The sequence below is a fragment of the Onychostruthus taczanowskii genome, unplaced genomic scaffold, assembly GCF_017590055.1.
Source record: "Onychostruthus taczanowskii isolate IOZ18803 unplaced genomic scaffold, ASM1759005v1 scaffold1, whole genome shotgun sequence".
NCBI lineage: Eukaryota > Metazoa > Chordata > Aves > Passeriformes > Passeridae > Onychostruthus > Onychostruthus taczanowskii.
In genome coordinates this window covers 22,673,812-22,745,900 of record NW_024496525.1, presented here as the reverse complement: position 1 = coordinate 22,745,900, position 72,089 = coordinate 22,673,812, and the positions used below count along the sequence as shown (strand labels likewise).

General features: G+C 34.3%; 2 long non-coding RNA genes across 2 annotated transcripts; both read left to right on the top strand.

The window, feature by feature from the left end:
* The first annotated feature begins 43,686 nt into the window (after positions 1–43,686).
* Positions 43,687–60,938, top strand: LOC121333584. Its single transcript, XR_005952317.1, has 2 exons — positions 43,687–43,832; positions 60,868–60,938. It is a non-coding gene; the product is annotated as an uncharacterized LOC121333584 (long non-coding RNA).
* A 4,357-nt stretch (positions 60,939–65,295) lies between these two features.
* On the top strand, positions 65,296–66,656 carry LOC121333585. Its single transcript, XR_005952318.1, has 2 exons — positions 65,296–65,357; positions 66,476–66,656. It is a non-coding gene; the product is annotated as an uncharacterized LOC121333585 (long non-coding RNA).
* Positions 66,657–72,089: the final 5,433 nt, after the last annotated feature.

Here is a 72,089-nt window from a genome sequence, read left to right as displayed (position 1 = left end):
TTATGGTATGTAAATACCATGAGGGTGGTACTTTTGAGAGTAATGTTTTTGAAATACACTTCACCTTTTCTGTTTTACTCACCATTTGCAAAAGCTGGATCACATCTGACAGAAACTGACAGACTGCTTTCTGTTATTGTTTCTGTTCAATTAAGAGACAAGTGTCCTAGTAAGAAACAATGTGCAAACAAGAAGCAGAAAGTCTTGTTTTAAATGACAGGCACATATATGTTCTCAAAAACAACCACAAAAAAAAAAAAAATCATGTTACTTAACACACAGCTTCACTCAAAATACACTCAAGGATTTGTCTCAACTTTTTTGCAAATGTTTTCTGCACCTCTCCTAGTGAATTTTGCCAATACTGAGTACTATAGGACCAGGTTCCTTTGGTGGTTTATATACTATGCCAAAAATATATTTTATTGCTTTGCTTCTTCATTTCACTGGCAGGTTATTCTTGCATTAAAAGAAAATTATCAGTACTGTTTAGTAAAAATCCTGAGATAACCTTCAGTAATATCTCTGACTGGAGAGACAGCCTAGTTTGAGACAATTTGTGTCAGTGTATTGAAACAATTTTGTCACTGGAATAACACCGAAGCCAAGCTCCTCATATCATCTTCCTCTTTCTCTCACCTCTCTCACACACATTTAAAATTTATTCTTTATCTCTTTCCATTAATTCAGACTACTATTTTATGTAGCAAATAGACTAACATTCTTTATTTTTTTTTCTAAAATTGAAGCTCAGATTGTATAATTTATGCATTATAAGAGAGAAAAACTGATATTTATTTTTGGATTTGTTGTTTTTCAATTCATCGCATGTTCTCTTTTCATCTGTTACGGGAAAAATTAAAACATCAGTTTCTTTAAATACTGGTTTTTCTTGCTCTTGTCTTATTTATCTGCTCACTAAATCTGTTTTTCTGAGCTTTTTTCCCCCCAGTGATTAGTTTTCCCATCAGTCTCTCTTTGACTGCATTATCATTAAAATGGTGCAGCTCTCAATATTCAGTCACAATCATTTTCCCCAAAGCTCAAAAGTGAGTGAGCAACATTCTTCTTCAAGTTTTTGTGTTTTCCTTACACCATAACCCTTCTCCTTTCAAATCTGTCAAGACTTCAAGTAATGGACTCATGACCTGTACATAAAGTAATATTCACACCTATATTGCAGTCCTGAAAACAAATGTGGTCTGTCAGAGAGAGGCAATTGGATCATCAGTTCTTTCATTCTCAGGTAGAAAATATCTTCTATTATCTGGCAACTGACAGTGAAATGGGCTCTTAGTGTGAAGTGTGCTTTATGTCTTATCAAGGTTGCTAATTCAGTTTTAGGAAAAAAAGGACAAAAGTGTCTTTAATTTGGAGGCAAGGAAGCAACTCCTCTAATATATTTTATAACATTTGTAACAACAGAGAAAACATTAAAGAGTAAGTTATTCTTGGAGGACAGTCCCATGGAAAAAAAAATTGTTCACATACATTAAAAAGATTCAAAGAGACATTGATCTATTAAATGATGGGTCATTAGTAGTGGAGGCAAAGGCTAAACAAGCTTGCATGGAAAGACTTTAAAAGATGACACTGTAGCTTTCTTATTATTACAAGGAAATGTAAATCAGTTTAAAACTGATTTACTGAAAGTTTGACCATTTTAAGATATGGCATTTTATACATTACCTCTAACTTTAATGTGTGCATAATGAGTATAAGTTGGCATAATGCCAGTTATTCTAACAGAACTCTGTAACTACACCTTAAGATCTTGCTCATTAGCAGTAGTTATCCTCAATTTGCTGTGATAATATTAATATATGCCTGTTAGGAAATTTTTTAAAAGACAAATATTTAGAGAGTCATTGATACCTTGCTTCTCATAATGCCTGTGGAAATGTAAGTTTTCTAAATGTAGTGTGTCTTGAAAATCAGAGTAATTTTCCACCTGGTAGGAAATTCCAGTGGGTAATGATACCTTTTATTTGTCAAAAAATATTTTAAAAAGTCAAAATGTTAAGAGAACATTAATTTAGATAATGTCATCAAATAGATTATCTCTAATATATTAATTTTATTTAATATTATTTGCTTTCATAAAATTGCATTTGCATTTTTATTTGTGCCTTGATATGATTTGTCTAGAGGGTAAATTAGGTCCCTCTTCAGGTAGAAGGAGGTGTTATTTTTCAGCAGTACCATTTTCCATGAGGAAAATAAGCCTATTCTGTTAAGGAACATTGTATCAAGATAAAGTAGAAGAGGAACAAAACCCAAGGAGGAAAGCCAACTGATGTTTGTTTAGGTTTCCTCATACATATGCATATAAAATACATTCCTGCTATGTAGATCAGTTTTATTATTCTTAAAACAGGCCATATTATATTATGGATGGAGCAGTAACTAATAGTGAATTGATAATACTGAAATATAAATATTGTAGTAAGTATTTTAACTGATTATCAGATTGACAAGTTAAAAAATTTATCTAGAATTAGAATTATAACTTATATAAGAAGAAGTCTATGGAAAACAGAGTTTTGGTAAAAAAAAAAAAAACCAAAACATTCTGCAATGTAGTTTGATGTTCTGACATCAATTTTTTTTAGTCCCTTTTGGAAAGCAAAGGCTTTTAAATATTTTCCCTCCTGTTTATACATTAATGTAATATTCCTTCTTCATGCTGGTAAGCTACATCTGGGGAGAACACATATATGTAAGTTATAAGAAGAGTAGGTTTGAAAAGCACAACCATTTTTTGTTTAGATACTGGCTGCACACTTAATTGATCTATTATGAAAATGTGACTCATTTAATGCTCAAAAAGATTGAAGTAATGCTTAATGAAAGCCAATACATTCAAGTATGTTTAAAACACTTATTGTAACAGTTGATTGTACTTAAAATAGATCTTTAAGTCAGTGGGAAGATTAAAAATTTTAAAGGGTAAAAGTATGTTATTTCTTTGCCATCTACTCTACACCAGAGAGCAGCACAGCAGCTCACCATGGTGTGTGCAGAAGGAATATCAAATGAAAGAAGGAGGTGAGGAGGTATCAGCAGTTGGTTACCCAGTACAATGAAACCTCCAACACCTATTATTCAAAGCATTTACATTTCAGTCAGGGGTATGCTGATATATTTGAGCAGAGTTCATTTTTATCTGGAATGTTATTTAGGAAATGATAACAATAAAAGGGAATCTGATACATTATGTTTTTTATGATGTCTACATCCCTCTTCCTCCCTGCCAAACATGACAGATCATCTGACATTAGAGCATCAGAGTATTGAGGTCTGTTTTCTCACACAAAGGCACAGTGGGGTTCCTCACAATTAGTGGTGCTGTACCAGGTCCCACACCAGAAGTAATCAGCAGAGATCCATCACAGCTGTCACATCTGGCCTTGTACTATGCTTTTCAGTATATTTGGATGTTTTTAATATATGCTTTATGCCTCAAAATAAATGCACTTTGAATTTTATTAAGCTAATGTTTGTAACTAATTAACAAAATATTAAAACATAACAAAGACACAAATAGTTATTCAGAACAAATTAGGTAATCTTGTAAGTGAATGTAGTAATAGTAATAGTTTATTTCCACTTATACTGCATTTATTGTATACTTTTAACATGCTATCTACAGTATTTCTAAATGTATTTTGGCCTGAATCTTGCTTCAACAAAGTTGCTAAAGATAGCATAAAAAATGTCTTTGTTATATCTTAGTTTTTCTTGGCTCTGTTAGGCACAGAATGAAAGCAGGAAGCATTTGGCCCTGTGTATCTTAACTTGTCATTTGGAAATTTCAAGCTTTGGTTTCTTCCCTGCATGCTGAGGTTTAATTTAAACCATGTCACCCACCCTGAGCAATGATATCATATCCCTCTGTGATAGCTCTCTGAAGTTCTCTGAAGTTGCCAGTGAGTTAATACCATTCTCTCCTCTCATAAATGTTGAACATGTGCAATAAAGAAAATCTAGCACTTGTTCATGGAGAAAACTTTGTAATTTGTAGGACAAATGCCAGAGTCAATGTTTAATTCTCCATTAACATAGAATGAAAAATAATTAAAAAGTTTTCCAGAATTTAATTTTAGCTCAATTTAGTTAAATAATCTTTATGGTTGTTCTGGCTTCAGGCATTCACTTACATTTCGAGGAAACTGCATGTCTTGCTTTACAATAGCAGGTATTGTGGTTCCTCACACTGCCTTTCAAGGCTGTCATAGATTAAGTGAAAGAAAAGACTTTCCATGTTATTTTATCATTTTCCCTTTCTAGAACAGGATTATCCTTTATAATGGAAACTGCAGAACTATATTCAGTATAACTTAAAATGGCTGATCAAATGGCTTCCATCACTACTTACTATTAACAGATGTAATGACATATGCAAACACTGATTTTCAAATGTCATAGAAGTTTTATTCTGAATTTTAACTTGAAGGACCCATTAATACTGAAAACCAAACAAAGAGATCATTCTGTGTCTACTTGATACCTCATTCCTGTATTGCAGGAATCATTCTGATATATAATCTGATACAGATGACATAATGAGACAGAAGAAGGGATGGAGGCAGACTGTGAAGGTAGAGCAGGGACTTTGAAGGTCATCTTGTCCAAATGCATGTGCAAGCAGAGTCACTGAGAGCAAGCTGCCCAGAAATGTGTCCAGAGAGCTTGTGAACATCTCCAGGGGTGGAGATACCACAACTGATCCTGACAGTCAGTGCCAGTGTTCAATCACCTTCACAGGGAAAAAGTGTTTCCTGATATTCTGACAGAAAAAAGACATTCAATGAGACCATGTCTAACATATAATTATTCAGTTCAGTGCCCTCTGAGAGTCGAGCAATCTTCCTATGACAATTATAATTTAGTATTTATATATATATATTTATATATATATATATATATATATATATAAAATCCCCCAGAATCATGCTGAGACATATCCTGAAGTTTGAAGGCTCCAGGACTGCCTGAATAGTTCTGGAAAGCATTATAAGGTGGGGGAAGCCAAACCTGGCACTTTGTAATTCCTTGTTGTTTACCGGGTGCAGCATCTGCAGCAGTCCCAGAAATCTCCCCCATAATTTGATTTAGCAGAAACTATTTTCTTTGTTCCAAGACAAAGCCCAGGAGCTAGATAATCTGCAGAGAAGTAGACAACATCAAAGCCTTTCAGTGTATACAAACACCCAGAGTATCTGGGGAGCATTGGCTTTGAAATCCAAGTTTTATCACTCTGTTGTTCACAAAATGACTTATTTCAATGTCCTTTTTTGTCCTAGTAATATAATACTTATTGCTTTTTGTGATGTTTAAATTAATGTTCACAAATGTTTTCAAATTAAGGGGAATAACCAAGGAGAAAATATTTTTGCTCTTAGATAATATCTTGCAGAAATAAAATATCAAGCTGTCAACTATGCTTTAATATACATCTTTATTTCCAATATTAATTTGTTTACATCCAAATTCAGAATATCTATAACTTACATGAGTTCCCTTTTCTCTGCTGGAAATCTTTTTTACTTCATCATGTAAATGGAAATATTTTCATATCCTCCCACAAATATTTAATTCTGCATGCATGGCAGGATATTGATTCTGTATAATATATCTTCCAGAACAGTGTAACAGGCTCTGCCGGGAAATATATGTGTGCCCAGTATGCCATGAAAAATAATAAAGATCTCAGAAGCAAAGATTTCCCTAATTGTTTTATTTGGGACAGTGGAAATACTATTAGAGAGACATAAAACTTATTAACAAACAACAATTGTGGTAATGTAAAAACATTTACTTTCTGTATTGGTAGCCATTCTTCATCATACTTTTAATTGTATTTCTGACAAAACAATGAGAAAAAAGGCCTGCTTCTATGAGATCATTTACATTCTAATAAATAAGAGTTTGTATAAACGAATTATATCAGCAAATGTCACCAACTGTAATGAAGAAGGTGCATATACATTCCACCCACTTAAAAAGAATAACTGTCAAATGAAGCTTTTATTGTCCTACATACTTTTAACAGGTAAAATTATGCTAGTGTTTGTAAAGAATTTATTGACTTTATTTGGATAAAATAAGAAGAAAAACAAAGGAAAGAGGAACAGAGTATCTTTTAGCTTTATAGTCTAAACAGCAGGATACCTTTGAGAACAAAGAGATTTAGTTGTCAGTAAAGGCAGTTTCTAGCAAAATGAGGCATATGTCCAAACTGCACAGCAGCTTTCTTTGCCACTTTGTTTCTTTCTCATTTCTGTCTCATTTGTGTTCCTTATTTGTTTGCTTTACTGCTTAAGTGAGAATGCATACCAGTCTGCACAATTTACACATCAGGGATGGGATATGCTGTGCCAACACACCATGTCTACCAAGGAAATAACAGCACGTCTCATTGTATAATCTAGAAATCAGAACTGAAAGGAAACCTTTAGTGCTCTTCTTCTCTGCCTTCCTTCTGTGCAATCCCAAATCATTTTTAACAGACTCCAAAATGTCATTCAACCAGAAAAAAACAGGAGACTGAAATCTATTAAACCAGGTAATACTTTGTTTTCACAGACTGCTAGATGAGTAGAGGACTTAAAAAGAAAAAGGTACCCTTAGTCCTGTATTTAACATTTGAATGTTAAATTAAAAACTGCTGCATCTTTTACTGAGCACATCTGGCTTCAAAGTACAGATTTAATTTTTTACGGGTAAATCTGTAACACTAATATTCTAATGTACACCAAGTCCTTTAGTTTCACATAAGAACTGATTATCTTGCTGTCCCAGTAGTTTTTGGATGAGCTGTGTGACATGAACTGGGTTGGGCAGTAGAGGAACAGAGCAAGTGGCTCTCCTTGAAGTTGAGCAGTGCAGACAGAACAAATGCATGCACCTGTACAGGAAAAAGCAATCTTGCAGGCAGGTTCCTGGGAGCCTCTGTGGATAAGATGAATGTGTCTGTCCAGTGCATTCTTGCAGTCATCAAGGTTAACCACACTGCCAGGGCTAGATTAATGTGGTGGTTGGCTCTGACTGGTCACTAGGTACCCACCAAGGCTGCTGTACCACTTCCTGCCTCAGCTGGACAGGGGATAGAAAACATAACAAGAGGCTTATGAGTCTTGGCAAGGATGGGGAGAGATCACTCAACATTTATCATAACAGGCAAAAATCCCTTGACTAAGTGAAATTAATTTAATTTCTTCCAATTCAATCCAAATAATATTATGAGAAATAAAATGAAACCTTAAAAACATCTTCCCCCAACTTCTCCCTTCTTGCCAGGCTTCATTTTTTCCTGAGTTCTCCACGTCCTCCCCTCCAGCAATGCAGGGGAATAGGGAATAGGGAATAGGGAATAGGGAATAGGGAATAGGCGTGGCAGTCTATTCATCACAAGTATTCTCAGTCACTTCTTCCTCCTCAGGGTCAGATCACATCCCACTCTTCCCTTGCTTCAGAGGAGGGTACCTTTAGCAGTATTTAGCAATATAAAACAGAAATTTCAAAAAACATGGAATGAGATTTGGTTTTGGTGCTTAGTAAGAGGATGGAGTGGTCACAAGTGGCAACACAACCAATTTGGCATAAGGAAAAAATTCCTCCCCTTGTCAGTTATTAGTGTTGGAACAGCTTTCCTTGAGCAGCTGGAGGATCACAAGCCCTGGAAACTTTCAGTGTTAATCTGTGGAAGGCTTTCTAGTGTCTGGTCTAATTTTGAAGCTGGTCAAACTCTGAGAAACTTGAAGCAGGTGACTTCCAGAAGTCTCCTCTAATCTAAGTCTTTCTTTCATGTTCGTGTTCACGAGTTTAAAACTTTTATTTTGTAAGACACTTCTTGAGGGCTTTTTTTGTCCCTTGCAATCTTCAACATGATCCAGAATTACCTTGACTTTCCTTTAAAAAATGAGCTCACATAAACTTGGGATAATGATAGAACTTCATTCAAAACCAGCTGTCAATTTTTAGCTGATATCTGATATTAGCTACTCTGTCCTGCATTTCCACAATCATCCCAAATAATTCCAACACTGAAAATTTAGCAATGATCTCCTGCTTGATTAGAGAGGATAAACAGGAAATATCTAATAACCTGCCCTGAAGAAGGCATTGTATAGCTTGATTAGATATTTTCATGGATTATTTCCATCAGTATTACCACTTCAGTATCTCACAGTCCTGTTAGATATAAGATTCATTGATCACAGGAACTGCTTTGACCACAGAGGTCAAAAAGAAGAATAATTCTCTGCATTTTCTATATTCATATGACTTGCTGCAATTGCCCTAATTCCTGTCTCCCATCTTTTTCCCCAACTGTTTTTTTATAGTTCTGTGTCTTTTGCCTGTACATAATCCAGGGTAGAATTCCACAGTTCTCCTAGCCATTGCTTACCACAATTGCATACTAATTACTGATTGAGCACAGTCATCTTCTGCCTTTTAGAGAATTTGAGATTGCAAAATATAAATGAGGAGCTTATTTCTTAAGCAAAAATAACATTTATTTGAAATTGGTTCAAGAAAGCAAAGAAATAAAATGTGAAAGTCTATGAGAATGTCTATCACAGTAATGTGTGTAATCTGAACTTTTTGAGTCATGTGTGAATGAAGGTATCAATCTTCCTCAGGTTGTGTTCAATTATTTTAGAGCTATAATAAGCCCTTCTTTGGCCTATCTTCATTAACTGAACAACTATTTCTTCTGGGCTATTCCTTCCCTCCTTATGTGTTTAATCATAATCATAGAACTTCCATTTAAAATAACCCAGTGTATGCTGGTACAGAAAGTGTCTGAGTTACAAAATATATAGTGCACATAAACTGCTATTAGCAACTTCCAATTTCTCTCACAAACTGTCCATAAGTGGCTCTCTCCTGGGACCAAGAGGAAGCCATGATAAAAGAGAAGGTTTTCAGAATCATCATGCCCAGAGCGGCTTCAATTTGTACACCCCCTTCAGCCTGGGGCTGTTTTAAGCTTTATTAGCTAATGTCTGCAGGGCAAAGAAATGCTGAGGTCAGTTCAGAAAATTTTCCAAACTTTTTAATTTTAACTGAGTTAACCATGAATTGATAAACTGCAGGGATGTACACAGCTGTAGATTTCAAATATTAGGGAGACAAAGTAGTCCCTGTCAACATGATAGGAAAGCAACATCAGGATTTAAGAGAACTAATAATTTCTATTTTTCTCCCCTGTGAGGTGGCAGTTATTGAACTACAACTATTATATTTGCATAAAAATCACTTTAAGTGATTTGACAATAAATAAAAGGAAATAATTTCAGAACCTAAGGAGGTTTGAGAATACTTCAAGAATGTTACTGGAAACTATGTATTCCTCATTAAACCTTTTACCTCGTTGTGTTTATTTAATAAGACTTATGAAGGTGGAATAGTTAACAATGAGATAATCCCAATGATTTATATGTCAAATTAATGGTCAAGAAAGCCAACATGGAACTATTCCAAGACAGATATTTGGGCTGCTACCACTCCAAATAGCAATTTTTTTTTTTAAGTGCTTGTTCTTAAGGTAACTTACTGTCTTCACTCTTACTTTGAGTAATTTTTTTCCACAATGTACAGTTTTTATCACACTCATAAATACATTTTTATGCAGTCCTGTTTATTGTATGAATTAGTTGATATGTCTCTATATTGTATGCAACATTCATATATTACACACTATTTTATATGAGATTATTCTTGTATTACTCAGTGGTATTGCCCATAAGGTACTTCTGTGCTATTTAATTTTCAAAGTTATTGTATTAAATACATAGTATACTGGCATAATCTGCAAGAAGGAAAGGCTTAAATAATGTTTTTTTTTCTGATAATTCTTTGTCATGTCTTTCAGTAGTCTTGATGAACCTGTTTTATTTCTCTCATTATGACAGTCTGTAGTTCAAAGCATATATTATTTAAAATTTATTTGAACTTCTATATGAGGTTGATTAGTTGCACAGAAAGTTCTCAAGAGGTCTGAAGAAGTCTAAGCTATGCGATCTGCATGAGGATATACGATTTGGAAAATCCTGACATATTTGGTTCATCATTTTTTGTTCAGATCTTAGTCAATAATGGCTTTCACCCCCAAAAGAGAGGAAGACACTTTTTCCTCTTCATTTTAACTCATAAGTATCTTTAGATATATGCAACTGGGTCTCAGTTTGCCACTTCCTCTTGCTCTAATTTTGTCTTTCATAAAATACTCTATGAAACAAGAAGAGAGTTGCATGAAAATTGGTCTAAATAGAACAGTATTGGTACGAATAAATGACTGCACTCTAAAGGCCTAAGTGCTTTTCATGCATTTATTTAAACAGCTGGCATTGGTTTCCACTGATCACTTATCCTGGGCGCTTCCTTTTGAAATGTAGCAAATAAAAAAATTCTTCCATAAGTCAGTGTGATCCTATCTCCCAGCTCACTCTGTTTTCTATTGTTCTAGTCTTTTCTGGTTTGTTCTGTTCTGTTTAATTTTGTGAATACCTCAAAGACTATTAATTCTCTCAAACTGCTCAAATTTTCTCATATTTCTTGTAAAAATTTTCCTTTACATTCTAGAAGCGTATACTTCTATAATTCTCTGGTCTCAAGAATGTAAAAAGTTTTTTTCTCAATCTTGTATGCAAAAAAATCTTATTTTATGGTGAAAAAAGTAACAGTAAATGTTCTCATTCATAATTCAATAGCTGTTGAACAGATGAGATATTTGTGATTTTCATCCAATCAGCTACTGATGCTCAAAAAAAAGTAGTTAAAAAATCCTGGTTAATGTTCTTCACTGGTGATTAATACTCACCTCCCCTTCACCATCCCTCTCAAAAAAAACAAAGTAACTAACTAACAAAAAGAAAATACAAAATATTAGAAAAAAATAGGAAAGCTAAACATTTTAATGAGGATTAAAATACCCAGTTTGCTCACAGATAATGCAGGATCTCTGTGAAAGAGGATTTAAAATGCATAAGAAGATATGTGATGATGATAATAAGATAGAGCATGATGAAAAGAAAGAGAGGCTGGGAAAATGTTGTATTGTACTACTCCCTATTTGTGCCCTTCTAAACTTATTTTTTGTTTGAGTTTTACGAGGTGAAGCAAGGTGTCTTCTATTAGATGCTAAATGTTTATTTATTGAGCTTAGAAGCTTAGTTATTAGATTAGAGAAGGGTGCAATGAAGCTCCTATTTCAAAAAGCCTTGTTTTTATAGGCTGGTCAACTGGTCTAAAAAAAGTACCTGTATCTTCTCTATAGATTTTTCTTTCATTTTCCTTTCTAGATCTTCATTGATGCAGAAGCTTTAGAAACCACAAGCATTTGTTATATTTTATTTAAAAAGCGATTGCTTACTCTGTCAGGGATGCTGGGAGAAATGTGTAGACTCAGAATGCTTGGACCTTAATTTTCATTTATCTTTAAACCCCTTGATTTGCTCTGGCTATGTAAAATGGCTTTAACATTGTTCTTACCATGTCTTAAAATTCCCAATCCATACCACTGCCAAGAAAAGGGTCTTGGTATAAATGAGAATCAGGTCTCCAAAAGAGTGTTTGCCCAGCAGGTTGTCACTAAGGTTATTTAGCTGCAGTTGCTTCTGCAATAGTCACATTTAGAATCTTCACTGCTAAATGAAATTCCAGCTCCCATGTTCCTTTACCTCTTAGCACTAACACAAACAAAACTATAATGATGCAACACAAAGCTTATGGCTGTTCAAGAAATATAATGTATTCAAGTAACCTATTTTTTTTCAGGATGTGGTCCTCTTCCTAGTTAACAAGCCATCAAATGTGTCATCTAACCAAAATAGAGTGTTTTAATGCTTTTAAATATCTCACCAGTTGCAAGACTTGATTTCTGTTATAATGTTCTGAAGATGTCTAATTTATGCTCAGTACCACACTTGAGGGTATATACAGTTAGAGATAGATTTCAGTGACTTCTATATGAAAGTAGAAAACTATAGTTTAGGCTTTTTGTGGAATAAAAAATATAAAAGGAAAAAAAAGTGTCCAAAACCTTGTATAATTTTACTGCAATATTTATTGTCTCATTCTTATACATACAAAACATTTTTAAAAACTCTAAGAAACTCCTTCCTATTGTTCCAGAACAGGTCACATATTCTTCTGTGTATGGTTGACAAGCTTGAAATAGATTTGTTTGTAAAGGAAGTGTGCAGTCCTCAACAGAAGGATATATGAGGAGTGTCTAACTCCTTTCACAGAAGATATAGTTCTGAATCTGGTAGGTTTGTATTTTGAAAACTAAACAACTCCTTGTAGGTAACTAACAGCCAGGCAACAGCATTTATTCTAGCTGGAAAAAATTAATATTCTCTCCAGAAAAGCAGTAAATTCTCTGTGAGTTGAAAGAACAGAGAGGTAGGTGAAAATCAGATTAATACATGTTGCAACAAAGTCATGTTTACATTTTTGTATTATAACTCAAACTTCTATTATTAGAATACTTTGATATCACCATATATTACCTTTGCAGTATGCATGTCTGGAGTTGTTCTCTTTCTTCCATGCTTTTTGCCTTATATTTTCTTCCATCTCATTTCCTTTCTGTGATATACTATTTACTGCTTATATGCTTTCATCATTGAGGACAAGTTCATATTTTACAGTAAAACTGTTAACATCTAAATTTCAATCTTTTCCACTCTCTTTTGGTAGGGGGAAGGAACAAACAGCTAATTGCTTAAAAAAATCCCTTTTTTTGATTTTTTGAAGGTTCTATCAATTCACAAATATCTGTGGAATAATTTTTCTTTGAAGAATTTTCATTGAGTTTTTCAAGCTTCTCCCAGCAGCAAATAGCAAAATGCCTATCTGGCACTTTGTCATGCCAGACTGTTGGGCATGACAAAATTTTGTGTGAGCTTCCAGGCTGCTCTGCACACAGTCTGATCTTACAGATGGCTGATCCTAGTACAAGCTTACTGGATTAACCTACATGTCTCAAGTAACATCATAGCCCTGCGACTGTCATTGTCATTTCAAACAGTTGCGGCAGATATTTTGCTTCCTTAAAGTAAAAATTATTCAAGTAGCTGCTTTATAAAAATCAGAAGAATGACCTATGTGGATCTAATATTTCAGTTTTTCCAAATTTTCCCAGTCCAATAGCATAAAAATTAAATATACTGTTATGCATTTGACCCTTTCATGAGGTTTAGCTGCTATTCTTGCTACTTTTCTATAGGTCTTAATACCTTTTCATTATTAGTTGCAATAGACATTCAGTTAAATTTCTGAAGTCAAGTTTCTCAGATTTTTATGCCTGTTTTCCTAGACCTAAGTAATTTGTTTTTTTAATATTATGAAGTCACCATTTTTGTTTGAAACCATTAATTAGCAGAAATATTATTAAATGAACTAAAATGAAAAATGGATGAGTGGAATACTTGAGCATTTAGTAGAACATGAAACATTTTACTCCAGCTCTGGTTTATTCCCAACCCAGACCTGTAACATCCATAGGTAAAATCTAGTGGATGTTATGTAACTTATCATAACAGACTTTGTTTCCAAACAAAGGGGAAACATAGCTAAATAAAAGCAAAATTAAAATATTTTACCAAAATACCATATGTATTGAAACATAAGAATAAGATTTTTAAATTTTGAGCCTCTCCTGTTTCTTTTTGCTGCTTCCACACACTGGGAAGCTGGTCACTGAGATTTATCCATCTGCTATGAGTTGCTCACTGGCACTTTGAATCAAACCCACTGAATGTATCACCAAATGTTGCAATCTGCAGTAACTCTGACTCTAGTACCAAATTGGGCTAATTGAGGCTGTTGGCCTCGTTTAAGTGATTATCTATGCGAAGTCCATATGATGCAACACACTTGTAGAATCCATTTTGAATATTTGCATGCACTGTTGCAACTGCAATCTAATCAGAATGAAAACACATCCATTTTTTAGTGCAGGAAAAAATGCTGGCTTTTTTTAAAAGCCCAGGTATGTGAGGTTGCCTCCCTATGAAAATCAGAGTCACACCACAAGTTCTGCTGGGGAATACATTGTGGCTAATACTTATAAATTTGTTGTTAACCATGTATGCAAGATTTTTTATTGAAAAAAAAAAAGAGGGTAAAAGTTTTCAAATGCAAGAGTTTAGTCACACTTAATTGTAGGACAAGCTTATGTAATTTCACCACATTCTGATCATGCTTCACAAATTTTGGAGAAACACTTTGAATTTCTGTTTTCAGAAGCTACTATTTAGTATTCAGAAGTTTGCTCAATGACACTGCTTTTTTGTGTGTAGCCCTGCACCTTGCTGATATTTCATCTGGGATTATGTGAAATTCTTCCAAAAAGTAGAAAACCTAAAGAAATATAAAGCTGTGGGATTTGTAAGTGATTTTTCCACAGTGTCTGATTCAGTAGAAGAAACTTTTGCTTCTACAATCAATATAAAAAGTAGCAGTTATTAGAATATATTTACTTAGACTATGCAGACTGCATGTCACCCTGAAAACACAAAATGACTTAGAGAGATCAGAGAATTACACTGCAGTGTTTGTAAACCCTCTGCAGTGACAAGCACCTCATCTTGTTCAGGCATTATAGGCACATTGGACCCTCCTAAGAAGAATGACAGCTAGAACCAATTTTACTGGAGCTTGTTGAAATTTATCTTTTGTCATGACTGGCTCTTTTGTTTTACTCACAGTTTATCTGTATGTAAAGAGCACAAAAGATCAAGAATAGTATATGGCTTCTTACCAGGCAAAGCTAAAATTGCAATGCAGAAATGCAAATGAGACCCATAAAAGCTGTCATGGAGCTACAAACAATGCATCCAAACAAAAAAGGTGCTATAATCTAGAAAAATAATTCAAGTACCTCATGAAATTCCATACCTGAAATAAAAGGATACTGCAAAAGTAATTCCAGCCTTCGGTTTCCCAATGTTAACTTTGAAAGTAATAAGCATGGATAACCAAACATACAAGTAATAGTCACTTCACTGTAAGTATTCCAGTATAAGACTTAGTTCTTCTCTCCTCAAGAACCTGTTATAGATTCTAAGATAGTTAAAAACTTAGGAAATGCAAATTTATGAAAAACAAAGGGAGTGAGAGATCACTTAGTGATGATGTAAATAATGTTGCACCAATGTATTTCATTAGCTGAAGTATTTCAAATTTTCAGCTATTAGTGTTATCTGTATATTTTACATGTACAGTTTAATTGAAGATTAGGACATGGATAAAAGAAAAGAAATTTTAGATAACATGGGTGTATTTGGCTGCATCATTTCTGTGACAGCATCAATAGCATTACATGGTGAGGCAGCAGGGTTTCCTGAGGTACACTGCTGTGCTCAAATACTAGGAACCATTTAGGACACATACATAGCTTAAATATCAGCAGAAAGCACCTCAGACAATTTGTGCTTTTACTGTGTGTTTTATGATATGATGTAAGATACTCTGTAGGGTTTGGAATGACAATTTACTCCAGTAGATTTCAAATTAGTACACAAAAAACAAGGTAGAATTTATTTTTCTTGTTTTCAGACGTGAAAATGCAGAAATGAAAGGTCAAATACCTTGGTTAATGCAAAGGGTCAAGATTTCACCTCAGTTTTTCAGGTACATATTAATCAATGAAGATTATGTGCAACTTCAGACTCAGGGAGACTCAACCTCCTTTTTCTTTCTAGATATACAGATGAATATTTTATAAAGTTTTATGACAAATGTTAGCTTAAACTTCCTAGTCACTTTCAGACTTTTGCTCTTATCTGAATCATATTTGAAAGGGAAAATACAGAAATTGATTGATCTGGTGTTTGACATCAAGCTGAAAATATCAAGTAGGACAAAAATTTATGAGAAACCTGGAATATGAAGGCTGAGTAATTTTGATTCAGGGCTTGTGGTTCCTGCCTTATCAGAATAATTTTCTTACCATGTCATCAAACAGGTTCATGCATTCTGCTTTGCTTCTGCGAGGACTTCTGAAATATGATGTTTATCTTAAATCCTTGTAGAAAGTTGGTTGAAATTGCTTAAATTCTTGAAAAATTCTGTACATAAAATCTGCAGGTATGCTTTTAATGGTTGATTCTGATCAGCTCAGCCAACTGAATCCAAGAGTGGAAAGGCTACAATGGACAATGAATGCACTGATAACCAGTTTGGTGCTACAGGTAAGTGCAGTTTGAAATATGCTCTTCCTTTAAAGCTTAAATGAGGAAGAAAGTTAAAAGGCTAAAACCAATATGGACATGTTTTACTTTTCTTTTGATCCCATGTGTTCTTTTCTAGTATCGTTGAAAGTCATCCCAAAGGAATAATAAAATATAAAAAGCCTCTAATAAAATAGGATTTTTGGACTTTAAAAGATTAAATCTTTGCTGTCTAGCTATGCTAGCAGAAACATTTGTTCTCTCTGAGAGGGTCAAGTATTTACTTCATAATTTTTTTTTAGCTATTTATTTCATAGGTGCTTGTTTCCTACCCTCTTCCCTCTGTCTCCTTAGCAATGCCACAATAAAGCTTACTATACAATTACACATTAAATTTATTTAGAAATTTTTCAGATTAGAGAAGTGTTCAGAACAATAAAGACAGTTTTCTAAAGAAGTCATCAATTAATTTGCAGTAACAGAGCACAATCCTATGTCAACTACTGTTGTAATTGTATTCCAGCAGGAGATGTATCCAGGAGTTCAGCTGCTCTCATTCCTTAGAACTAACTATTGATCAGACACACTTCCTCTGCAGACAATGTAATACCATATAAAGGTCAGCACGGACAGCACAAATTGCTTTTATTGAACAGCATAGTGAAGTGGCATTTAAGGAAAAAAAACACGTTTATGTTACTTTGGCAGGCAGTTGATTGTGACTGTGTAGTTCATAGTTCTGAAATCTGAAATTGTAACACTCTGGCTTGCCTGAGTAAGACTATTTACTTTGGGAGTTGAGTATCTCCCAAACGAGAGCAGGTTGAGCAATTTGTTTGCACAGAACAATAAAAGATTGAAAGACTAATGAAATGCACCTGCAACATATTTTTTGAACACCCACACGGGTGAAGGGAACCACTCTTTGAAAGGAAAACATATATTTGAGTGTGTCAGACTTTAATTCATATTTTGTTTTGTTATTGATAATAACTGGTATATACTTCAAAAATAGATATTTAATTAAAATAGTATTTATAAATGAGTGTACCATAAAAAACAAAACCCAAAACAAGTTGACATAAAAATCTCCAACCATATTGTATAAATTAAATATTTTGATCTTTGTGAAGGTAAGTTGAATTTCATTCCATTTCTTCTTTTGGATGGAAAAGATATTCCATTAAATTGAAATTGTTCCCATACTGTACTCAGATTGTACAGAAAAGATAACATTCTATTTAAAAACTCCCAACAGTATTGATCAAATCTGAAAAGGAAGTAATGTGCAGTTTATGAGAGAGCTAATGTTCGGTCCCATGTTCCACCACTGCTATTGACACTGGTCCAGTAGTCCTAATGAGCCTGTGAATCTTGCTGTAAGTGTGAAGTCAGTGCCACTTTCTTCTAGCCCAGCTTCATTATTTTAATAACTGGTAGAGAATAAATCAGCAAGGAGATTTCTGATAGACAATTTACTGCCTGAAGACCAACATATAAGTGTTCATGCACACTGGAGACAGGAATCAAAAGGAAAGGATCCTGATAAATTGATTTAAAAACACTAAAAAGTGAGCCCCATTCAGAAGAGATGTGGAAGGTTTTTCCTACTCACAGTCATAATCAGCTGAAGAAATGTTGGAATAAACAGGTCTGCAAGAGTTGTCAGAAGTTAGGAGATATTCTGTTAAAGAGGAATGACAATGGTCAAAAATCAAGAAAACACTATATAGGGGAAAAGTTCATGAGTTTGGTTCATATGAAAGGCAACAAAGAGACTATTTTGTAGTACCCTTCAGACAGGTATAAGCCTGCTGCAAAGAACAAACAAACATGTTTTCTGTCTCACTAAAGCATGGGACAGAAATCTTTAGTGGTAGCAGTTACTATTTTTGTTGTTGCTATTATTATTAATATTATTTCAGATTAAATATTTATATAAAGTTTTCAGATCTGAAAGTTATTAAGCACCAGCCTCTGGAGGGTATAGAACATCCAGCCTTGAAAACTGTTGATGATAGGCTAGTACAATACCAGGAATAACCAGTGGAACCATCAACAGGTTCTTGGCCAGGGCAGTTCACTTTTTCAGGTTCTCCTGTCTTCCATATTTTTCTCGAGGCTCATTTCATGCTGTTTCAAGATTTTGTTTCAGCAGTGTCTATTTTCAGTCTCCATTACTTCAGAAACCAATTCAAGAGAAATTAGTTTTCTTTACAAGAGAAGTTAAGGTCGCTCTGAGTTCATTCATGACAATGGCCGTTGCTATAATTAAAACAACAGGTTTTATCAGTTTTGTCTCTAAAATCAAGATGCATTACCATATGAGAAATAAAAATAATTTTTCTAAAAATTTTAAAAGGCATATTTAGGTTCCTTATGGGGGTTTATTCCCTTTCTCATGTGGCACTAGTTGCTCAAGCAATAGGATAATCTATTAAATAGTGCCAGATTATTCTGTTCCTGTGCCACACTGTCTGTGCTGCTAAATGATGCACAGAGAGACTTCCCCAAGTCACAAGATGAAAATATGTATCCTTCAGAGAGGAAATGACCATGTTTTTAAGTTGTGAAGTATAACACTAAATTCTTGAAGAGGATGGAATCTCCTGTATCATGTTCATAATTTAGGCATCTTTGAGACCATGGAAAACCCAAAGTACTGTATAAGTAGGGCCTTTCCAGACAGAAAATTAAAATTACATATATCTGTGGCTAGCGATGGCTACTGTGGCTTATCCAAATGAAAAGGATAGTGAAGATATGTAGAAACGCCCACAAAGAAGGGAAATGAAGAAAAACAGACATTTGAAGGTAATAACTGAGGGAGCAGCAGAGAGATGAAATGGCTGAGTGGTTGCTTAGGGAATAAAACAACAGCCCCAAATCACTGTGCTGGAAATCAGCTGACAAACCTGGCTAAATAATTCTGTCATTCAAAAACAAAAACAAAAAGTGGAGTGTGACTTTCAAGCTCTGCTTTGCTGTCTAGTATATAAAAAATGAAATGTGGAGACTCATAAACATGTACATTGCATTTTAGCAGCTAATTGATGCTATCTGCCTCCAAGTGCAGACCTTCACCTCAAATATAAATTGATCTGGTTCTTATCCTGCTGGTTTTAAGGCTGTTCCACCTATACACGTTTAACTTGAATGAGTTTATTTTCATATTTACCCTCAGTTATAACTCTCCAAAGGTGAGCAGCATTTGTATTTCAGAAAGAATTTAACTCAAGCATTGTAACCAATGTAATTAACATAGTAATCAAACGTCACAGATGGAAATTTGTATGCTCTGACCTGTCTTCAGATAGACTAGAACAGTTTTCTTTTACATTGTTGAAGAGATTTTAGTTTGTGTCAATAGTTTTTCTAAATTAGATGAAAATCAGCCCTGGGTTTAACACTTTTCTTTTTTTTTTTTTTTTTCCTGTTTTCTCCCCTTGGGAGAGATACAAAAAAGCAAAGAAGCTCTCAATGAAGGATAAGAAACCCCTAAAGTCCTCTAAAGTCAGAATTCTCCTTCCTACAATGATCACCAAGCTGCCAAACATTAGCAAAATTGTTCTCTTTATGAATACTTGTAATTTAAAACTTCCTAAAGCAGCAAAAGTTTGAAAAAAATCAGTCAAAAATGCATATCAAAGCTTTTAATTATATCACCTGAAATTTAAAAAAATCATTCAATAAAACCAGTTATTTTTCAGCCAAGGTTCTCCTTTAAGAAACAGTTAAAGGAAAAAAAATAGATATATAATTAATTAGATTTGAATCACTCAGTTAGTGAAAAATAAACCTAATGTCCTTGATACTAGGTTTGGTATTGATTTCCCTATTTTTAGCAGCAGAAAATCAAATACTCTGTTTCACTATGATATGATTGAAAAGTTTAAACTCCTGAGTAAATGTGAAGAAAATCTGTTTGTAACACATCATTGCCTAAAATTCCAAAAGAATAATTTCTGTTACCCCGAGTCTGGAAGAAATACTACTTTAGACTGAAAAAGCTGCTTGAGTGGAAAGTTTGTTAAGTAACACAAGTCACGAATATATTCATATATTTTATGCTCACTCTTTCCACATAAAAACCTACAATTCAGAGTAAATAGCAAGGACTAATTTTCTGATAGTGTTAAATAAATGCTTGTAGAAAAATTTGGCAGCTTCATTGTTTAAAGAATTTTAGTGCTGAAATAAATCATAGCAACAGCTCAATGCTGGTCTTAAAGACCTTATTTTTATTCTCCTTTGCACAAAGCTACTTTCCGTGCTTGCTGTGCCTGAATTCTCTTTCTAGCTAGAACACATCAGAGAAATAAAAATCTATCTCAAGAAAAGTTTTGATATTCCAAAATTTACTTTCATTTTTCATTCAGACAAATGTCATGTTTATCATTCACTTGTAAAAAAAGAAAGAAGTGTGTGAGATGGCAGTTCATGTAGGTTAATAACTGTAGGGTGGTAATCTAAAATAATGAAATGTACTGTTGGATTCAAGTTGTAGGATGTGTTCCATCCTCAAATTAAGATGTGGAATTCAATGTAAATGCATGCACATGGATGTGTAATGCCATTTGAAATATCTGCTGCTGACCTCCAGCTGTTGTTCCAGAGAGACATAGACTCCCGTTAATCTTTTGTCCCTTCTGCCAATTGTGTGCAAATTTTTTGATTTAGATGCTTTGAGGCACGTCAAACATTATTGTCCATGTATGTAATAGCAATTAATCAAATGCATTGAGAGGGATTGTTATGGTGTTACACAGATTGCAAATAAACCCTACACAGCCACTCATCCACTCAGTGGGATAGGATGAGAATTGGAAAAGTAAAAGCCAGAAAACTGATGGGCTGAAAGAGAGACAGTTTGAGAAGGAAAGCAAAAGCCACACAAACAACAAAACCAAAAGGAACTAATTCACTGTTTCCCACAAACAAACAGGTGTTCAGCCATCCCCAAGAAACCAAGGCTCCATTGCACATAATGGTGACTTGGAAAGAAAAACATCATCGCTGTGAATATAGGTCCCCTTCCTCCTTCTTTCCCCCACCTTATACACTGACTGATGTCATGTGGTCTGGAATGTCCCTTTGGTGATTTGGGGTCACCTTTGCTGGCTGTGTCCCCTCCCAACACCTTGTGCACCCCGAATCTCCTCACTGGTGGAGTGAGGCAGTGACTCTGTTAAACAGCTTTTTCTGTTAAACCCTGCTCAGTGACAATGAAAACTTCCCTGTGCTACCAACACTGCCTTCAGCAGAAATCCAAAACAGCCTCATACTATGAAGAAAATAAACTTAATCCCAGAAAAAAACAAAACAAAACAAAAACGAAAAAAACCCAAAACCCCAAGCAGCACAGGGATCATTTTGAAGGTAGAAATAGAAATTTTAGCATTTGCATGCGAATCAGACATACCAGCTGGCACAGTGGTCCATGGGATGGAAGTCAGTGCAGCCAAGGATGTGCAGAATACTTGTCAGCTCACTCCAAAGTAGATTGTACTGAACTTAGACTCTGGTCTTTACAGAGCACTGGTTATCTTCATGGAGCCATCTAGATTCACATTTTAATAGGAAGAGATCATGACAATACAGTCAATGGAGCAGATGAAGGAATCCATCTTATTTTTAAAGCAGATGGCTATGTATTTTAGGCTCCACTGCCTGTATTGACTTCCATTTACTAAAATGGATACCTACAATCCTGTGTTACAAGTAGATGGCTAGCCCTTACAGGAAATGTCAGTGGGAAGGATCCAACATCTGCTTTTAAGTCTTAGCTCAGGAAATAATTTTTATTCATATCAGTCTCTATAGAAACACCTGAATGCAAGTTTCCTCATATTGCAGGTCTACTGGAACATGCATGAAATTTTCTATTCACATATAATAACATTTTATAAGGAAAGTTTGAAAGAAATTACTCTCAGTGAAGAACTTTGTACAAAGTATGACTTTGCAATTAGAGTAATTTTGGATGAAAATATTTACTTAGGCCTATTAATATTATTCCTCTCTTCTGGAGTTCAAGTAGGATCTCTTACAGAAGGTGACTAAATAATTTTCTTTCTAAGTGTTTCAACAAGAATATATTACTTATGAAATTCAGAGTTTCAAGGAATTTCCTTGCAGATATCAGTCCTAAAATCACTGCAGTTTTCGAGCATTTTAGTTATCAAAACTCTAAAGCAAGTGTTTGTATTTTAGGAAATAGTGATGACTATTTAATTTCAACTTAGGAAAGAGTAATCAGGAGGATAAACTATTTCTCTACATTATCACGCCCTAGCTAAAAATTATGAAGGCTTTGTTATCTACTTCTATATTAAAAACTATTTGACTTTTAATTGTACTAGAGCTGACTTTTTTTTTGGTCAAAACATCATGCAAAATTAGCACTTTTCATATCTGGAGGAATCTATATCCTATCATATGAAATGTCAAGTAATTACTAAAGGAAATGTTATACACCAGGGTGTAGTGGGAGACCTTGTCAATGCATTTATTACAGAACTTTAAATAGTCTGGGACTGTAGAAAAAAATTTGGAATTATATGTACACAAAATAAATTACCTGATACAACAGACCTATGCTTACTTTACAGAGCTTCATATAGATTGAATTGTCTCTCTATTTATTTATTTCTTTTTGAGAGCTAAATTTGGAGAGTAATATAATGGCTCCATCCTAGCAAAAGCAGACTCACTTATAGTCATTCACATTCCTCATCTTTCTTCCATCAATGTATCATTGAAAGAAGATCCTTCTACAGATGAAAATTGCTTGACACTTGTCGCAGTTGTCCAGTCAAGGGTACCTTTAGTCAAGATAACATCAACAAGAAGGAATGAATGGATGTATTAGAGATATTTTGTCCCTCAGATTTTGAAAACTTTTATAATTTTAAAATGTATTTAAAATTAGGATTTTAAAATGTCCTTTCTTTTAGAGAAAACCTCAGGTTCTTTTTAAAAAGCCTGGGTAATTTTTTGAAGGGACTGGTGACTTTTCAAAGTCTCAAAACATTTGCACAATATTCTTCCAGGTATAATAAAAGGTCTCAGTGAAGGTCTCTGAACTCCTTACTTGACTTTCTCTGCTGTAACACACTTTTAACTAAAAGTATTTTGGTTGCCTAGGACCAAGGTTCTTACAGGCAGCGTGAACAAATGGGTGCTAATAAGAACTTCATAGTTCTTTCAGCAGGAAAAAAGTGTGTGATAGTGATAAGGTTGCAGTGATAAATCTGCTTAACAATGAATATTAACACTCTCTAGAACTAAAACAAAAATTTCATTAATTCATGCCTTCTGTTGGAGGAAACTTTACTGCTCTAGGACATGCTACAGGAGTTGTATATATATGAAAGATAGATGGAATTGGCAGGAAGTCAGTAAAAAGATGTGAATTAAAACCAGTGCATATTCTCTGCAGAAAACCTCCATGTACACATAAAATGCACACATCCTTCTTACATATTCCCCAGAGAATATTCACTAACTAAAAAGAAATTGATCGTACTACAATGATTACAATGCTAATTCAAAACTCAGTAAGCAACACTGTGCTTCAGAATCTGTCAAGTATTTACAAAGTCAAAACTCAATAACATTATCAATTAGGTCAGTTAGTTAACTTTAAGCTTAAAATATGGATAACTTCTGCATTGGGTTTATTTATAGCTTTGGGTTCCTGCTCTTGTGACAGAATCTCATAATCATTTTGGCTGGAAAATACCTCTAAAATCATCTATTCTAACCTCCAACCTTTGACTGATCACAACCCTGCTGTATTACATGACAGGAATTAAAGAAATTGAATTTACAACAACTGCAATAATTTTGAAAAATATGGTTCCTGCAGTTTTGACCTATCCTGATGGACTGAAGGAAGGATGAGGAAAACTGCAGTCTTAATAAATCTCCCACAGCTAAAGATTTAAAACTCACACTGTTTCAAATTAGTGAGGACAACAATATTTATTTGCTGTTGAATTGCAGACAGCATGGCATTTCAGCAGGAGATATGTTATAAGAATTCAACTTATGACCGCAGAAGTTGCAAACAAATACTTGAGCCCCACGCAAATAACAGGTTTGCATATTGAACAAAAAGACAAGTAAAATTGATTGCTATTTCCATCTTTGATCTTTCCAGAATCAGAAAATTACATGGAAAGGAAAGCTACTACAAGGAAAGGAAGCTTAGGAAGGACAGGAAATAAAAACAGGACACTCATTGTTGTCCCTACATGCTTAGGGACAATTGAACAATATTACAGTCCATCAGATCCAGTGCTTTCAAGCAGGTTCTCTCTGTAAAATAACAATTACGAAGATACAGATCCAGCTGACATTTTGTTTGTTTGTTTGCTTGCTTGTTTTCTCCTTCAAAGGAAAATTGGATGGTGGGCTAGCAGAAGGAAATGGAGAGTAAAACTCATCAGCAGAGGAAGAAGTTACAGATAACATGCTCAGCCACAGCAAAAGATCCAAGACCATCACAGCTTTTGCCACTAGAACTGTTTTTTTCCGACACCCAGACTGATCCTATTCTGAAGCTGCTTTACAAATCCAATGTATTTTCAGTCTGCTTTCCCCTCATTTCCTGTTGTTTAGTTGCACATTGAAGCTAATCTATGCTTTCAAAAGTGGTTATATGATTGACCCAAAAAATGATCAGCCTATCTCAGTACTACCAATTGCTTCATTTGTTTTTGAAATCACTTTGAAGTATGGCTCTCAAGTCTACTCAAGAGACTATAATTTTTTTTCCTCCATATTTGAGTGGGTTCTATAGTTAAATGAGGTGCCTCTGCTGCCAGAGTCTCATATTTATATAGACTTAATTTCTGAGAAAGTGAGTGAGAGGAATAAATCTTATAATGATTTACATCATCCCAGTGTTGTAAGGGATTTGAAAAGTTTAATGAGAATTTGATGGGGAAAAAAAAAAAAAAACAGAAAGAAGTAGGGTCATCAATGACTTTCCAGAGTTGTAGGAGATGCACTTGTGTATAGGTGAACAGCAGCAGTGTCTACCTTTTCTTGACTACAAAATAACAGGAAGCATGCAGACAACTTTACAAGTGGAACTGCAAAATTTAGGTAGCTTGGAACTAGAATAGGAATCTTGAATGAAAAAGGTGAATTAGTGTTACAAAATAAAATATTATTGCCTTTAAATCTATATGATCCAGTAATTTAGGGTCAGTGACAATCCAGGAAGATATTTGAAGTCAGTCATATTAACTGGTGTTGTTGAGCAAGTTAAAATAGTGTAAACATGGCTTATATGAACAAGAATTAATCAGAAGATTTCCAAAGCAACAATTTTTTGAAGAACAATAGTCGCACGAATATGCTAAAAGCTGAACACTTTTGGCAACATTTATAATGATAAAAAAAAAGAAACATTTCAACACTTTTTGATTACAGCACTTTGCTTTTCATGCAAATACTCCTTTGATATAATAAAAGATGAAAAAATGACAAAATAAACCTTTTCAGTAGGCTGAAAATAATGAAAGGCTTAACCCTAAACAATCATGCATTCATATTGTGAAACATTTCTGCAGAAGTGTTATGTTCTTTTGGAAGAAAAAAACAGGAAAACAAATCTTCGTAAGACACAAAATGCAAAACCAGCTCAGACCTGTCTTGAAAATGAATTAATAGTACAGGTTATCGTCCTTTGGATGACACAGACACCAAATTTAGTGTGCTGGCTATTTTCCAAAAAGGGTAATTACATTCTGCTTACCTGTTATTCTCCTGCTGTTTTTCTTGTAAGATGTATTTTTTGTTACATTCTGTTCCAAAATCTTGTTAATGATGTTGTCTTCACAATGATAGTTTTTTTCTTTGTTCTTAACCATTAAAAATACACTTCTGTGGAATACATGTCAAACAAACAGTAACTGATAAGTTATGACCCCTAAAAATTATATTATTAATTTTATAGCACCATATCTGTCTCTTTTTGAGCCTTCATCAATATGAAATAAACTTTGTAAAAATCTCCAAGGCTGCTGTCATGCAAGATAATTCTGCATTCAACAGAACACCCAAGAGCAAAAATGAAATCCATAGAATATTTTTAACTGATGCAAATAGTATAAATTATGATTAAAAATTGAATTGCATGTTTACCTACCACAACAGATTTAATTCCTGTGTTAGCTTTCTTCACTAGGATCTCAAGTATTTGAAATATCAATGGTATTATGTAAATATATAAACAAATAGAAATTCACTGCCTCTACTGATTAGTTCTGCCACCTACTCCCAATCAGTATCTACTAGAAAAATTCAAATATATGGGAGTAAACTTTTACACATATTACCTTTTTTCAAAGTTTGAATTCTACTGTTAGAGTTGTTCCCTATAATACTAATTCAAAATACTCTTTCACTGTTAAAATTCTAGGTCCAGCCAGACTCCATGTACATGTACCTTCATCACTAGGAATTCTGTTTGGTTGGTTTCCATCTTTCAGGCAAGGCTTTCAAGTATGTCCAAGTATCTTTTCTGGTATGCTTCTTTGTTCTGGAAGACTCAGAACTTTTGTGCCATTCCGATACTTTGCAGCAATTGGGATTTCAGGTGTTCACAATATCCCACTTTTCAAATTCAAGTAAATAAAGAAGTAATACTTTATTGCTATGCTTCAGAGTTTAAGCATATTCATATATTATTCCTTGTTAACCACAAATTTAAAAAACCTCAGGTATTGGGAATTACCAAATAAATATGTGGAAATAAATACACAGGCTGTTCTCTGGACTATGAGCAGGAGTCCTTCAATAGAAAGTAATAGTAAGTGTTGGTTTGATTTTAAGAAAAGAGAACTTGAACAAAGCTCTTGCCCTTGCTTTCCTTTACCCTTCCCTCCCCTCCCCTTCCTCCCTTGTATCAGCAGCTCTGGCAGTCAGAGCTTACCATATGAGCTATCTATTATAAAGACAGAGATTCCACTACTATTTTTAATAAATGTGAAATAAAAAATGTTTACATGATTCCTAAATTTTGGCATATGCCCTCAGGAAAGGTGTATCTTCTTCCAGTAGATTTTTTGAAACTGGTATTTAATATTAATTTTATTGTCTGTTTAGAGCAATGTGTTCTCCAAAGCTTTGGCATGCCTGGCTTTCATATGATAATCAGAACTGCCATATGTTTAAGAGCTTTATTTCTCACTACACTGCTTTAACTTGCTGAAATAATCAGCATGACTCAAAGCTAAATTCAATAGCTTGATGAAAAGAACACTCACGAAGCAACTGTCCATCACTTTTTCATACTGTGACAAAATGGTTTTCATTTTTCTGCAATAATTTTGAGCAGTTGTGTGTTCACAGCATTCTGTTTCAAATTTCATTTTGAGGATGGAGCTGAGTTAATTTCAATGAAATAGCTATTGTGGTTGTATATAAATTACTCACTAATTCATGGGCATGATAATAAAACCCTGAAGTTGCTGTGGACCAAAATACTAATTTAGCACTTCAAAATACAAATACAAATAAATTAGAAATAGAATAATACCTGTCCCAAATCACAATGTTATGGGACTTATATTTGTGTCATAAATGAAAACCTGGTGTAAAAATGTTTTGCTGAAGAAAAAACATAACCAGGAAGTGCTCATGAAAACAAATGAAGCTTTCTTATATTTTTGCTTGAGTATTGGTCCAAATGTAAGCAGTGAAAATAAAAGAAGGATTAGCTCTTGGACATGATTTACATACACTAAGACAGACATTTAGTGCCTTAATTAGGAAAACTTATGTTTTAGGCTTCGCAAGCATGATGCAGAAGTTACTGAATTGGTACAATAACTTCAGTAAGCCCTAAATGAGCTTCACTTGCTGATACATCTTAACAAAATAAAAACTTATTATTTTCCCTAAGAGGTAACTTCATTTCTTATCCTGTTCCCACACAAATTGTGAGAAGGGAAAACAGTAAAGATAACTAGTAAATATATTTGTATTAATCTTATAATTGTTTTAATTAAAATTGTCAATATTGTAAAGTCTGAATATTGCTAATCAGCTGTGCTCATAAACTCTATTTAGTGTTTTCTACTCATCTGCCTGGAAGTAAAACTACATTGTTTATTTATTAACTTCACAAAAGTCTATGCTATGTCATACCTTTCTGTTTATCACATTTTATCAATATGGGCATTTGCACATTCTTATTTCCTCTTGTAGAAGAAAAAATGGTGATATTCTCAGCTAATTATCTTATCACAAAATTATACATATATTATAGATTCAGTGTTAAGACCAATATAGAAATACTAGAAAATCTAATAATACCAGGAAAATCTAATAATACCAGAGAAAACAATAACTAAGAGCTGTGTAAGTTTTCTAGTAAAAAATAAACTAAAATATATATTGTATAAAATCTATAACTTAACTACAAAATGTACTTTTTAAAATATTTTTTCTTCAGGAGTTTGATACATTAAGATTTCAATTGTGTTTTATACCAATTTCAGTGATGAAGGCTTGACTTTCTCTTTATGGATATATATTAACAAAGTTTACTTCCTTGTGTGTTAGTATCATTGTAGCTTTTAAGTAGACATAAAAATAAAATGGCAACATCTTAATTATTTTATATTGGTGCTATGTTTTATCATTTCTAGAGTGTCAGAAACCAGGTAGATCTGGCTATATAGCATATATGCATACAGATTTTATATACAGCTATGAAACTTGTCCATTGCTTTGCTTATTTTGGTGCACTTTGAAAACGGAATGTTGGAGCATACAAGAAGAGGACTGGGAACTAATTAATACAAGAGCAGATCACAGTCAATTTACTGAGTAAGACTAATCAAACCATAATTACTTTTAAATGTTAGGTGCTATCAAGAGTTACAGTCACACAAGTCTCTAGGAAAGGAGGTACAGGTAAAATGTGACAGGTCGTAATATTAACATCAAAGGTTGCCATGTCTTAGAAGGAGCATTAATGTTACTTAAGCATATGATAATACCTTTGCAGGAAAGGCAATATAATTATTTCACATTTTCCTAGCTCAGTTTTCTCACACCTTCCACTAAAGTTGCCAGTGTTGAACGCTTTGGCAAACCTTGAAATATTTGTGCAACTTTGCAGCCCTGTGATATGGTGTTGCCATTGCTAGCAACAGGTCATAATGCTTGTAGATCTGTTTTACTTGTTTTATTTGTAACATAATTTCTCTAAGTGACCAGTTGTCTGTATCTAATTGTTTTAATTCTGCTTATCTTCATATCATACAACTAGAATTTTACACAACAGTAACAAGCAGATCTTCCAGACAGAATGAGATGTTCCCTCCTCTTTCCCACTGGCAGTTAATCATAACCATCTGACTGTGGAAACATTCCCTCACTCATGTGGACCCCACTGTTTTTGCAGGGATCATGTGTTGTGTACTTATTTATACCTTTATCTGTAAGGATCTAACTTCCAGTAAAACCAGAGTTTGGCTGGACAAGGAAAGGTTGGAAAGGTTGAACACCTTTCTGAATCTGAACCTAGAAGAACAAAGACACTGTTTAAGTGTGACCCCCTTGCGATGGAGTACACAGATTCCTCCAAAACTCAGAGAGTTCCCAGGAGTGTTCAGTGACTCAGAAGGAGGTTCATGGTAGATAGCACACTCAGCAGGATGTTGCTTAATGCCAAGTGAGGAGCTTGCTCTTTCCAACAGATTGCAATGTGTAGCTGTCCACTCAGACTTTGTACTAAAAAATAACCTGTAATAATTTCTCACCTATATTCAATCAACAAAATTGCAGTTACTTTGAATAATTTCCTAAATATTTCTTAACTACTTTTTTTTTTTTTTTTTTTTAATTCTAGATAATTTTGATTTATTGGACACATGTTGTGTTTATGTCCTCATTTGTGCTGACAAATATGGGGAAAGCAAAGTGAAGGACAACCAGGAATTCAAAACATGACTCCAGACAAAGACAATCTAGTAAAAAGCTCTCCTTTTGCCTAAAAGCAGAATCATTTTTTTAAAAATACATGGTATGTTTATAAATATATTGGCTTAAAGGATTTTGAGTAAGACAGAAAAAGATTCATTTGAGAATCTATGTGGTTTTGGAGTGAGTTTCTTGGAAGCATCTTAGCTGAGCAGATTCAATCTCAGTTTTGTTGATGCCGAAGTACCACTCAGCAATTCGGAGAATTTCCCAGGAAAAATTAAAGCATGAATCCACTCCAGATCAAAGTGCCTGTGTCTTTACTGACAGCAGTTCTAAGAGCCTTTTGGAGTTCTAGTTCCATAATTCACCTGCAAATTTACATATATCAATGCTTTAAAAACATTATTTTGATTTCCTCTAAATAAAACAAAGTCAGTCAACAGGAGAAGAAGACATGGAAAGTCAGAATTAATTGGATATGTGCTATATTTTATACACACATTTCTCCCCATTTATTTCTTAATTTCCATTCTTCTCCAGATAAAAATTATTCCAATGTAGAATTATTCCACTGTTATATAAGATAACATCCAATCCCATTTCCTGAGAAATCATGATCAAAGAAATAAAGATTATTGTAAAACTAGATTTAGTTTTTTCAGCTGTGTATGAGATTGGACTTTGAAAAAAAAAGTGAATAAAGAAATAAAGAAAACAGTAGAGATATGGCTGAAATAGGAGAAGAGATTATAAATACTGAGTATATTAAGTCCTGTGGAGCTCAGGCTGTATTAAAATTCCTGGACTAATTTGTGCTGAGATACCCCCCTGGAACATTGGGAACACTATAACTAGAAAGGTGAGTGCAGGAACCAGGGAAGTGGTGGAGATCTGGTGAGCAACTCCCCATCACCTGTCCATGGCTGAAGTTTGTTTTCTACATGCAGTGAGAACACTGACAACCATTTTCTCTCTTTTTAAAAAGAACAATAAATCCTTTAGAGTAATTTATCTTATTAAGGGAGAGTTCATTTCTATATCTTTATCTTTGATACTTACATTGCTTCTTCCATTTGATTCACTTTTCCCTTTCTACACCTCAACTTATCAAAATTGTTGTGTCTGGGTTTACCTAGAGACTAACAATGTGACTAAGATATCATCTTGAGGTTCTTGACTTTTTTTCTTTAGCTAACAGCTTGCTTACCAGAAAGAACAAAGAAATGAGCATTGTCTTTAATTGTCTCATCCCCAGTTTCCTGGATATGCTAAAAGTCATGCTCTAAACCTGACTTCCTTTCAGTCTATTATTTTGTGTGTAATATCAGTCTAACATCTAATATCTCATGTCTAATAATAAGAAACATACTATCATACTTTCGGACTGGATAAATTTTTTAGGACACTGCTGCTTAGATTATAGACTTTCATCAAAGTCTATGATGTTAATTTTTGATGTTCTCATATCTCTAATTTTAGTGGCATAAAATTACAGTGCCACTTTTAAGGAGGAAGGCACTAATGCAATCATGTATACTTTACAGGGTACATAAATGTCTTGATCTACTATTTTTTTTAAATATGGTTAATTGTTTAATTTTATTCCAACATCTTTCTCACATCAAATCATAAAGAATTGCTGTACTACAAAATAAATTTAATATAATATAAAGATACATTCATCCAAATCTGTTGGCTAGAACCTCACTGCCAGGTCCCAGTAGCAGGTTTTGTCCCATTCCTTTTATGCAATAGACTGAGTTTTAGACAGTAATTTGAATGTCATTACCTTGGTATATGCCAGAAGAATACAGCAGTAACACAATCTGGATTGTCAGTAGAGTTAAGTGTAAACATAACCATGAAAACATTGCTTCTCTGTATGTAATACAAGAATTTCCTGTTGATGTGTTTGAATATGTCTTTGTCAAGCAAATGTGCAAATATCACAGGAGCTGCTGAGAAGACATTTTAGCTATTTCATATGAAATAGCATTGACGTAACTTCTGCCTTGGAGACAGATGTATCTCTGCAGCCAGTTAGCTGATCTTAATTACACATTACATTGACAGATTGTTTTTTTCTTGAGAATGCAGATTTGATATTTTCCCTCCTTCTGCTACACCCCAAAATCATAATCTGAATTCTTCGACGCAATGAATGGCTGATGCTCATTGTCTACCACCCCACACATTGCATAGATGCACATTTTACAGCAAAGGCCATTATTTCCTTGCAGCAACTGAGACATTTTCAGGCATGAGTGCTTTGTTACACAAGGTTCTTGTCTCTTTGGACAGTTTTTCCACCTTACTCTGTCTTAATTTTCTAATTCTGCTTGCTTTTTTTTTTTTTTTTTTTTTAAATGGCCTTTAACTTTCACCTTGTCTTTGGAAAGTCCAAAATGCAGTTTCTGTGATACAGTTTGGAGCAGGACTGCCTGGTTTTACCTTTTTGTCAGATGGGTAGGAAAAAAAAATAAAAACCCTAAAGTAGAAAGAAAGAAAATGTAAAGCTCTGAGTCTCATGAAACTCATGAAATATGATAAAATGGTGTTAATCAAGAATGTGGTCTGATTGGTGGTTGAGCAATTATCAAGAGGTAGATAAATTGCTGTGTGGCATTGCCAGCTTTGTAAATTTGAACATTTTTTTAACCTACCAGGCCCCAAAGGTGTCCCAGATGTCTCGATTGAAAATGCAGTGCACAGAAGGAAATTTAAAGGGCAAGTCTCTAAAATACATCCCTGAATTAATCTCTAGTGTTTTCATTACAAATACATTATCTGCTTAGTTTATTATAAAATAAAAAGAAAAAGTAAACATTAAAAAATGAAAAGATGACTCTGAAAGGTTTGCATAAAAATATTTGGTTTGTCCCATGCACAATTTTAATCCACACAGATAAATCCACGGAGATAAAGTTTAAGGCTGAATAAATAAGAAAGTGCTGTTTTGAATAGATAGCATTATAGGTTTGAATGCCGTAAAGTAATTAAAGGATATAATACCCCATTATAAAAGATCAATATGCACTTGAGATCAGGGCAGGATCTATTTCTGAAATGATATAGCACACACTGATTTCTATCACATTTTCAGTATTGATCTGATGTGAACCTTGTTGATTTGACTTCTCAGCTTGTTTGCTGAGGTTTTAAGACTGCCTGTGCCTCCAGTGTGAAATTAAAGTCAAGGCTGTTTGCATGTCTTCATAAAGCTCTGTTAGCAGGTCTCAGTCAGAGACTTCAGTAAACAAGCTGTGTATTCCTTTGAAATGATCAGTTCCAGCTCTGTTTTGACAGTTTCTTAGAAACTGATTTTCATGACAAATTCTTTGATGAGAATGGTAAGTGCAAGAAGCACGAAGCCATAGCCTATTGCTTTCTTTTACATGTTTGTTCTTTTATGCATGAAGAAGCTCTTTACAGTATTCTGATCAGAAAAATGCTAATGAGGAAATTTTTGCAATTATTCTTAATTGGCTTTAACTTGATGCAGTTGATATCAGAAATTGCTTGAATAAAAATCAATAAAATAAGAGAATGACATTGCAGCATTGCTTAGTAACAAGACAAGCAACAGAATGGGATAATCTCATTTTTCACAGTTGATTAAAATTGAAAACTCCAGAAAGACAACTACAGACTTTTATTTACACATTGGTCTGAGATATCTTTCTCATTTCATCCCATGAAATATGAGAATAAGTCCTTTGGACAGTGGCTTTTGGCACTTACAGTCATTGTCAGGGTTAGAGGTTGAACCCAAAAAACTCCAATTCTCAATACTACTTCCAGGCTTCCACACAACATTTCAAGCCCACAGAACTGGGTGAGCAGGAGGGTAGGAGTGTGCCCCCTAATTGACAGAGTGGCAAAACTAACCTTTATCCTGCGAAAAAGGAAAGAAGCCCAGAAGTTTCTCTCAATGATTAGGTGAAAAGCCACCTCATAGGACCTCAGGGATTTCACCAAACACTAGAGAACATCTAATTGGCTAGAAGCCAAAATGTCCCGCCTGAGCCATCAAGTAGAAAACAAGAAAACAAAAAAGCTAAAGTGCTTTTGTGAAGTGTTTTTACCAGGAGCAGATATCTGCACCTGACTTGAGTTTTTCTGTTTGTTATTTTGCCTTTTATTAAACCTTTTTTGTTTCTAACACCGCAGCAGAAGCCATCCTGCTTATTTTATGCCCCCAAAGTAATAGCTGAGATATCCTTGGGTGTATTAAGTTTCTTTTGAGGGCTTATGAGACCTGGGCCAAGAAAAATAAACTTAATACAGGAGTTAAATTTTATTCTAACATCAGGGAAATTTTAAAGCTTCGTTTTGAGATCTGACTAGGAAAGATTGATCATAGTAAATAATGTGCATAAAACATATTGGGACTTAAAAGACAGAAATTGTGTCACTAATTTGGCTAAGTTGCTGTATGCAAAATTGTTATATAAAAGAGGAATAGAAGAGAACATATTTCTCTCTTCTCCCCGTGTACCTGGCATTTCAAAGGTTATATGGCAATTTGAAAGACCTGGGTTTAAGTATGACTTTTGTATTTGCGATCTTCTGATCATCATTACCATGAGGTTAAGCTGTTTTGAAATGTCATCCACCATTCTTCTAAAGGGCCCTGGATCCGCTGGGTCAAACTCACTGGCTTGAGTGCTGATTGTAGTTGTAGATTTGAAATAATAAACATGAAATACATTCACATCCCTCTCAGAGGAAATGAGGTGCGTGGGAGGCAAGATGGGGGGTAAGCTCTCACGGGCAGGGTGAATCTTCTGTCTCTTTGACACAAAAAAAAAAAAGCTTTATAACAAGTGGCTGGAAGTGAGAGTGCCCCTCCCCAACAAGTGCCTTCAGCCTGCTGATCAGGACACTCATGTGGGAGGGCAAGATGTGGGTTTTGGTGCCCGGGACTTTCACGTCCTATAGGAGGTCTCTGATGCTCCAGTATAAAATGACTGGGTCACAGTAACAGATCCTCCTCCAGCTACCTCCTATAAAAAGCAGTGACTCATTTTCCATGAGTTATTGGTGTTATACACCAAGAAGGGCTGGTGAACAGAAGTACACCTCAGTAGCACAGAGTTCATAATTTAGCACAACTACTGCTCTTCTGAGTTTTTCTGTAGGCTGCTTTAGGTAGCTTCCCACTGAATAAATTGTTATATAATTTTAGGCCCTATTATGAACTGCCTAATTTTGTTTAGACTGAGCAGAAGCCCAAAGTATTTTGATTAGTGAGTGTAGATTCTCTTTGCAGGATCAGAGTGCTCAGGACCTTTTCTACCTGACGCTGTAACTCTTACACATTTTAAAGATTTCTGTATTTGTTTTTTCAAAAAGGAGCAATGGGAGTTCTTGATTTTGGGATTAAATCCAAAACAAAACTTTAAAGGGAAAACATCTTGTGCTTTTCTATAAAGAGTGACTCACATATTTGATGATATAGAACCAGTAGTGCTATTTTATACATTACCTGAGACTGTCTTGTTATATTTCCATAAATTCTGCTTTTTGGTCAGTATGACATTGTCAAAAGAACTGTTCCATCTAGAATCCAAAAAACATAAAAGAGGGTACCCTGTTTCAAAAAGGGTAATGCTTGTTTGCTTTGTAAGTCTCTCTATCTTAAATTTACATTTGCCTTGACTTCCAGGTAGATCTGATTTTGGCTTGGTTGTATTGATTTGCTTATTCTAATGGTAAGATAAAACTTTCCATGAAAGGGTAGCTTCTTAGATTAGGTAAATCAATGTAATTCAATTGATTTTAGTGTTATGATGATCTGCTCAAATTGAAATCTGGCCCAAAGCTAAACATTTTATTACCTGGAACCTTTATATTTTTAATTGACAAACACTTATTTATATTTTGTCTGGATTTCTAATTATGCAAAATAGCTGACCACCAGTGATGATCAGTATATACTACAGACAGCAAAACAAAATATTTGGAATTTATCCCCATGCCTCCCTGAATTGTAAATCTACAAGATTAAATGCTTAAATGTTCAGTCTCTGCAGCAGCTTAGCATTCAAAGAGCATTTACTCTGTTAAACCATTTAAGTGGTCTGAGGAATAGAATGAAAACACAGAAGAGTCTCAAGCTTCCTAAGTAGAAGCTGGAGGATGATTTTCACAAGCTAAAAATTACAAGATCTTAAACATTTCAAGAGGGCAGTGTAAAGATCCTTTACCTGAGCTATTTCACAATAAATAAGAAAATAAGTATTATCACCCTGGTTTAGCAGTATGGATTTGTTTATTAACAAAAAATTCAGCATATGGTGAGGTGATTTTTTTGCTGGGTGGTAAATTAAATAAGATACACAGCATAAAATGTAACACACAGAGATGTATTGTTAAAATAAAAATTTCCTTCCTGCTTATGCAGGTCCATAACCAAGAATGAAGTGACCACCACACTGTTTTAGGAAGATAATTGAGGAAGTTTTCCTTGACATCTGCTCAGTTTGAGAGACAGTGACTCGGAGTCAGCCTCTCTGCTGGAATCCCAGCTGTACTGCAGCTATGAATTTTCTTGGGAAAAATGTGAATCTCTGCCTTAACTACACTTTTACAGCAAATTTATTCAAATTATCTCCCTGTTCTTCAGTAAACCTGAAGGTGTAAATTTGTAAGCAAAATGAAGAAATAAAAATTTTGCAGTGATTTCTCATAGAAACCAAATATGAGTTGCTGCCTTGCCTACCAGCAAATGTAGGTTAGATACAGCCTGCTTGTAAAAATCTGCTGTAAGCCAAAGACCAGACAGACCTAAACAATGCTAAACAGCATGGGGTTTTTCCTCCTTTAAGAAATATTCTCATTCTTATTATATTTAGCTTCTGGGCTGAAAATATTCTGTTACCATATTTACGTGCAATCTAAACTATTCATACACAGATATCTAGACACCACAGTATTTCTTTTTTTAATCATATTTTCACTTATGTAATGTATGGTTATAAAATGACTATCACCTATGTATCACAAAAATGAAATAAATTTAATAATTTCTTAGATGTTGAAGAAATCATCTATCAAGAAATAGTAAGAAACCACAATTTGTCTAAAAGAGTTTTTTGAGTGTGCATTTAGTTCAGTGTTAGCCAACATCAAATGATAAAGTGATAGATTTTAAGGTTAGGATTAAATATTCTGCTATAAGAATACAGACAAAATGTTTTCTGATTTACAGCAAAATGATTTTGGAATCTTTCTGTTTACATATATTTCATTAAAGTTTTTTTTAGATCAATCAGCAGAAAATAAATTATTTCTAAATACATATTGGTCAAAACACTGCTGATGTTATTGCTTTTGTCAAAACTTACTATATATATATAAAAAATAATATTATATAATATATAATTTAATTAATTAATTTATATATATATAATTCATTAAATTGAAAGTATTACTAAGTCCTTTGGAAAACTGGTATGTCTATAGTTTTTTTTTTTTTTTTTTTTTGATGGGGATCTTCTAACTTTCCTACATACTCTAACTAGACCAACTTGGTTTCTCACTAATATTCTTTCCTCAGGTGAAGTTCTCTCATTTTGTAAATCTTATTAATGCTGTAGGCAGAAACTATGCAGGCTACTCACCTGTAACTACTTTAAAAATACTTAAATTAACATTTGCCATTTCAGGGTCAGTTTGCATTCTGGATGAATGCTCAGATCTGCTTTTTTTATACTTTGTGATTTACCCAGGCTGCCAATTACTACCTGCTTGGCCTCCAGAATCACATCTCATATCTCAGCGTTTGTGCGGATGCTGTATGTCATCACTTCACTCTAATAAACATCTGAGGTCTCAGCTTCTCGCAATTCTTAGCAACTGTGTAAACAAAAACCCAAAGGATAATCTTGAAAGGAAGAAAAAAATAGAGGGGAAATAAACTCTTTCACCTGTGAAACCTCAGTCTGGGCTGGTAGAAAGAAATGGGTTTAGCTTGGCTCCTATTCATTTCTTAACTTACATCCCAAAATTGTCATGCATAATTTGATCCAAATGGATCACCTCGGTTTCAGGAGGGGAAACAGCTCAAATAACAGAAAATAGTGAATCACCTGTAAGTTATTGAGAAGTCAGACTGCCACTTGGATCAAGGTTAGGGTAATTAGCTGGTCAGCCTGAACAGCAATTTGCCTGAGGAGAAACAAATTAATTTGGTTTCCACATTTTCAGCATGACCCTTGTTGCATTCTTCCTGGATCCAACGACCTCTTCTTTATGCATGACTGAAAAATATCTTTCCCACTGCAAAAATACTAACATTTCTTTCAAAGACAGTAGTGGGTATCAGCAGTCATGAATGTTTCTAATTTCTTGCCAGTCTGCCTCAGTTTTCACACTTTTTATCAGTGACATTGCAGACCAAGTCAGCTGTAACTAGATTATGCATGCTTTTTATTTTTCAGTTCCCCATAATTTTCTCAGTAAATACAGAAATCTGAGTTATTTGCTGCAGCACATTGCCCGAGCTCCTGTACTAAAACCACATTTATTTGTGATACTTGTCTCTTTCTCAACTTTTTTTCATATTGTATTTTTAAATCTTAGATATTTCTTGTAGCTATATACATGCATAAAAATGTCCCATTTTGGAACAGAGTTGCCTCTGTTAAAGGCAACAGAATCTTTCAGCTGACCTCCTTATTTCACCTTAGGCAATGTCTAGAATGATCACACCAAAGGATTAAGTTCAGTCTAAACAGTCAGTTCTACTTGGCGCACTAGACTACCAGGAAAATTCAAATTAAGATTATTTCCGTATGTGATACTTTAGCCAGGATCTTCTTTGCATATACACATGTGCATGTGTATATGCAAAGAAGATCTTTTTTACTGCTTCCTCACTTTAAAGTGTGAGGAAGCAGTAAAAAAGAAGATTAAGATTGTACCTGCTCTGGTCTGGAGCTTGGCACGGATCGTTTCCAGACATTCTTCCCAACACAAATTATTCTGAAATTTTCAGGTAGTAAAGGATTCTGCTGACAGTTTCTGGCAACAATTTCTCTGCTAACTTATGAATATTTCTATTGGATAGATCTTTATGCATTAGATATGGTAAAAAGACTTCTCAAGTATTTAAGGGTATTATTCCTATTAATAGAATAATATTATCCTATATTCTGCTATGTGTTGTATGAACTCATATGCAAAGGCAGCCTTAACTAATTCTAAGAGTCTGTTTGTGAAACTGGAGACTTCGGCTCACATGGCATTTCTGCCCAAGGAGTGCAACTGTGGTAATAAAGAATAAATAAGTAATTTACAGCAACATGACTGTCACTGCCCAGAGATGGACTGTGGAGGAAAAAACCTATTGAATAAAGCTGTCAAAATCATCTTGTCTATCTAAACTAGATTAGCACAGATCTTGGGTGATACAGATTTTTGCCTGCTTTTAAACAGGCAAAATAGAATTGACATTTATCAAAGGAAAAAAAAACCCAAATAGATCATGCTCAGCAGGACTGGTAGTCTACTAGGTAAATTAAAACAGTTTGGAATGCCCGGCATCCAGCAGCTGTTGTTTTCCCCTATGAAGAACCACACTGCATCATTACTACCACCTTGACTCCCAGCCCTTATAAAATCACACAGGGTCCAGGAAAATATCCTGCACTTGCAGGATTTACTTCTGTTTAAAAAAAAAAAAGGTAAATCCACAAAATACATTTGTGCAAGTGGGACAAATGGTCGATTTGGGAGGAAAAGTTATTTAGACCTTCTGTAGAGAAAGATATCTGTTTCCCTATTAATCAGGCAGTACCCTCAAGTCAAGTCTAACCTTTCCAGATCATGCCCTGTGGTTACCACTGAAGTGGCTGTTTATTTGCACAGTTCACTTCACTAAGATATGATACTGTGAGCTACCTTGAACTTTTACAAAGCAAGGGCCTTGTATGTCAACAAATCTCTGTCATTTTCAGCCCAGTATAAATGTATCCTTTCTGTTTGCTTTCTTTTAGTAAACAATCTGTCCTTTTTCATTTCACATTTTCCTGCCAAAAAATATATCACAGTTGCTCAAATTAATGTTTAGGCAGAACTTCAGGGTGAATTCCTTTCTTTCCCCTTGGGGGAAAACCTGTGAACACACAAATACATATATGCACCCACCATCAGCTGCAGCCTGAGGCTTAGCAGCAGCCAGTTTAGATTGCTTCAGGACAGATTTTTTGTAGAAAATTCCTATGCTATTTTTTTTACTGGTGGCTTGTGATAAAACAATGTTTCCCTGACTCAATTTTTAGTTTTTAAATCATTCACTAAAGTCCTGAAAAACTGTCCAAATTATCTGGCTTTAAATACTTTAATGTTGCCACTGAAATTGGAAAAACAATTCTGAGTTTGAAAGAAAATCAAGGAAATATAGTATGCTTACATTGTGATTATCAAAGCAAATTTAATACACATTTAGATTCCATGCCAGCCCATTCAAAAACATTTCAGCTTATTGGCAAATTTGCATTAGGCTACATTTAGGCCTCATCTACAAGACATTAAATCTAAGATTCAGCACTTAGCTTTGGGATAGGATGCATTAGAACATGATCATAGTGATATTTATATGCCACACAAAGCACACCAGGCATTTCAGATGTCAGGATAAATATGAAATTTTATTCCAAAGGAATTTGGTGTCACAGACAACCTGTCTGGCACAAAGATATCTTTCCTAAACCTTCTGGTTTTCATGAAGAGTTTAGGCTTTTTCCCTCAGCTTACCAAGATGCTGTGAGACAGAGCAATGTTTTCATGCCCAAATGGGAGGGCCACACCAAAACAGCAATTGAATTATCAGTCTCAGGCTGCCTTGCCTCACAACATCATCACTGATTCCATCATCAGCCTAATCAGCCTGCTCTAGGTGATTCTACTGGAGCAGGAGTCAGACCACATAACCTCCAGAGGTGCTTTCCAACCCCAAATAGTGCCCGTGTTCTGCATGGCGTGTACTTGTCGTGCAGTTTTTGTCAATATTTTAATTAAGGAAATGGATGAAGTTATATTAAGTGAATACCAGGACATCAAACTCAAAAGAAATGCAAGGCAAGTGAAAGCCAGGATTAGACTTCAGCATGATCTTGAGAAACTGGAGAAATAAGTTGCTATCTGTGAGATAAATTTAAATGGATAATGCACTACACTTGTTATTTAAAAAAATGTAAAAAAAAAAAAAAATAAGACCCAGTTTACAATTGGCAAATAACTGGCAAATAATTGACTTGAGAGCAGCCCTACAGGAAAATGATTGACATATAGTAGGCATTGAGCTAGCTGTGAAAAAAAAAAGGTATTTCTAAATATTAGTATGAGTCTCAGTGAAACACAGAAAGCAACTGAGTTTTCTATTTAACATCAGTGCAGCTTAGGCCTAGTGCTACCTGCTGTAAGCTGCTATTTATAAGCTGGATAAGCATAAAATGGAGAGAAGCAGAAAGAATTGTACTGGTTTAATATATAAAGGTGAAGGTTAAACATGGGATATTAGAGTAGCCATTTCTATGTCTTATGTAATAAACCAAGTATCTTAAGTATCAGAACCAAGGTGAATTTAGATTAACAATATATGTAGTTGCAAAAGGATACCACAATCTGGAACAAACATCTGATGGAATTTTGAGAATCTTTGTGATTAATCAGTTTGGAGGAGTTTCTCTTTTATATTCAGTTTTTCCTCAGAGTTTAGATTATTGTTTCTTAGCAGTAGAATGAAGGACAAGATGTAGTAGGTCCTTGATAAGAGGATGTTCTAAATTATATTTACAAGTTAACTTTCCTGCAGTTCAATTAAAAAAAAAAAATAATTTCTTGTGAGTCCACACTTTAAAAAATTTAGCTTTATTTATTGTTTTGTTTTTTAAAGAAAGAGTAAAAAATTAGTTTGAGAGAAAATATTCTCTCTTCTAACAGGCTCTCTTTCATTTAAGGATGGGTGATGTTCAAGGAATATGTTTGGATTTTTTGTTTAGTAACTGAAGACAGAGAAAACTGCATTTACATTTCAAATAACTGAAAATCCATTGATGACTTACAATTTTCAGTTCCTTCCCTCTAATTATGTTCACTTATAGGAGTATCAATTCTATGACCTTAATTCTGAAAAATGAACAAATATATATTTGAATCCATTCATATGGATGGGGCAAAAAAGTGAAAGCTATTTTCAAAAGGTGAGAGTAAGAAACTTAAGCACATCTGTATTTTTATGACACACATTTGTACATTTACATATCTGCTAGAGAGTTCTGTTGATTAAAGGTTTGTAAACTGTATGTAAATGCATGTTTCTATAGCAGATTTCTCCCTTTCTATTTTTAATCAAAATCTGCTGCAGTATAGGATTTTTTAAAAAGTCTACTTTAAAAAAGGCTGAAATGTGTCAAATTAAAAAAAATAAAGGATAAAATAAAGTGAGTTATAAATATAATGATTGCAATGGGTCAGAGTGCATTCCTGTGACACTGATGGATACAGAAGCATTGCTGGAGATGTCAATACAGAGGTAAACAAAATCTGACAAGGAGACAGATTCTGCTGCTAAGAGATAAAAATGGCCTGCCATTTTTTATCTCCTTGCTGTTGTTAACACCACCAGTACAACACCACTGATTCTCTCAGATTAATTAATGTAGTGGGAAAGCTCTCACAAAAGAAATTTGTTCAAAGTAGCATCTGTTTTAGGTTACTTACACTGTCCTCTGTTTAATTTCTTGTAAATATCTTTTATTTAGTTTTTTGTTTTGTTTTGTTTTTTTTTTTTTTTTTTTTTTTTTTTTTTTTTTTTTTTTTTTTTTTTTTGGTGAGCATTTGCTTTAGTTTACTTAGGCAATAAAAATGTCATGTTCTTATATTTGTTGAGTGAAGACCTTTTCCAAGGGACAGTTCTCTTATTATCTGCACTGTGTACTCTATGTTCTATACAAATACACTCAGTGGCAATATGTTTCCCCAACATAAGAATTTTTTCTGCTCTTGATATGGATAAGTAATGTTTGTGATTTGTTTATTTGATTCTTGCTTTTCCCTCACTAATTGATGAATACATTTGTTCACTAATGGAATATGTTCATTATTTGACTACATTGCAGGTGGTTGAATAATACTAAGAAAGATTGGTGGTATTTTCTGCTTTTAACTTTTAATCATTGCTAACTCTCTTATCTCAACTAATTTGGCATCTGATTTTACCTACCACCTGATCCACATTCATTTCTCTTCAATATGAATCACATAACCATTAAAAAAAGAAGAAAAGGACATTAAAAGTTTTCCAGATCACAGCAGGCTTTCATATTACAGCTCCCAGGGCTTTCTTTAGTATGTCTAAATGGTCTGTTAGGAACCACAAAACTCCTCCAAAAGTATTCCCGCTGCCATTCCTGCCTCGGGCTCACCAGGAGCAGCTTCTCCAGACCACAACACACACGATACCCTTGGCACAGCTCCAGTAATGCTGGATCAGGTGATCCTCAGAGAGTTTGATACTTTTTGGCTGCGTGCATGTATAATGGCCAGGAGAGAACCACAGGGTCTCCTAACTTTATTGTATGGAATCTTTTGAAGTATGTATGTATATTTTTAGAGTATTCTAGCGGTAGCCAGAGCTTACTGGTGGATCATAAGTCATGATGCCCAAAGAGAACAAATATCTGGGTAAGTAGCTAAAAGCCCTTTTCCTTAAAAGTTTGTATTTAAGAAAGTAACAGGTTTAATGGACTGTGTCCTGAAAGATCCAACTTGTGTGCCTTTGTTGGCTTCTAATGTTTTTTCTAAACTGTGAAAAAGAGCCTGGTGATTTGTGTCAGCTGTTTTGTCAGTGTTCAATACTTGCCTAGAGACTTTGGTTCAATAGGTAGGATGTGCATGTTTTCTTTCTCACTTCAGAACTCTTCTCACATTCCACTTCATCTCTCTTGCATTGTGTGCTCCCCTTGTGTAACATAGGAATAAAGTTTATGTCATTTTTTGCAATAAATGGTTTGTATTTATAGTTTTAGATCATATACTGACTGTTCCATAAAGTGCCATTGCTATTACATGTTTGTGTTAAACTAGGGACTTCAATGGGACTTCAGCTGCAGTTGGGTTCTAGGCACTACAAAAGAGATTGATAATAAATATTAATAATGAAACAAAAATATATTTGTTAGAAGATGGGAAAGTTGCAGGTTTGGAGCATATTGTAATCATCATGACAGAATGTGTTATATCTTATGTACTCTTTGATTTAAGTAGAATAGGTAAAACTCTTCTACTGTAAAACTATGCTTATAAAAGTGAAGCACTATAAAGTGATAATTTAACACCAACCAGTGAGAAAGTCTTTTAAGTTTATGCTTTATTTCACTTTTGAAATTCAGTCTGAGTATTTTTAACAGTGTGCCCTGACCTAGCTGTCTTTCAAGAAAGAAAGGTATATTCTAGTCCAACTTTAATTCCTTTACTTTGAAACAAAAATGAAGCAGATTTAAACTGATGTCCTCTAGAAGCTGGGAGATTATTGCACTGTGATCCCCTTGTTCTAGCTGTCTTATTTGTACAGAATAATCTGTAACCAGACAGCACACTATATTTAATATAGAAATTTCAGTTTTGAACTTTGCTATGAGAGTGATGCAAGAGAAAGACACAAGTCAATGCATACTCGCGTTATACTAAGGTGATACCTTGACCTAGAGATGCAAGAGGTGGTGTAAACTGGTGTTTCTGTCCTATAGGTTCTCTGTCTGAAAAGTATGACTAGTGGTACATTATGAAGTAAAATTTGTGCCACAGACTTTTACATTTTAATAAATGTACGTAAATAAAACAACACATTGATACATTTTCAATATGTTCACAGATGTCCTTTGAAGGAAATAGGTCAGATTACCAAATAAAATCTGTAGCCTCTTATTTATTAAGAACTGTGTCAGAAGACGGCCTTTCTGACTTTCTGAGCTCGATTTTTTCTCTTTAGTGTTCAAATCATTCATACTCCCTCTTTTCTTTTCTTTTCTTTTCTTTTCTTTTCTTTTCTTTTCTTTTCTTTTCTTTTCTTTTCTTTTCTTTTCTTTTCTTTTCTTTTCTTTCCTTTCCTTTCCTTTCCTTTCCTTTCCTTTCCTTTCCTTTCCTTTCCTTTCCTTTCCTTTCCTTTCCTTTCCTTTTTTTTAAGTCCTCTAATGAAATTATGGCAATAAAATTTACAGCTTAGTGAAATTTTGACCCTATGGGCTACCCTCAGTACTCTCCAGCAAAAAATGAATTCCTGATGTCCAAGCATAGGGATAAAACAGTAACATAACAATATCTATCTTTTTCCCTCAAAAATATGATACCGATTCCACTCTAAATGGGATATACTATTTTCTCCCAAGTTTCCCTAAGCCAGGACACTATTTTATTCTATATCCTGTAGTGCTTCTATGTTCATGTCTTGATTTGGTTTCACAATAAGAATATTTGAGAATAACCTTCTATTGGTTACAAAAGCTTGAAAAAGAGGAGGGATAAATCTTCTTTTCAAAATTTCTGTCTCCAGTTTACTGGTGAGAGGGACATGACGGTTTGTTTTATTGTTTTCTCTCTAATATTTAAACTGGTCTCCAATTTTCCCCCTTTGTAATGCATTGCCTTTCATTGATGGTGTATAGATTTTGAAGGACTTAAGAGTCAGTCCAGCTGTCTTTGCTAAGGGGTCAAAAAAGATTTCTTCACTCTCAGGTAAAAACAGCATGATGGATTTGCTCAGCTTCCTCAAAGTCAAGACAAAAAAGGATATACACTTCTTGGAGAGGATTCAGGAATTTCTATTAGTCATCTGTACGAATATTGTGCCCAGTGTGGATAAAGATCAAATAACCAATTTTACTAAGTAAGGAAATCCTGGAATTTCATCAGTGGACCTTGAAAGAAGAATAGAGATGAATCAGTCTTCACAAACTAATATCTTCATTTGAATTCCTTTCACCCAGTACACAGCTGTGTAAGATATGCTAGGATAAAGAATACTAATGAGAATAGCTTTTGGAGCAGCTTGAAGAAAACACTATCTCTGTAATGTATTAGACAATGTAAGTCTTGTAACTTGACCATTTTAAGGACTGCAAAAGTAAGTCAATACATTGAATCCTGCTTCTTAAATTGCTCCTGGTATTTCAATTACCTCTATATTCAATTACTTATTGAATTTTATTTTGATCAATCAACTTTGGCTTGGGACTGTCTGTCACAACTGTATTAGTTCTAAGCATTTTTAGTCTATACTGGTCGGATGCATGTTTGTTGTTATGAAGGCTCCTCAGTTTCAAAACAATTCAATGTAATTTTTGTAGAGTTTCAGAGACATTGCAAGAAAAAAATTCAGACTTGGATTCTGAAATCTTTTGAATTATCAAGGTGAAATGGAAATCAATTCCAGTAGAGGAAACTCTTACACAGTAAAAAGGCAGGAATATAAGGTAGTACCTTAGAGATGTAAATATGCATGAATGTGTTCATTTTAAAAATCCAGCCATAGTTTTTGGCTTATTTGTACATAGTAATTGAGTTTTTTATTTTTATCCATCTGCAATTTATTGCAGTGAAAATATAAGTATGCTAAATGCAAGACCTGAACAGTTCAAAAGTAATTTTGCAAAACTTAGTCAATGTTTCGGGGGAAGAATAGGGAACATCTATTCTGATTACTCTTCTTATTAAAACCTGCAATTTGTCTTTAAGAGTAGCAAAATAACTTTGCCATTTCCTGAAACATTTCACTTAGATAAATTTTTTTTCCATACAATGCAATTGCTTCCCTTAGAAATTTTCCATGCTGTGACCACGTGACTTAATTCAAGTGTTTTGCTCCCTATGCACAAAACAAATATAGCTGACTAATGCAACTATACTTATGTTGGCCTCATGGTCTAGATTTACAGCCATGTTTAGCATTTCCCTCCCAGAAAGAGACATCTAGATTTCTATAAGTGGGTTTAGGCATTAGGTATTTCAAAAAATGCTTTCAGCAAACAATAAAGATGTGTCCACATATCCCTGTTGTGTTTTGTCTAGATCCACAGTTTGATCACAGCTATCAACTCTATTTATAACTCTAATACTCCATTTCTGAGCCTTTGCTAATCAACTGAGTGATGACTGTTTTTCATCTTCTAATCAACCCAAATAAGTCTCATTTATTGAGAAGAACCCTTAGTTTTCATTGAATAAAATATCTTTCTCTGTTTCTATTTGATATTGATGTCAACCTTTTATGAAAGGCAGGTAGTAATAGATGAGCCCTTATAATCAGGCATATTGCCATCTGTATTCCTGCAACCCACTCCTGTCTGGCAAACCAAACATACTGTTTACTTTTTCTTTCTCACAGCACTTCATAAGATTTCTTGCTGTTACAAGCGTTGCATCATTGCTGACCTTCTAAACAAGATTATTCTCATTCTTTCTGTACCCCTAACTAATTATTTTTGTTGAATTTTACTCTTACCTCTTGTATTTCCTTTCTCCCTAGTTTTGGTAGGTTCTGCACCTTTTTTGACTGGTAGTCATGACCTGTTTGGTGATGATTATGAATGCATACCAAAAAATGTATGTGATTATGAATGTTTTTTTGAGTCCTCTGTAGTGTCCTTCTTCCATCTATGGCAGCAGAACAAGGGCAGTACACAGTAGACTGGATTATGTTTTCTCAGTGCTGTTAATTCAGGGTAACATCTCTGAGGACATATATTCATCTAGTGTTCAGTGAACATATACTTTTTCTTAGCACCTTCTCCTTTCCTAAACAAAGGCAGTATGTTCCCATACCAGCAGGTTGTGATGGACATTTTGACATGTAAATAAGTGATCTTTTTTTTAATCCCCCTCATGTCGCTCAACCACTAAGGCTGCTAATTATCTTTTTCAGTGCTTCCGTGGAGTTCAAAAAGCTCTTTTCATCAAAGGAAACTGAAAACCCAGTATTTAGGTCTGTTCTTTCTTACAATGAATTTTGTGATTTTAGAAGTTATTCTGTATGGAACCCCTCCTGTTTTACATTTTCTCACCTGGAACATTTTGTTACAAACATTTCTCACCTGGAACATTTTGTTTCCAAACTTTATTTGTTGACATCTCTGACTTTTTGGTCCCATAGGGGTAGAGGTACCATAAATGACTTTGGATCTACTGCTTGTAATAAATATCAAGAGAAACATCCCAACCCAGGCAGAATTTTGACCCCATTTGCTCGGTGCTGCATCCACACTAATCATCTCTTCCAAACAGGTAGTGCCCATTAGCCTACAAGAAGCTGCTCTGTAATTTCCAAACTTGATCTAGGCATCATTTAGGATTACCACATGGACATGTCATATCTGATATCTGCTAGCCTAGACATCTATGTTGGCATGTACATCATTCTATTGTCAGTGAAAGTATCTTTAAACCAAAACTTGAAAAAAATTTAGCAGAGTTCATCATACTTTGTATTGAGGAAAAGAGTTTAAAAAATGGCTAAATGCAGTGTTTGTACATTAATCTTAAAGATTCACACTTTTCACTTATATGTAAAGAACAGAAAAGCAAATATCACTGAAGGCACTCTGGCAAAGTCAGTTCTATCCTCCATGTGACAGGATTCTTTGTGGTCCTCACAGTGTATCTTTGAAAGGTGGTTAAAGGGAAACAAAAGGAAAATTATATCAAAAGTAGCACAGTGGGAAAGAGCTGGGAAATAATGGAAATCACACCACATTCCCTCAGCAACCCCCCTTTAGTGTACCAGATCAAAGCCTTTCTATTTTAGAACCAAAGCTTCTTTATATTAAATACCAAGAAAGTATGTTTAGATAACATTAAGAGACTGACTTAAACCATAAAAGTCAGGAAATTCAGAATTAAGGCTGACACTCAGTTCTTAAATCACAGAGCGGAGAAAGACAGGGGTGGGGATGGAAAGGTGAACTCAGGCACAGAAGCGTAAGGTGAAGAGGGAAAGTGAGACCTATCTTGGCACCTTTCTACCTGTGTCACTGGAAAACTAAACATTGAGTTTTTAGGGGTTTATTAATGGCCACTATGCCACTGCTTTCCCTTTTATTTTTTCCTGACTGATTGGCCAAGTAAATACATAAAATACATATGATCATCTCAGATCAGCTATGCTATCTGTAGGTATCCTATCCAGCCAGGAAAAGAAAAGGTGTTATGATTAGTCAGCTTTTCTTTCTTTTTCTTCTGAGATTCATACTGCTCTTAACCCCACTGGTATTAAGTTATAACTACCTTGTTCTGAAAGGTAGCTTTATGCCTTCTTTCTTTTTTTTGTCCATTTAAGTAAATCCCCAGTTATCCTTATAGATTTTCCTATGCAACTTCAACAGGATTCGATTTTTCTCTTCTTAATTTTTATTAATACTTTGTTTTTTAAAAATATGAATATTTACACCCAGAATGTAACTAAGTGGCTAAAGAGATCCTTCTATATAGTCACATACAGACTGTATAAACACAGTATGCATGGTGGGGATTACTCACAACAAACCAAAAGAGAATAGCATAAATGGCACAGTGTTTATTCTGTATGAGTAAAAATTTATTACTTTACATCACTGAGAATAAAGTTTTTGATTTTAATTTTAAATGTACATTAATATGTGCTTGATAAGAAACACTTCACCTATGATTAAGACTAAAAGTGATTACTCAGAAAAGTTTGTTGTTAAAACTTATTTGCCTTGTGGTTTAATTTCTATTCAAGATTTTCAGATATTTACTCCTGGTGTACTAGTGTTATATGCTGGCTGTCAGAAACCAAAACTCCCCACAAGTCTTCTTTTATTTTTTAAGATTAGAGAGAAAAAGATTGTAATAACTTTAAATATTAAAACACTGAAGTGCTTTTTCAGTATACATATATTTATTATAAACTATTAAAAATAAAAATAGCAATACATCTTCCTCCTATTTAACTAAATTAAATGAAAAATAGAGAAATATAAAATTCAAACAATAATCTGACAACCACATATCTTATTTTTTTTCATTTAGTCTTCATAATCATAAAGAAACATAAAATAAAATATGATGGGACACGCCACTCACTGCATTTTGTTTTGGTTTGCTGGAATATGAACTGAGTGTTTCTATACAGTCTCACAGAGAAATTTGGCTCCTACAAGTGTTGTTGTATTCAGAAAGCACCGAAAAATCCCGGAATTATTCAAAATGTTCATTGCTCTATTTGATCTTTACATTGTTCACAATGAATTAGCACTGGAATTGTTTTGAGAAGAAGTTGGTGCATCTGGAAACTAATCAGAAGAACTATTATCATGAGCAAGTAGAAAAAGCATAAACATATCTGCACAGGAAAACTGATTTAAGAGAAAATATATCTAAGCAGAGTAACAATATGGAACATGAGCAGAGCATGACTGTGTGGAAAGGATGATATTTGCATAGTACATCAATATATGAGGTAGATATATAAACATTTTTTCACTTTTTCTACTTGGAGAAAAATTGATACTGACAATATTTTGCAAACTATTACTTTAATGCTTTTCTGCTGATTTTCTCATCAGATTTGTAATGTCATAATATGAATTAAAAAGAATAGGTTGCATTTCAAAGAAAAAAAATGTTTAAAGCATGAAGAAATCGTAAAATTATTCTTATCTCCATTTGAACATGTAAAAGTGAAATGTTTTTTTTAAATTTCTAAAACTCCATTTGATTGTTCTTTTGATTTTGTTCTGCTCAATTAAAGAAATATAACTTTTGTACGGAATACAGATTTGAATTTCAGTGTGTAGCAGTGAAACAAAAATAGATGAGAAGCTTCTGACTAGTTGTGCATGGAAAAAGAGTGAAATTTTACTTCAAAAAAACTATAGCAAATATACCATTCGTTCTTATAAATTTTTTTGTTCAGTTTCCATCAAATTTGTCCATCCAATTTGTCCATCCAATAAAAACATTTTGTGTATAAAAATTTGATAATATAATGCAATTTATGGGTCTTATAATCTTTATAGGTTTCAGTTCCTATAAAGTTCTAAGTACAAAAATATTTGAAAGACATCGTTATTTTTACTGGAGCCCATCAATAAACAGGCTTATATGTTTATACGATATTGTACAAGTAACACAAATACCAGCTTTAAATCTACTGAATATTAGTAAGGCTTTCATGCAGTTGCATAAAAACTAATTATATTTATAGAATTGTTTTTTAAAATTCTATCCACGTGGGTTTTTTTCCATTGAAGGCTATTAAAGTATTTGGTGAAAATTAATTAAACTACATGATATACATGTCATATATTTCACATTAAGTATCTTATCTTCTATGCAGGGATAGATACTAAAGTTTACAGAAATAATGAGTGCACTGATCTAAGGAAGTGTCATGTAGGCTGATATGAAGACAGAGATGTATAAAGTGGTTAGGATGCCAAAATTGGATATTATCTGTAAGACCAACGTATTTTAGCAGTGTGGCTCCTGACCTGGATTTTTTTATGGCATTTTTTTTGTTCTTGTCATTTGGATTTTTTTTTATTACACTTTTAACTGGGCTAAGTTTGATACAGCTCTGCATTGTGCCAGGCAGACAAAACATAAGTGATATTTTGGAGCCAGGGCAAAATTCAACTTCTATTTCTTTTGGAAGAAGTAATGGCATGTAGGCAGAAGCAGATGTGCACTAGCAAATAGGCAGATACAAAACTAAACATATTAGCACTGGAATGATACTGGCTTCTCCAAATCATATCTGACTGCCAAGGTTTAATGCTATCATAGTAAACTTGGACGCTGCAGAGGAGGTAAATACACAAATCACACAAATCAAAGACATTTTTAGCATAATCTGAAAATTCTATTTATACTGGTTTATTCTGATTAAAAGTTAAATCTAGACTTACATAAAGGAAAAAAAAAGCCATTAAAGTCACCATAAGGTTATCTTTGTTATATTTCTCTTAAAAATGTATAGTTTTTGGTTAAATTCTGGTGCCTGTCCAGATGCTGCTGTTACCTTTTGCAGCTTAGAGTTTTCCAGAGTAATTTTTTTACCTTCTTTAAATAGGTCAAAGATATCCATCCTACATATGAGAAACCTTGATGCTTAATTCCAGTTTCAGATAATTCAAAATGCAAAAAATGTAAAGTTCTTAAGATAAAGATTATTGTGGAAATGCTGAAAAACTTTTATCTGGTACTGAAAAGAAGGATTCTGCAATCAGAATTAGGTTAACTATGGTTTATCCTTCCTTATTATGATTGGCTTCCTCAAATTAAGACAATAAAGGGAAGCTACCAACATATATGCAACTTATCTACACTGCTTTAATGTAATTAGCTCTTAATTTTCTCACTAGGTCATCTGGGTTTGTTTAAATTTTTAAAGTGATTTCAAAGAGATGCCTTTATTTTTACTGTATACAGTTTACTGCATGCTCCATAGAATCTCGGCAGTGAACACCTACTAGCTCCCCCCTCTATCTCTTTTCTCTGTGTCTGTATTCAATTTCCATGTTTTTAACCACCAAGCATGCAGTGTCAACAGACTCCCAAAGCAGGCCTGCAATCACTGTGTGTAGTATATATACAGTATGAAGAGCAATCACTGCCCTCCTATAGCTTGCACACATCCTGGACTTAGCATTTGGCTGATTTATGTGAAGCATACTTTTTGCTTTTGGTCTCTTTTTTTGTGTCTTGGTATATAAAATTGATAATATCTTTCTGATAAATACTCTGTTTTATGTCTTTGTTATGCATTTGATTCCATATGCCTTAGTAACACCCTTTACACAAGCTTCTATTAGAAATGAAGAATCAAGAGACTTAGTGATCACATTACTGAACAAATCAGTTTTGACTGAAAAATCTTGTCCAATATTTAGACACATCATATACAGTGTATGCATCACAGCAGTCAACATCTGGAGAACCTCCTACTTTTTAGCTGGGTTTAGTTGTCTGCTTATTGACCCTGCAAATTAAAAATACATCCATTGCATCAAACTAGCTGTGTTTTCCCTGGACTTAAGAGTTTTCAATACTTGCAATTGTACCTATGCAGGTGTTGTCTATTAATAGAGTAAGAAAAGACATTGTTGTTATTTGGACTGGTACAGGACTAAGATATATTAGTGCATGCATTCATTGAAAAACAGGAAGAGGATAAAAAAAACCCAAGAAAAACAAAACAGAAGATTTCAGAGAAAAATTGTCTCAAATAAATTGTCTCAGAACAAAAGAGGGCTACAAGAATACAGTAATCGTACACTTTTATTAAACCTCTTCCTCCTGTGAATATCAGGAGAGGGCAGCTAAAATATGTAAAGTGACAAGCCAGCCTACCTATGAATTTAGAGTTGAAAGTAGGAGGCTCTTGGGGACCACAAGATGTGCTTCACATGTGCAGCAGAGCTTTCTTGAAATCACACACTCCACAATGTTGCTCTTCCAATGTCCTACCTGATGAAATGTCGCGCAGCCATGCAGCTTCCAAAAGTCATATTTCAGAGAAGCTCACAAAACTGGCTGTACTTTTCATGAGAAAAAATACCTTTTGACAGGGGTATTTTTTTCACACACATACACAAAAAATCTATTATGGTTTTTTCCTGCAATTTCCTGTTGAAAATATGCCCACAGATAGAGTGAAAAAATCTGTCTTCTACTAATATCAAAGCATCGAGTTTTAGCCTTTTATTTCTGCAGTATGATTTTCTAATATAAATGATGCTCAGAATTTCCCAAGGACTTAAGAATTTTCATGGATCTATGTTGTGCCTTCCCACATATCCAGCAGGGACCAAGACCACATCCTTCAGCAGAACACCACAAATGATACCTGTTATGATTGCATCTAGCCATATTCTGCAACCTTCATTAAGGTTAAGTCTGATAACTGAATACCATTAATATCTGTGCAAGCATCCAATCCGATCTCATAATAATCATTACTTCTGTTGTTTCCTGGCAAGATGTAACAAAACAAACTGTCATTTTGAGTGAAAAAGGTTTCTTTTAGAGACTTTGAATTTTACTCTTTTTAATTTTAATAGGACCTGTTGTTCTTGTGTCACAAGCTATTGACTTCAGCAGCACCTCAAACAGCTCTGTAAACTCTATTCCTACTTCTTTTTCTCACAGTACATATAGTAAACTTGGGATTTACTTGAAATTATAGTAAGAGAACTACAGAAGTTTGCATGTCTTTTCTCAAAGAAATGTCTCATCCATTTTGAAAGTGGTAATAATTATTCTCAAAAAGTCTATGTTGGCACATATCATCTCATGTCACAAGGAAACATAATCTTTAGTTTGAGCTGCTTGGCATAAAACCCACTGGAAAATAAAACCATATGATACTACCAAGCTACAAAACAATGGTTCAGAGAATGAAACCTAAATCACCTGAACTAATTCAAGTTTTACATTTTTAGCAATGATGCTGAACAGACCAAAATGCTATCAGTTCCCATAGAAATCACATTCTCATGTGTGAATTCTTAATAGCAACCATTGTCATGCAAGTTCAGAACCACTTTGAAGAGATCTGTAATAGTGGGTTTTCACAGTGAGCCTTCTGGTAGTTACAGTAACAAATAAAGAGGTCATATACTGAACACTAGAATACCTACAGCAAATGAATTTATTAAAATAGATATATTTTACAAAATGTGTTATTAAGAGGTGAAATAAAGAAAAAAGTAAAATAGAAGAATAAGGAAAAGATTGTAAAACTACATTAGGAGCATAAAAAACAGAGTCAATGTTATAAAAATGTTGTAAGTGGTAATTTTCATTCATTTCAGAGCATTTCCAATTAAAATTTTACTGGAAAGAAAATCCTTGGCATTAATTAGTTCCTCTAAAAGAAAGATAATCTCCAATAATTAAAGGGTTAGAAATAATCCTTTTTAAAGACAGAACATCCACCTTTTTCGCATTAAATTACTCTTCTGAACATTTTTTGAAAAGAAAGAAATTGTTCAATAGGTATGTGTTCTGTTGAAAATCATCAAATGAAATAATTTATAAATTCAATTTTCTTTGTAATGACTTGAAATATGCTATATCAGATTATTGTTATCTACCATAACATACAGTGTAAACAGCTTGCATTTATACTCATGGCTGCTGTAAAATTGCTGTGCTGTTGCGTTGGCACTTAGAAATATCAGTTTTCAAGCATTTATATAATGTCAGTATATAGAACGTCATACCGGAGATGAAATCTCTGTTTAGATCAATACCATGGGAGGTTAATACATTTTTTCAGTAATTTTTTGCTCTTTAGTTTTCAGATGCCACCCTTCCAATACTGTGAACTTGCCTCAGTGTGAAATGCAGGAAATGAAACTGAAATTGTGGAAAGTAATTTCAGAATTGCATTTATGTCTTCCAGTTCCCTGTCAGAAGCTATCATATACAGCATCTCCTAAGTGAGATGCTAAGTTTAAAGATGAGATACAAAAGTTTGGAAATACAGCTGTTACAAGCATGTGTGCTGTCTTCTGAAAAATAATTTGAATAAATTCACTTGAACAGTAAAATGCCAGGTCATGCCTTGAAATTAATTAGAAAGATGATGAGCTGGGTAATTGCTGGACGCAGGTTCTGTATTTTCTTTGCAGATTTTCACAAATCAGTGAAACGCAGAGAAAAAGCAAATGCATGCAGCATCAAATTAATCTTTATAAAATAACCAAAAAAACCTATAAGAATGTATATTAACAGTGGGAAAGTGGATAATGGTGAGGATGATCAGACACATCTTCCAGACAGGAAACAGATGTTTCTTGTCAAAAAATAATTGTTATTATTAGATTCTAAAATGACTGTAACAATAGAAGATTTGGTGACATTATAGCCTTAAAAGGATGGGAAAGGTCAGATATTTGAAATTTAGGATGGAAGATATTATCCTTCTATTTTGAAGAAAAATATGATTTGTGCAAATAAGCTGGGATGGTTATTTTATTATGTGGGCTTCTTTCTTTCTTTCTTTCTTTCTTTCTTTCTTTCTTTCTTTCTTTCTTTCTTTCTTTCTTCTATTTTTTTGTTCTTTTCCATAGTCTTTTAGATTTTGTAGTATGTAAATTAATCTGATTATTTTATTAATCTAATAACTATGTGATAATGGCCACAATTTCTTTTTCAAGCTGAGGAAACACTTAACTAGACTTTGGATTGGGTGCCATTAGGATTCCTATTACATTAGATTTAGATGAGGTAATGAACAGGTCTGAAAGTAAACGTAGCCCATCCCTCTGTGTGCATCTTACTTCAGAATACATCCCACTGATTTCATCTGAATTCCTCATGGGACTATAGTAGTCCAGTCTGAATGTGCATCAATTAGGAAGATAAAATCCTGGTTCCCAGAACCCTCCTTACATATGTTATATATTCATTACATAATCTTTCTTGCTTCTTCTTTCAGTCACGGCATATTACCTACGCTCACAGGCAAACTCTAAACTCTAAATAGTCCCACTGGAATGCAGAAGTATCTTGGGTAAACTAGTCTCCTTTTCTTTGCCTTCTGAAAATTAAAACAGCAAAGTATGTGCAAAAGCTCCTTAATTCAAGCATTAAATAGCAGGTCCTGCATTTAAAACATGGCTTGTTTCTTCAGCTTTCTTTCTGATTTCTGCATCCTTTCCTGGCAGACATTAATCTCCCCCTCTTTAATATAGAAGGAAGGAAGGAAGGGGCACCAATTAAACCTCTGTTATCTCACTAAAGACAGGCAATTTCTTCCCTAATTGAATTAAAGATTGTGGAGGGCAGCCATTTGCCTTTAATTCAAATTTGTTTCTGTAATTAATAAAACATGTCTCTGATGCTGAAAAGTTACAATCATAAACTTAAGTAATATTTGACCTCAAGGAAAGATCATTTTTTCTAACACATGGACAAATGTATTTTCAGCAAAGTATACTCAGTAATATCAGCAGCCATGGGCTTGGGATTTGCTTATGTGTAAGACAATATTCTACTAAAAAGAGAGAAGATTACACTAGATGGTAGTATAAACCCTCATAAATGGAAAACTTTCTCACTGAGAGAAACAGCAAATGTAATGCCTAAAGGACACTGCTGGATAAATAATGGAGTGTATAAAAACTGAACCTATGGCTTGATATAAACTTCACACTGTGTTTGGATGCTGGCACATATGAGGAATTTGGGGATATAGTATTGTTTTATGTTACAGTCATATAAAATGCAAATAAAAATATTTCTTTTTTTTATTGTTCTACTTTTCCTTTGCATTTTGTTACAAAACTAGAATCACAACTGAGCATGTTTTCTAGCATCCCAACCCTCCTACACATTTTTAGTTGCCCATATGGAGGTGTCAGATATAATCTGAAAATGGGATTAGTATCAGAGTTCACACTTATTACTCTTGTGGCAACCATTTCACAGAAAAGGCAGCACACTTCACTGTGTACCAGCGTGTTATTATCACAGGAGGAGCAGAAAAGAGTATGTTTATGCAGCTTCTAAAGCGATACTTTAACTGTGGGATAGAGTCACCAGCAGTGTTTAAGGAATAAAGTAGTCTCCAACCCAGTTAGCTATCCTGTTTTCTTATCATTTTACCAATTTTTAAATCTATTTCCAGAGATTCAAAACATTTTCCAACAAACATATAGAGAAACATGATGGAGTCTTTGTCAGAAACACTAATTTACAAAATATATCTTTTTGCTTTTCATTTCTGACTCCAAGTTAACAAGATTCTAAATTTTATGCCTAAGATTCTTAACTTTAATATGTCAGCTTGATTATTTAGATTTAACACAGAATACCAAAGATCGTAATTCATTTTTATGAAAACATTGGAATGTGGATTACATGATGCACATTTATTTCAATGGGCACTGGATGGAACTTCAAGTGATGGATTTTTACCCACATTATTTCAGAAATACCAATTCATTTTATATTTAATTAAATGAGGAACACATATTTAAAAATAAGTTGAAGACTTCAAATGAAAACTCTACAGATTAGCACTGAATGTTCATACTCTAAATTTTCTTCATGAATATTCAATTAAATGGCACAAAATCCACAAGCTCACAGTTTTCTTGCTTTACAAAGATCTCTAAAAATAAAGACCTAATTTGCTAAAATAATAGTTAGAGATTTATGCTGGAATAATATTAAAGATGCCAAGAGTATTACACTAGTATTTTATTGGGGTAAAGTCATGGTGATTTAGGCCTGAAAAATTTTAAAGCCTATTGAATTTGTTTTAATAAGCAAAAGGTCCAAAAATCTGAAGAAATAACTCCAATACCACAATAATGCAGAGAAACACACTCAAACCCTGACAGCTTGCTTGGAAGCCTCTTGCTATGTAGTACACCACTTTTCCTTTTCATGAAGGAATATAGGATGAAACTAGCACTGCAATTAATGAAAATACAATGTCCAGCATTTTCAGTATAAACAAGTTCATTCAAAGAAAGGAAAAATGAATTCAGAAACATAAACTAAAGGGTGAAAAAAAGAATTTTTTTTTTAATGACCCACAGAATACAGTTATTGGAAAACAGGAGTTTAATTTCTTAGCTAGTATAAATCAGCACAGCTTCCCTGGCACAAACAGATCATTGCCAGTAAACTCAAGAGTTGGGAAAAAAGACAAAAAAGGTATTAGGGAGGAAATTAAAGGATTAGAACAAGAGAAGACCTTTGTTTTATTGCATACACATCTGTGTTTCTTAAATATATGGGTGTGTATTTGAATCCAGATGTAAAATTTAGATTTAATATTTTTTTACATTTTTAGTATTTGGATAACTGAAAACACATGGTCAAAGTGGAGAACTATCAGTGTTTTTAAAAACGTGGGAAATTCTTGAAGAACGTACTTCTCAGAAAAAGGCAAAGTGCAATAAAAGTGCTGTAAAAAATATCCACCTCTGCACTGACAAAATAAATAAATCAAAACACGATCATATATTGGCAGGAATAGCATTGTCATATCATTTCCAACTGTTGCATACTTGATCAGAATTCTGGTCAGAAAGCCACAGTAGGTTGCTGTTCTGGCAGACTATGCCCATTATGTGTCTCAGTATTCAACAGGAAACTGTGATAAGCATTAAAGATCAAAGCATTGATGAGAGCATGAAATAAAGGGTTTCCTACTGCGAAATGTTTACCATTCTCATTGCAGGGAAGACAACTTGGATAAAATAGGCAAGCCACTATTATGTGATTAATAAATATAACATCAGATTACATCCCCTCATTCTGGAGCCAATTTTTATTTCTTTCTCAGATGTGATAAAGAACTATCTCTCTGGTTGAAAAACCTTTTCCTAATACCAGCCTAAACATCCATTGAGACAACTTCAGGACATTCCCTTGAATCACTGGAGAGAAGAGGTCAGTGCCCGTCCCTCCTCTTCCCCCCCACCCCCCGGTATAACTGCAGTGGGGTCTCTCCGCAGTCTCCTCTTCTCCTGACTGAGCAGAACAAGTGACCTCACCACTCCTCATATGACTTCCTCTCTAGCTTCTTCATCACCTTCACCATCTTCCCAATCACCTCCTTTGGATGCTTTCTGTGAGGTTTACAGCTTACATTGCAGTGCCCAGAACTGCACACAGGACTCAGAGGACACCACAGAGCAGAGGGAACAACCCCCTCCCTTGCCTGGCTGGTGGTGCTTTGTCTGGTGTCCCCCAGGACACGCTTGGCTCTCCTTGCTCCAGGGCACTGCAAACTCAGGCTCAACTTGCCATTGACCAGGACCTCCAGGTCTCTTTTCACACCACTGCTCTCCAGATTCTCATTCTCCAGTCTGTCCAGGAGACACAGACTGGAGGCACAGTGTCCTGGAGACACAGGACACACGTCCAGGGTTGTCCCACCCCAGGTGCAGAATCTGTCACTTGTCTTTGCTAAGCTTCTTATAGCTGGTGATTTCCCACATCTCTGATTTGTGTAGGTCTCTCTGCCTTCTAAAGAGTCAACAGCTTTTCCAAATTTACTATGATCTGTAAACTTAGTAACACTTCAAGTCTTCCATCCAGGTCATTAAATGAAGTTCTAGCCTGGAGATCAAGTTCTGCATAACCCCACTGGTGACAAGTGCCAGCCTGATGTAACCCCATTTATTTTAATCCTTTGTGCCAGTTCTTCACCCCTTACATTATGTAGTTATCCAAGAAATGCCTGTTTTCTTGAGCATGTGCATCCAGTATAGGTAACAAATCAAAAATATATAAGAAGCCTCTCAGTCTAATTGCAGACTTAAGACTAAGACTGACCCTTACACTTAAGTGATCTGTTTCCAGTTATTACACTTATACTTAATTTAGTTAGAAATCAGTACTCATTTTCATGCAAACATGTATGCAGAGGTGTTAATTTTCAATATTCTTTCTTCTCTGAAATTACTGAAGTACATTTGGCATGACAGCCTTGTAGTGTCTGTGTGTTGGTGGTACCAGCAATAACAACATTTATGAATATAGATACTTCTGTTCTCTGCGTCTTCAGGATGTGCTTGTTAGGAAGTAATTGCAGACCTTGCACAGGTTTTATTGTGCTCTTATTTATTCTCACACAAACTATTGATATTGAAACATTTGCTGTTCTTTTTTTTTTTCTGTAAAACTCTTGTCTGAAAATACTTACAAGTTTTATCTGTCTTGTCTGTGATAATCCCAGGAGGAATGGGAAACTGAGAGCAACTGCCACCCTGCTGGTCTTCAACATCCTCAGGAGGGAATGTGGAGGGGCAAGTATGATCTCTTTGCTCTCATGACCACTGACACAGCTCGAGGAAATGGGCATGAGGCTGAGTCATGTGAGGTTTAGGCTGCATATGAGAAAAAAGTGTTTCATTAAGAGGATGCCTGAGCACTGGAACAGGCTCCCCAGGGAAGTGGCCACAGCACCAACCCTGACAGAGTTCAAGGAGAGTTTCAACAATTTTTTCAGGCCCATGGTGTGGCTCTTGGGGTGTCCTACACAGGACAGAATTTGTGCTCAGTGATCCTGATGGGTCCCTTCCAACTCATCATATTCTATGATTCTATGATTCTAGATGCCATGCTCAGTGTTATATCACTCTTTCTGGTCTTTGGCTCCATCATTCTTGGATCTGGATTGACTCAGACACAAAAAAAGGTGTAAAATATCCTCATTCAGTCTGTGAACAAGCAATTAAATTCTTTTCTCAGTAAGTGAGAGATGGGAGCTCAAAGACTTTCAGTCTATGGAAAAAAATATTAAAACAAGAATCCTGTTTGCAGAGAGAATACTTTATCCAATATATTGAAATGCATATATTGTGAGGTTATAGTTGTGATACACTGTACTGGATTCAGAATATAGATCTTAAGAAGACTTATAAGGATATTAAGCAGGTTGAAATTAATCTCATGGTGACAATAAACAACATTGCTAAAATGGAAGATTTATTCCTGGCTAATATTTGCACCTGGTACTCAACCCCTAAGTCTAGTCTACCTTTTAAATATAGGTATTGCAGATTAATCTCTTGGTATTAAACCATAGAATTCCACCAAAATCCCATTTTAGGAAAACAAAGTAGGAATTCTGCATATAATTTCTGTTGCTTGTTCATCCAGTGATGTGCTATGTTGGTCTCTGCTATCTTTTCATATTGTCTGTGCAGACAGTTTCAAAAAAATTGATTCAGTGCTGTTTTCTGTGAAACATCCAGTTTCAATTATTTCCAACCTTGATGCTACTGTGATAAAATTCTTTGGTGCTTTTTTGTGGTTTGTTCTTAGAACATGATGCTCCCACATTTGGTGAGTCTTTGCCAAAGCCACATGTGTCTGTTGGCATGTTGGACAGTAGAAAATAGAAAGACACATCAATCAAAAGGATTGAGAAAAGTGACTTACATTGAAGATTTTCCATTTGTTTCCATTTTCATTCTGATCTTAAGCTAGACCACTCAGTGTAGTGTTCTGGTCCACTGGATGCTGTTTGATCACTTGGACTGCATTCAACACATTCTTGTGTGTGCTTGGAGTTTTGCTTGTTTGCCAAATACATCACTACAGCCTATTAGACCTTGAACTCGTGCTGGGCACAGCAACGTGGCCTGACAGTGCCTGTTGATGAGTGCAATGTACGTGCTGCACACGTATATTAAAGTCAGGTACTTACTATTTATTCACCCTTACTTTTCTTTCCCTGATGCATTTCTTACATCATGCAGTGCAATGGAAGCATATATCCAGCTTGTAGCAGATGTTACAAGAAATCAAGCTATGCCAGACTGTATTTTTAAATAACGAAGGATACAATAGCAATATTATAAACACATTACACAAATCAGTGTTTCAGCAGTATCTCAAATATATAATTCTCTATGACTTTTATGTCTGAAGGCAGTTATGAAGCTGCTTATATTTGTCACATTTTTATTACCTCTATCTTTTTATTATCACAACCCAATTAACTTAAGAAGTAAGAACAATTTTTCTTTCTAAATGAAGAAAAATCTGGAAGCAAAAGTATTTTCAGCATTAAGACAATGAAAGTGTTTGTCTATAGCTGTAAAGGGAATGACTAAAAAATTCACTAGCAATGGCTGTGAAAACATATGTGAGCAAAGTTGAGATTCAACTCTTTCTAAATTAATACATTTTCTACTTTTACACAGCCAGAAATACCAAAGATCTAATGCAATTTAATGAAAGAATAATACTCTCTCATGTCATACTAAAAGCAAAGCTGAGTTTTGCTTTCATGCAACCGTAATCCAAGCTGCAAAACATTTCAAACACAGGGATAAAAGACAATTCCTGTCATGATTAACTTGTTTCTTATGCATAAATCTAGTCATAAAAGGAATATAAATAAAAAAAAAAATCTGAGACAATATTTCTAAATCACTATGCAGTAAGAATGAGTATATCACCAAATGGATGCCAATATTTTTCACCAGCATCATGATGTAGAATTTTAAGGGGAAAGATGAAAGATTGCATCAGTTATCTGCTCTGAAAATATTTCTGAGAAACTCCTCCCATGTCTGAGAGGCAGCATGAAGCTTATTTGAAAATATAACAAATAGTGGTGCATTCATCTGAGGTATGAGGTGACATTTTATCATAAATAAGATATGATAGTTGGGTATTTCAAGATTGTTAAGGTCCTTGAAAATGAAGGAAACTGGATTATGCTTGATTGTAAAGTGATTATGAAGTAGAAGTACCTGATGGAAAAAATTTTAAAGGGAGGGCAAAACCCAGGAACAAGTAGATGGATAAGTATAAGTCAGTCAGGACTTATCAGTGGGTGTCAAAACAAGGAGAAAACATTGTTTTATCTGAAATGCAGTATATAATATATAGACAAGGTCTTTAGCTCTGTAATTTGCAAAAAACTACATCTTAAACAAGTGAAAAAAAAAACAAAAAAAAACAAAAAAAAACACGATTGGGCTCTGAAGAGCCAGAGTGATATCAAAGACCAAAAATGGCACGAAAGTGAGCTGCTGTCATGGCACTGTATTAGCAGCTCTTCAGAGCCCCTGCAGGCATTGCTACCAAGGGATGATATCATGGGAGTGACTTTCATTTGTCAGGTAAGAAAGTTGTACTGAAACAATAAGCAGGGAAAGGCTAATTTGACAGTGAATTGTTCTTGTGCGTCACGTTTTCTGTAGAAAGAAGCCATGGAAGAACAAAAATAAGGAATTAGAAATGGAGGATGGAAGAAAAAGGAGCATTTGCTGTTGTTTGAAAAACTGACTGTTTGACATAGGTGAAGAGTGACCAGGAAAGGAGAGAGTCAAGAAATGAAAATCTTGCAAGTTGTCAGGAAGATCTTAACAGCACTCAAAGAAGCTGATCAGTCAAGGAGCACAATTGGGCTGAATTTGGCTAGGTTTCAAAATTGCAGGATGAGTATCCTTGTGTGAACTTAATAACTGATTACATAGCTTTAGTCCCTTTTAAATTCTATTGCTCTTACTGTTTTTAGTAATACACCTTGAATGCATAACTGAAAGGAAATATAGTTGCTACACAAAGTTTTTAGAAGTCATTATTAATAGTTTTGTTTTGGTTAACTTTCCATTTCTAAGCTCATTCCTCTTTCAGGATGATTAATTATCACACAATATCTCACAATAAGGAAAGAATTTTTCTTGCATTTTTTAATATATATTTGAAAATAGGTATTTGAATTTGGGCTTCTTGATTTCAGAAAAATACAGTTCAGTTGGACACAATGAAGTTAGCTGTCTTTTTGGACTGTAATTTTTCTATGATTTTATGAAATAAGCATTTTAATATTTTAGAATAATATCCAAAAATACAAAAGAGAGAGAAAAACCTTTCTGATACCTGCTTTTGGAGTAGTGGGTCCGCAGCAGGCCCACTAATGATGCTACCTCTTTCTTTTAAGTTAACAAAATCTCATCTTAAGTAAAAGCTCTGAAGGATTGACCTATAACTGACTATTACCTATGGCACAGTGACTATTCAAGAAGACTATCTGAAACATAAAATGAAATTTTTCAGCAGAATTTTTAGGGAAAGGAGGTCTTTTGAACAAGAAGATCCCACAGAAAAATATACTTCCCTGGCTATATCAGCTTTCACTTCATATGCAATGTAATAAACAACCAGAAATAGGCAGAAATCTTTAGAAGCAAAACAAAAAAAACAGAACAACATAAAGCAATAGAACTTTAATGTACTGCTTAATATAGTATAGAAATACTAGAAATGCAGAGGTACTTTTAGAGCACCAGCTCCTAGGGTTTTCATGTGGGTTTTTTTTTGCATTACCAACAAAACAAAAAGTCACGGTACAAATTTCTGCATATTTTTATGTGTCTAGAGTGTAATTTTAGTAGAATTTTCAGCAGGACTGATAAATCTCGATTCAATGATAGTCTGGCATTTGAGCTACTGAAGTATCTCTATTAATTATCCAGAAATCTGGCCCATGATATTTTCCTTGGTTACAGATTTTATAACTGCTGTGTTTGTTATCTCAAAAACCAAAATACTGTAATTTTTCATGCATCTTTCATTTCTGTATTTCAATGCTAATCCAGTGTACATATGGATTCTTATCTTTCTTATTTTATTTTTTATTTCCCAGGAAAAAAAAAAACCAAAAAAACAACTGTGATTCTGCATCTGTTGCCTTTTCATTTCCAGGTAAAAATGATCATGAGGCTTGTAAATGTTTGAGTACTACATGTGTTGACATCCATCCCTCTCAGACATTGCACGAGTAAAGATTGCTCTTTTAATTTTCCCTTTGGATCCTCTGGTCCAGTGGAAAGTGACATGGCCCATGGCAGGAGGGTTGGAACTAAGTGATCTTTAAGGTCCATTTCAACCCACCCCATTCTATGATTTTTTTTAAATTTCACTGTAAAATAGGCAGTACTGAACAATTCTGTTTCTTTTTCCATAGAAATATTCCCCCCCTCCAAAGAGAACCAGATTGGGAGCAACAGTTCTTCATGTATCGCTTTATCTTTCAGCTGTCCCTCCAGCTGGCAATGACTTATTTTCTGTGCCACTTTGAAGTGCAAATTTTTGATGTTAAAAAGCAACTACAAACGTGCTCTTCAAATGGCAGCTGTTATCTTCTGAGATAAAGTTTGATCCTGGGCAGGCTGTCATATTCAATTCCAAAACAAAAATCATACTTCTTGAGAAGAGATGCTAAATCTACTAATTGCAGCTAAATATTTGCTGAATGCCAACTCTATTAAACAGTTTCTATAATTCAGGCACTATTTAGCTGAGTAAAAATAAAGTACAACAGCATAGATATAACTTGTTAAGGTGAAAATTTCAGGTGAGTTTCCAGAGTTATATTACAGAGAGAATGTTGGATACAACTAGAGTGAGCTTCACTGCCTGGTAGAGATATTGAATAGATTATACTAGAGCAATAAAACATTTGCAAGAACATAAAATACTGCAATAAATTAGGAGAAAGAACCCAAGGTTAACTTCTAGAAGGAAATATAGGAAAAAAAATGCAAAAAAACCACTGATTTTTTTTAAGGTCTAAAACAACTTTAAGAAGTGCAAACAAACATGACAATTCCATCTGCATTTCCAGATATTCTTTCATATCTATTACTCTTATTTTGTCAAATTCTTTGTCAGGTTCAGTTTTGAGTCAATGTGTGATATTTTTCCTTTTTCCTGTGTTAGTTGCTGAAGACTGGAGCAATTGCACTGAAGTGTTTAAGGAACAGAAGAAATGGAAGACTTCCAGATTTCCTGATTTTTTTTTTTTTTTTTTTTCTTAATAGACTATGGCAGCTGAACTAAATGGAAATACAATATGGAGAAAGAGGCCAGCAACAAGCTTCACTCGAAGAGAAGTTTTAAATGTGATTTATCTGAACAGCAAATATCATAGCTCAATGCACCATCTGCAATTGTACTGCAACTCTATGGATCATTAAATATAGACTACATTTGTGTCTATTGTTTTAGTCTTCATTCTTTTTGAGAACCTCTGTAATAGTGCTCTCACACTGTGATTAACCCTTTCTCCTGCCTGCACCCTTTCCTGCATTCTAAATAACCCATGGAGAAATAATCAGTGTCCTGATTAGAGGATAAACAGATATATGTATAGGAGTGGGACCAATGTCAGCTGCAATTAAGAAAACTGCAAATTGCCGTCTCATTTAAAATTTTTCAATTGTACTTGTTATCTGAAAATTACTCTCCTCAAATAGTCTTTAAATATCACAGAATCACATAATAATTGGGGTTGGAAAAGATGTCTGGTAATTATCTATTTCAACTCCTCTGCTGAAGCAGGTTCACCTAGACTAGGTGGCACAGGATCATCACCAAGCGGATTTTTAATATCTGCAGAGAAAAATTAGTTTCCATACTTACTTCTAAAATTTGACCCAAGTGAATTCACTTGGTCTATCTCTATCTATCTATCTATCTATCTATCTATCTATCATCTATCTATCTATCATCTATCTATCTATCTATCTAATCTAATCTATCTGATATTTGTGAAATTTTACACTAGCTTCTTTCACATTTTGAAGTCTGAACAACTTTAGTCCTGCAAAGGGGCATTTTATTAATGTTGGTTGAGAGTCAGCCACGGGTGAAGGCTCAGTTCAAAACTGTGTTACTGTAGCTAGAGGCTAGTCCAGTCCCAGTCTTTATCAATCTTCTCTCCTAAAGAAAGGATAGTTATGCACTTTCATAAACCTGGAAAGGAGAAAAAACTCTTGTTAAGGATGCATGCAACAGGGAATACTGTGCATTTTCCCTTTTGTTCACTGGTATTTTCTTGTGATATTTTCTTTTGCTAGAAGGATAAAAATGAAATAAAATACATTGTGAGATTTTTCTAATGATTTTACCTTAATTTTGAGACAATTACCTTGAGAAATATTAGGAATGTTGCACATTGTATTACAATCCTCTGTATATTTTCCCCACTTTTTTTCCTTATGCACCTTAAATAGGACATTATAAAAAAGACAAAGAAAAATGAAAAGTAGACGGAATCTATATATCTCTGTATAAAGGGTTACACAAGGTACTTGAGGGTATAAGGGTTATACTGGTACTTGGAAGAAGTGAGAGTAACACTGGAATGTTAATGTGGAAATAAAGGAAGGTCAAAGGAGCTGTTTTAGTCTTAGATGGGGTAAAGTCATAGCAGGAGTCATAGCAAAGATCTTTTTTCTGCAGTTAGGCTCTATTTTATCCTACTGCACTATGTACATTTTAATGTTAAAACATTGTCTCAGATGGCTCAGGAATATAAATCCTAAAATTAATCTTTCTGTGATAAAGAGTTGCCAATGATATTATGTATCTATATGTTGAAGCCTGGTCAAATGTTTCACCACCAGGGATGTCTTTTTCCCAGCAGGATTTAATATTAATAGAGCAAGATAAATACTGCAATGTCCTATAACATGGTCTGGTGAAATATTCAGGCTGCCAAACCAATGCTGAACAAGTGGGAAATGTGTGCTTTTGAAAGCAATACACAAAAGTAATCAAGAACAAAGAATGTATTTAGTTATATGCAGCTGGGGAGTGTGCTCAGATAAGCATGAACATTCTGCAAGACCAAGGAGAAGTCCTTGTTTTTCTTCTCTCATATCATTGGCTGGGCAGGCTCTGCTCCAGATTGTCAGATTGCATTAAACATTACAACTTCAATAATGGCAAAGTTCATTAGAAGGATATTTCACCAGACTAATAAAGGAGCCCCTTCAGCAGATTTCTTCTTTGCTGATCAGGAAAATGGATGCCCCCATAGAGCAACTTTCAGGGATTCTCCTGATTGGCAAAGGGAAGAAGTGTGGAAGAGTCAAGATATGTCTGATTGCTTATTAATAGCAGTAGACAGCAGGAATTCTTGTTTGCAGGACACATTCTCATTCTAGCTAAGAAAAGATTTTTTGGCAAATACATTTTTCTCTTAAAATATATATTGACATTCTTGTTCTTCTAAAATAAAGAAAGATGCCAACATTGCTTTTCAAAATACTTGTCTGGAATAAGTTTGAAGTTAAGACAATAGCTGCTTTGCAGGGCTCAGCTAAAACAAATATTGCATTTTTTATTAAGTTTATTCCCTGTGTATGTTTATGCATTCATATAGAAGCTAAAAATTTAGTACATCATAAATACCTGAGCTGGAAATAGTACAGTTTGGAATTAAATCAGTGCATGTTCATTTTGATCCCACAAGTAAATTAATTAGTTAATTTCAGAGGAGTATTAAATAATTTTGTTTCATAAAAAACCAGAAAATATTTAAATTTCACATAATAAAATCTACACATTATGTAAATTCTGTAAAAAAAATCTCATCTATGTTATCAGGTATATGGATGTGGAAATTATACCTACTTGCTATTATGAACAAAAGTGTGGCGATAAAGATTCAGTTTAGCTTTTAAATGCATGAACACTGTCAGAATAAAGCCTATTACCTTATGCTTGATGCTGATATAATATTCTTTGATGTTTACATCTTCTGCATTTATCTAAGGATTATATACTTAATATAAATGAAGTTCACAGCAAAATAAGGTGCGAGTGCTTTTGCAACAGGGAGGCATTTGAGCATCTTACCTCTCTGCTGGAACTTGATAAAATTTTGTAATATTGGGATTTTGCCTAAAAATATAAACATCTTGACCAAAAGGGTAAAGACAGAGATAAAATGTCTTAGGGGAAGGAAAGGAAGGAATAAGACCATGATAATGACCAGCACTTTTGAGGAATATGTTGTCTAGAAATCCCACCTTAATATTCTTCTCTTAAGGGTGGGAAAATGCTGGCCATTATATTATTAGAAGGTCAGATTATTCAATAAGTAGGTCAGATTTTCACTGATCTTCCTTAAATATTTAAGGACAATGCATCTTTTGGATGGACAATTGTCCATCTAAGGACAATTGCAAACACCTATCTGTGTATGCAAACCCACAGATTTGTGTTATGGAAATAATTTCATGAGCATGAATTTTTTGGGAGTATGTGTGGTAAGACACTTCACATCAGTTCATGCCTAGTAACCAGGTTATATTTTTCTCGGGTATAAATGCTTGGCCAACTGCCGACTCCTTAAAACAACACACCTCTTTATTTTGCTCTCTTTCCTGTCAAAAGTGCATTTTTCTGAGTAACTATCATAAAGACATACATGCATACATACATATATATATGTATGTGTGTAAACACAGAATATTTTAGGAAGCTGTAAGTATTTCATATCAGTATTTCATATCAGTATTTTAAAACATTGCTTTCATGTTTCACAGTAGGAAGATCCCAAATCATCTGACTAAATCTGTAAACAATTTAGTTGCCTGCAAATTTTGAATGTTTTCAATTTGCAGTATTCAGTAATAGCGTCTGTTTTATGTAACACACATTAAAAAAATTTAGAAAAAGAAATTAAAAGTTAATAGTTACATTTACAAATTATAATAACTTGTAAAAAAATTCAGTATGAGGAAAAATTCAGCAATACACCAAATAAACCAGAATAAATAAAGATCATGGCCTAAAATATTATAAAATTAGACTGATCCTAGAAAATGTTCAGCTCATACAAAATCTGGTATGCAATGATCTGAAAAATTGATAATATCTAATGATATAATTACTTGGGAAACACTCATACTGGAACAGACCATGATTTAAATGTAAGGTCAAATGTACTGAAGTTTATAATGAGATACAGTTTCAGTGAGGAAAAACAAAACAACAAACAATAAGAATGTTACATTCAGAAGTGTGAGAGAACTGTTATGAAACAGTTATGAAACAGTGCAGCGTGAAAACACTGCACAAGTCAAAAAGGGATAAATTCTTGCACTATTAATTATTGATGAAAATCAAGAAACACCAATGTAAATATAACTTTTGCTTTTTGAATATAGCATCAGAATTTGTGCCACTAGGCTTACAAGTACAGTTGAAGAATATATCTTTCTGAGAAACTATAATAGAAGGTGTTCTGGTATAGAAGAAAATGCATTTGTCAAATATAACTTTCTGGATAGTCTTCATGTTAGAGAATTTAAAAGGTACACAGTCAAGTTATGCTTAAACATTAAAAATTGATAATAAAAAGAGGAAAGGAAAAAAAAGAGAGGAGAGGATTAAAAACTATATTCTTTGGTATTTGGTGAAGATTTTAGCCTGCTAAAATGTTTCCTAAATTTGTGTGGTCAGAATGTTTTCTTTGGAAATGAAAAAGGGCTCTCTGAATTTAAATGACACAACTGCATTTCTTCTGCAATAGACACAGAAGCTTCAGAGCTTACATTTTGCAGTCCATTAGAAATGTTGAAATATTTCACCTTGAAACGTCTGTATTAATTCTCTTCCTCCACTCCCCCTTCTTCCCAAATGCATTAAAAATTCAAGAAGTTTGAAAGCACTATTCTTGTGGCTGTGCAAAAGCTTTTATTGGCAGCTTTTGTATTTTCTCTTTAGCAAATGGATTTTTAAAATCTTAATGAACTCTGGATTTGTGATCCACCACATTACTTCTGCTAAAGAAACAAACCATCTGGACAACACTTCTGTGGGTTTATTTGTATTTATTTAAATTAAAGGCAGTGTATGTCATTTTCAACCATAGCAAACTCTTTCCATTCAGGTGAATTCTCTGAAGCCTTTAAATTTTATGGTTTGAAGCATTAAAGCTATAGTGAGCACGCTGAAACAATTACACTGAAGTAAAGGTGATCATAAAACCAAGACTCTGTGCCTCTCATGTGAAAAGCACTCCTGGAAAGAGAAGAAGAAAGAAGGATAAGAAAGAGGAGAAGAGAGAAAGAGAGAAAAAGAAAGAAATAAAAAGAGAAAGAGACAAAAGAGAAAAGATGCTGGCCAAGGCAGATGGAGAGCAAAATGTGCTACTATATGCAACTGAGAGGAATAAAATTTGGGAATAATTTGGTGACTTTTTACTTCGAATGAAGGTACTGACACAGAATTAAGCACTGGTAAGGTAGTGCTGTGGGTACTTCTGCCCTTTATTTAATCTTCAGTTGTGCCACATTCTGAAATTTTTCCATATGTTCAGCACAGGGATTTAATACTCCCTTTCATGTAGTCTTGGTTTAAAAGACAAATGTCTGCCAAGAAAGGTGGAAACCTTCCTGGGGTGAAAAGACAAGAGCTCTCTCCAAATTACCATGACTTCAAAAATTATGGGGCTTCCAGGCAAAAATATGGGAAAAGGAAAATCAGTTCTTTACTAGAATATATATATATCTATGTAACACGACAAAACAAACAACAAAACAAACGAACAACAAGAATAACAAAACAAAACAAAAAGACAAAAAACCCAAACAACCCACCAAAAACGATACTAGAAGTTTCCCACCAGTTTAACAGTCC